The sequence below is a fragment of the Bufo bufo genome, chromosome 2 (assembly GCF_905171765.1).
Source record: "Bufo bufo chromosome 2, aBufBuf1.1, whole genome shotgun sequence".
NCBI lineage: Eukaryota > Metazoa > Chordata > Amphibia > Anura > Bufonidae > Bufo > Bufo bufo.
This window is the reverse complement of record NC_053390.1, coordinates 804,702,898-804,774,986: the sequence shown is the minus strand read 5'-3', so window position 1 is coordinate 804,774,986 and position 72,089 is coordinate 804,702,898. Positions and strand designations below refer to the sequence as shown.

The window sequence follows — 72,089 nt, the reverse complement described above, 5'->3', positions numbered from 1 at the left end:
TCTTTGGCCTTTGACCAGACTGTGGGTAAGCAGTCTCTTCTGCTAAATTTCTTGGACAAACACGAGGTTCCTGACAGTCCGTGGCCACCTGTTCCTTCTAGGGCTCCTCAGAATCACCAGTCTGTGAGGATCTCTTCCATCTCTGCCTCTGAAGGTTTGTCTTCAAAGACGCTCAGTAGCTTGATAGACTCCACTGATAATGGCAAATAAACGTATAAATAATCAATTACACTATCAAGTTATATCGTAACAATTGTAAGAAAACAAAATTCTTTCGGATATTGAATTCAGTTGCCGTGCTTTGTGTCCTTATGCAAGATGAATACAGCAAATAAAAGGTTTCCCGGAATTTTCGTATATATAGATAACGTTCTGCGAGCGCTTAGGCCTCTTCCTGGGCCAAGTGACGTCACATTCATTGGTCGAATTGTCTAGGCGCAGCTCAGCCCAATTTAAGTCCTATATTATACTCCAGATCTGCACTCACTATTCTGCTGGTGGAGTCACTGTGTACATACATTAAATTACTGTTCCTGTACTGATCCTTGGTTACATCCTGTATTATACTCCAGAGCTGCACTCACTATTCTGCTGGAGGAGTCACCGTGTACATTCATTACATTACTTTTCCTGTACTGATCCTTGGTTACATCCTGTATTATACTGCAGAGCTGCACTCGCTATTCTGCTGGTGAAGTCACTGTGTACATACATTACATTATTTATCCTGTACTGATCCTGAGTTACATTCTGTATTATACTCCAGAGCTGCACTCACTATTCTGCTGGTGCAGTCACTGTGTACATACATTACATTACTTATCCTGCACTGATCCTGAGTTACATCCTGTATTATACTCCAGAGCTCCACTCACTATTCTGCTGGTGGAGTCACTGTGTACATACATTACATTACTTATCCTGTACTGATCCTGAGTTACATCCTGTATTATACTCCAGAGCTGTACTCACTATTCTGCTGGTGCAGTCACTGTGTGCATACATTACATTACTTATCCTGTACTGATCCAGAGTTACATCCAGTATTATACTCCAGAGCTGCACTCACTATTCTGCTGGTGCAGTCACTGTGTGCATACATTACATTACTTATCCTGTACTGATGCAGAGTTACATCCAGTATTATACTCCAGAGCTGCACTCACTATTCTGCTGGTGCAGTCACTGTGTGCATACATTACATTACTTAGGCCTCATGCACACGACCGTATTTTTTTGCGGTCCGCAAAACGGGGTTCCGTTTTCCCATGATTCGTGACCGTTTTTTCGTCCGTGGGTCTTCCTTGATTTTTGGAGGATCCACGGACATGAAAAAAAAGTCGTTTTGGTGTCCGCCTGGCCGTGCGGAGCCAAACGGATCCGTCCTGAATTACAATGCAAGTCAATGGGGACGGATCCGTTTGACGTTGACACAATATGGTGCCATTTCAAACGGATCCGTCCCCATTGACTTTCAATGTAAAGTCTGGAGTTCCTTTTATACCATCGGATCAGAGTTTTCTCCAATCCGATGGTATATTTTAACTTGAAGCGTCCCCATCACCATGGGAACGCCTCTATGTTAGAATATACTGTCGGATATGAGTTAGATCGTGAAACCTCATTTCCGACAGTATATTCTAACACAGAGGCGTTCCCATGGTGATGGGGACGCTTCTAGTTAGAATATACTACAAACTGTGTACATGACTGCCCCCTGCTGCCTAGCAGCATCCGATCTCTTACAGGGGGCCGTGATCAGCACAATTAACCCCTCAGGTGCCGCACCTGAAGGGGTTAATTGTACTATCATATCCCCCTGTAAGAGATCAGGGCTGCCAGGCAGCAAGGGGCAGACCCCCCCCCTCCCCAGTTTGAATATCATTGGTGGCCAGTACGCCCCGCCCCCCCTTCCTCCCTCTATTGTAATAATTCGTTGGTGGCACAGTGTGCGCCCCCCATTGGCCCCCTCTCCCTCTATAGCATTAACAACATTGGTGGCCAGTGTGCGGCCTCCCATCTACCCCCCCCCCCCCCGATCATTGGTGGCAGCGGGTTACTAGCAATAGTACAATAGTAAAAGATTCATACTTACCTGGGAGCTGCGATGTCTGTGTCCGGCCGGGAGCTCCTCCTACTGGTAAGTGACAGTTCATTTAGCAATGCGCCGCACAGACCGGTCACTTACCAGTAGGTGGAGCTCCCGGCCGGACACGAACATCGCAGCAGCCGGTAAGTATGAATCTTCTACTATTGTACTATTGCTAAGTAACCATGGCAACCAGGACTGTAGTAGCGTCCTGGTTGCCATGGTTACCGATCGGAGCCCCAGCGATTAAACTGGGACTCCGATCGGAACTCCGCTGCCACCAATGATGGGGGGGGGGAGATGGGAGGCCGCACACTGGCCACCAATGTTGTTAATGCTATAGAGGGAGGGGGGGCCGATGGGGGGCGCACACTGTGCCACCAACTAATTATTACAATAGAGGGAGGGAGGGGGGGGCGCACACTGTGCCACCAACGAATTATTACAATAGAGGGAGGGGGGGCCGCACTGGCCACCAACCTATTATTACAATAGAGGGGGGGGCCGCACTGGCCACCAATGATATTCAAACTGGGGAGGGGGGGGGGAGGGTCTGCCCCCTGCTGCCTGGCAGCCCTGATCTCTTACAGGGGGCCGTGATCAGCACAATTAACCCCTTCAGGTGCCGCACCTGAAGGGGTTAATTGTGCTGATCACGGCCCCCTGTAAGAGATCGGGTGCTGCCAGGCAGCAGGGGGCAGTCTTGTACACAGTTTGTAGTGTATTCTAACTAGAAGCGTCCCCATCACCATGGGAACGCTTCTGTGTTAGAATATACTGTCGGTTCTGAGTTTTCACTAAGTGAAAACTCAGCTTTGAAAAAGCTTTTATGCAGACGGATCTTCGGATCTGTCTGTATAAAAACTAACCTACGGCCACGGATCACGGACACGGATGCCAATCTTGTGTGCATCCGTGTTCTTTCACGGACCCATTGACTTGAATGGGTCCGTGAACCGTTGGCCGTGAAAAAAATAGGACAGGTCATATTTTTTTCACGGCCAGGAAACACGGATCACGGATGCGGCTGCAAAACGGTGCATTTTCCGATTTTTCCACGGACCCATTGAAAGTCAATGGGTCCGCGAAAAAAAACGGAAAACGGCACAACGGCCACGGGTGCACACAACGGTCATGTGCATGAGGCCTTATCCTGTACTGATCCTGAGTTACATCCTGTATTATACTCCAGAGCTGCACTCACTATTCTGCTGGTGCAGTCACTGTGTACATACATTACATTACTTATCCTGAACTGATCCTGAGTTACATCCTGTATTACTCCAGAGCTGAACTCACTATTCTGCTGGTGCAGTCACTGTGTACATACATTACTTATCCTGTACTGACCCTGAGTTACATCCTGTATTATTGTCACGAAAAGGTAGGGATAAGTGCAGTCCTAAACTCCACCCACACCTCTATCCCTACCTACTTGCACGGTCCGTCCTAACCGACGGGGTACAACTGGGCAGCAGTCCCTAGCTTATGTACGCTCACGGGGCCTAAAGGAAGGGAACAACAAGGGGAGAAAACAAAAGACGCAAATCTTCCCAGGCAGGGTAAGTACCGTTAACAGGAACCAATGGAAGCCGAGGTCAAGAGCAAGGAGGTAACACAGGCACAAATGGGTTAATACAAAATCGAAGTCAATACAAGCCAAGATTGCGTCAGTACAGGGCGTAACACAAGGTCAAAGTCAAATACAAGCCGAAGTCAAACAAACGAAGTCACACATGCAGAGAACGCTAGTGAGGTAATAAGACCAATCACAGGCAACCTGTGGACAGCAGGTTACCTATTTAAATAGGTCTAGTTGATGGGTCACGTGACCCATGTCCAGAAGATCTAAACACCTGAGCGCCGACTCATTGCCATCGGCGCTCAGTTCCCCCCCGCTCGTTGTCTAGGGGATGAAGGACGCTGGCCACGCCGAGGAGGCGTGTGCAGCCGCATCCTTGCTCCTTTTCAGGAATGGAATGCCAGCGGTGCTGCAGGGAGCGAGTGTGTCGCCAGCTCCCCGTTACAATTATACTCCAGAGCTGCACTCGCTATTCTACTGGTGGAGTCACTGTGTACATACATTACTTATCCTGTACTGATCCTGGGTTACATCCTGTATTATACTCTAGAGCTGCACTCACTATTCTGCTGGTGCAGTCACTGTGTGCATACATTACATTACTTATCCTGTACTGCTCCTGAGTTACATCCTGTATTATACTCCAGAGCTGCACTCACTATTCTGCTGGTGGAGTCACTGTGTACATACATTACATTATTTATCCTGTACTGATCCTGAGTTACATCCTGTATTATACTCCAGAGCTGCACTCACTATTCTGCTGGTGCAGTCACTATGTACATACATTACTTATCCTGTACTGATCCTGCGTTACATCCTGTATTATACTCCAGAGCTGCACTCACTATTCTGCTGGTGGAGTCACTGTGTACATACATTACATTATTTATCCTGTACTGATCCTGAGTTACATCCTGCATTATACTCCAGAGCTGCACTCACTATTCTGCTGGTGGATTCACTGTCTACATACATTACTTATCCTGTTCTGATCCTGAGTTACATCCTGTATTATACTCCAGAGCTGCACTCACTATTCTGCTGGTGCAGTCACTGTGTACATACATTACATTACTTATCCTGTACTGATCCTGAGTTACATCCTGTATTATACTCCAGAGCTGCACTCACTAATCTGCTGGTGCAGTCACTATGTACATACATTACTTATCCTGTACTGATCCTGAGTTTTACAGCAAGACACGGAGGCTTCGTATTGCTTTCTCCTTCTTTACTGAACCACCAATAGCAGCAAAGAGAAAAAATTTACATATAAGGAACCATAGCAACCAAGGTCCCTCCCCACTGGCCCCTATAATAGGCCTCTCTTCCTCTGTGACTCCCTCTTTCTTTGCTGCTGCCACCAAGTTAAGTACATCTTCTTCCTTGCTTATGTCATTGATGTTTGGTGTATATTGTGCGCTGTGTATCCCAGGGTGACTAACCCTGCTTGCCTGCAGCGCTCCTATTTGTTGTTTTTGTACGCCTGCCCCTGTTGGGGCGACTACACTAGTCCCCTGTGCTTATCACCGCGCTAGTTGCTCCCAGGGACGCTTTCCCTTAGCCCCCCCTTGCTTGTTCCTTCCCAGAAAGAGTTCACTACTCTACTCGGTTAATTCTTACCCTTTTGGACCATCTGGTATGGTAGCGCGGCTCCCGGTGCTCGGTGGGCGGGCCCTCTGTCCCCTTGTACCGCCATACCATCCCTGACGCTCCCGGAGCGGTGGGGCCGCGAGATCTCGCGAGATCTCGGCGGCCATCTTGCGATTGGCTGCCGCGATTCGCGGGCTTTTGGGGGCGGAGCTACAGCACTTCCTGCTTCCTCCAGACATTCGGCCACTATACACGGCTCGGTCGGCGGCTCCTGCTCCCCTGCTCTGAAACTGCAGCGCTTCTCTCAGGTGACCTCTTCCCACCCTCTGGGTCTAATATTAGTGCAGTGTGCTGTTCAATCTGACCAGTTTAGGGATGTCATCTACTACTCCCCCTCAGACGGCCAGTAGGCCCCCCTCCCCCTCTGAGGGACGTCTCTCCACTGAGGTGGATGCACAGGCGCTGGCCCTGCAGCGCTCTGTATCGGATGCAATCATGGCAGCCATGGGCTCCATGTCATCCATTCTCTCACAAACCATTACCCAGGCTCTGTCCGTCCCACCTCCCACTGTACCTTTGCAGGACCCCATTGCCACACTGCAGCCTACCTCTAATGACCCTCCTGCGACAGAGGAGCTTGTGACTGGTGCGCATCTTGCCACCCCAGAGACCGTGCTTAGCTCACGGAAAAGGGCCTATTCCCGCCAGGCAGAACGGGCGCGGACATGGAAATGCGTGAGAGCGCAATTACCGGAACTGTCTGACTCTGACAGAGCTTCAGACGAGGAGGCATTTGCAGACATGGATTACGGGGCAGAGGAGGATATCACCCCCCCGATTCAGGGCCCCTCTACTTCCGCTACGGCGGCCTCCTCTGCCAAGGATGTGGCGTCCTCCAGCTATGCTGACCGTTCTGAGGTCGTATTAGATGACTCAGGAGAACCCATGTTCGACCCTGAGTCCTTACATCACCTGCGTTCGGCGGAATGGCTCCCCTCTCCCCATGTGGGGGCTTACTTAGAGCATTGGGTCCGTCACTCGCTTACCCGCAAGTCACGCAATAAGCTCAGGGCAGAGTGTCCCAGACCAGTAGTACCCAATAAGGTGTGTGACACCCCAACAGTTGACCCCAAGATGGCGCAATTACTGGCCAAGACTGGCTGGAACTCAAAGAAGGGCCTGGATTCAGCTCTCCGCAGCTGCCAGGACAAAATTCTAGATATCCTTGGTCCACTGACCAAGATCTTGGAGATGGCCGAGACGGCTAGGAATGAGGGATCCCAAATAGATCCCGAGGAATTACGGGGCTGGACCCAGCGGGCCATTTGCCTTACTGGTAACGCCAATACGGCAGTGGCGATTGAGAGGCGCAAGTCAATCTTGTTCAAAATAGACCCGAAACTAGCTAATCTAGCGCTCACTGAAGCGGGAAAAGAAGCCCAGGGCCTCCTTTTCGGCGAGTCTTTCATTAAGGACATGAGTCGTTTTGTGGGCACCTTTACTGCGCTTGACAAGGCCCAGAGCTCGATGCGCAGAGTATTTCAGGGTCGGGTCTCTCATCGGGCCGGCAGTGGTAGGGGCCGCCTGTCCGGCCGTTCTAGTTTCCAGGCCCGTGGAGCAAATAGAGGCTTTGGTGGACATCGTCCATCCTTCCAGGAGCAACGTAACCCGTCTCCTTTCTTCGCCTCCAGAGGAAATCAGTGGCGTTCTCGTTCCTTCCGGGGCAACCCTAACCATCGCAGACCCTTGGGTAAGTGCTCCCCTGACCGGGGATTCTATGGTGCCTTGTGTAGGGGGCAGACTCCAGCGTTTTTCCCACGCTTGGAGTGTCATTACCTCAGACCCGTGGGTCCTCACCACGGTCAAGGGATTTCACATAGAGCTCACGGGGTCTCCCTACCTTGTTCCCTCCCCGCCACTTGTCCCCCTGTCACACCCAGATTGCGCTCTGGTCGACGCGGAGTTCAGCTCCCTCAGACAGAAGCGGGCGATCGAACGAGCGTCCCCATCACGCGGGGCTGTGATCAGCAATATCTTCCTTGTCCAGAAGAAGGGTGGACAGATGAGGCCAGTTATTAATCTGCGCGCGCTGAATGCGGTAGTTCGCTACCGGCATTTCAAAATGGAGGGGATCCATCTTCTTCGGGATTTGTTAGTTCCTGGGGACTGGATGGTAAAGCTGGACCTGAAGGATGCCTACCTGACGGTCCCAGTGGCCACTCACTCCAGGGACCTGCTCCAGTTCAGGTGGAACGGCGAGGTCTGGAGGTTCACCTGTCTGCCATTAGGACTGTCTTCAGCTCCTTGGTGCTTCACCAAGTTGCTGCGTCCAGTCGTGTCATGGTTGAGGACTCGGGGCGTCCGCCTAATCATTTACCTGGACGACATCCTTCTGATGCACGAATCCAGGGTGGGATTGCTGGAACTTCTCCAGTGGACGTCGGATTTGCTGTCAGATCTCGGATTCCTCCTCAACGTAGAGAAGTCCTGCCTCATCCCGGCTCAGAGGATGGAATTCTTAGGATTCACGGTGGATTCTCTCTCAGAGTCCTTCAGTCTGCCGACGGCAAAGTTGCGAGCGATCCGCAAAGAATTGAGACATGCACTCCTCATACCCCATCTCTCATTGCGTCATCTGGCCCGTATCATCGGTCTGTTAGCCTCGTCCATCCAGGTGGTGTTTCCAGCCCCGTTACATTACCGGGCGCTCCAGCGACTGAAGATCGCCCATCTTCGGACCGGTGCATCATTTGCGGACGCGGTGGTCCTGGACTCGGAGGCCCGAGAGGAGTTGAGTTGGTGGATCGCCAATCTGGAGGCGTGGAACGGCAGGGCGATTTTCGGCTCCCTGCCAGAGTTGACCATAGAATCGGATGCGAGCCTCCAGGGTTGGGGCGCCCATTGCAATGGTGTGTCCACGGGGGGCCCCTGGTCAGCGGAGGAGTCCCTCCTGCACATCAATGCGTTGGAGCTCCTGGCGGGATCTTTCGCGGTGAAGAGTTTTTCCAACGGGATCGCCAACGCATGCATCAAGTTACGTATGGACAATATATCAGCAGTCCAGTATGTCAACCGTTTGGGGGGTACTCGCTCAGCCATGTTGGCTCGTTTGGCCAAAGACTTTTGGACATTTTGCCTATCCAGAGACATCATGGTCCAGGCGGAGTACCTACCGGGGCTGAACAACGTTCAGGCGGATTGGAACTCGCGCTACCTATCGGATGGCAGCGATTGGCAGTTGGATCCTCTGGTCTTCTCAGCAATTTCGGAATTGTGGGGTCCGATGTCTATCGACCTGTTCGCTTCACGGCTGAACAGACAGCTCACCCGGTTCTACAGCTGGCGTCCGGACCCGGAAGCAGTAGCAGTGGATGCGTTCCTCCAGGATTGGTCGGTATCCCGCCTGTACGCGTTTCCCCCATTCTCGATGATTCCGAGGACACTCTTGCAGGTGATTCGTCAGCAGGCGGACCTAGTTCTGGTGGTACCGTTCTGGGGGTCTCAGGTCTGGTTCCCCTCGTTGCTGAGGATTCTAGTGGAGATTCCTGTACTTCTCCCGTCCCGATCGGATCTCCTCCACAGCCCTCTGGGTCTGCAACATCCCCTTCTACTCGACGGATCCCTGCGGCTGCTGGCATGCCGGATCTCCGGACACCTGGATCGTTCGAGGGAGTTTCGGCAGCAACTCGACAGTTATTGGACAGTGCATGGGCTCCCGGCACTAGGAAGTCGTACCGGGCAGCCTGGAGAACTTGGGCTAACTGGTGCGTGGAACGGGACTTGGATCCCGTTTCGGCACCTGTTACCCACCTGCTAGAGTTTCTCACCTCTCTCTTCGAGGCGGGGAAGGCATATCGGACCATTAACCTTTTTAGGTCCGCTATTTCTTCTACCCATGCGGGCTTCGAGGGCGTCGCGGCTGGCCAACATCCGTCGGTTTCTCGCCTTTTAAGGGGGGCTCGTTTTTCTCGCCCCCCGCGTCCTCGTTTTTCCACTACATGGGACGTGTCCCTGGTCCTTACCTTCTTGACCTCCTGGCCCAGGAACTCTGACCTCACAATTAGGCAATTGTCAGCCAAATTGTTGGCGTTATTTTGCCTTATTTCGTGCAAGAGGGTCTCGGATGTGAGGGCTCTTGATCACGACGCGCGTTCCTTTACCCCAGAGGGGGTTACTTTCAACATCTCGCGTCGCACGAAGACCAGCATACGTTTCGTGTCCTACCCCAGTTTTCCTTCCTCTCCGGTCTTATGTCCTGTGGCGTGTCTTAGGGAATACGAATCCAGGACGCTGGCGCATCGGTCTCCGGCCAGTTCTCAGCTGTTCATTTCTATTCGTCATCCTTTTGGACCGGTTTCTAGCCCCACGTTAGCACGCTGGCTTAAATGGGTTATGTCATTAGCGGGTGTGGACACGTCTATCTTCACGGCCCATTCTGCGCGTGGGGCCTCTGCCACCGCCTTGGCGGTTTCGGGTGCCAGATTAGAGGATGTTATGCGTCTGGCTGATTGGTCCAATGTTACCACGTTCAGGGAGTTCTATTTCCGTCCTCCATCTAATTTATTTGCTTTAATCATTGACGGGCTTTGAACTTGCAATACGAAGCCTCCGTGTCTTGCTGTAAAACTTAATGATTTTCCTATTTCATGACGTAAAGTCATAGTTTTATTAAAGACACGGAGGCGAGTATTGCCCACCCTATTCCCTCCCTTGGGGTTTTCTCGCAGTTTTTGTTACAGGGGTCATGTATCATTACCCCGTCACAAAGGTCAGTGACACCGTAGTTTTGGTCTCTGGCCCCCTTGTTACAAAGTCCAGAATTCCAGGCAGGACCCGAGACACTTGCTGGCGGGAGTCTAGAATGACCCCCAGCGAGATTCCGCCGATCACTAACTCGCAGGATTTCTCCCACGGGCTATACCATTTTGCAGCCATTTCCACTGCTCAGTCTCTTGTACTGGGCTTCTGGCCCTTTAAATCCTGCACTGTTTGCACCACAGAAAAAAAAAGTCCAGTTTAACACCAGCAGTCTCTGCTCTGCAAACTAGCAGGCTTCCAGCATTTTTACTTATCAGCAGGGACACCTGCCCGCATCCTCCACCAATTGTGGGGGGGTTAGCTCTTCTCCGGGGGTGATTCACACAAATATCGTCGCCAGACACCAAGTTTCTGGTCCAAACATCACTTTATTTGGCTCCTCAGCAATCCAAACATAAATGGTACAAAATAAACACCTGCCCGGCTGGGCTCTAACTAAACATATAATATCCTGACTCACCTAAAGTCACAGTTCACACCCTGTGAACTCATGCGGCTTTGTCAGCCAATGTCCCACAGCCTCCTGGCTGTACAGAGCACAGTACGCCCACTGTCTCCAGTTCCGTATTTCTTGTGGGGGATTGGGGCTCAGTAGTCTGCCTGACTATGGCCCTGCGACCCTCCCAGGCGTCGCTGCATCACCCAACTCCAGGCTATCTCCCAGCCTTGTGGTCCCTCAGCCTTGCCCAGCTGAGACCACACAGACAGAGCCTCCAGGCCTCTGTCCACAGGTAACACACTACCCCCTCTCTGACACTCTGGGGGGTGCCTTATGCCAGGCTGATTACCTCCAGCTTCTCTCACCTGAGGTGGAACAGGGGTGTGGACCACACTATCCACCCCTTCCATGCCTCTAACCTGAGTGAGACCTGTCACTGTCTCACAGTACATACATTACTTATCCTGTACTGATCCTGAGTTACATCCTGTATTATATTCCAGAGCTGCACTCACTATTCTGCTGGTGCAGTCACTGCGTACATACATTACATTACTTATCCTGTACAGATCCTGAGTTACATCCTGTATTATACTCCAGAGCTGCACTCACTATTCTGCTGGTGCAGTCACTGTGTACATACATTACATTACTTATCCTGTACTGATCCTGAGTTACATCCTGTATTATATTCCAGAGCTGCACTCACTATTCTGCTGGTGCAGTCACTGCGTACATACATTACATTACTTATTCTGTACTGATCCTGAGTTACATCCTGTATTAAACTTCAGAGCTGCAATCACTATTCTGCTGGTGGAGTCACTGTATACATACATTACATTACATTACTTATCCTGTACTGATCCTGAGTTACATCCTGTATTATACCCCAGAGCTGCACTCACTATTCTGCTGGTGCAGTCACTGTGTACATACATTACATTACTTATCCGGTACTGATCCTGAGTTACATCCTGTATTATACTCCAGAGCTGCACTCACTATTCTGCTGGTGGAGTCACTATGTACATACATTACATTACATATCCTGTACTGCTCCTGAGTTACATCCTGTATTATACTCCAGAGCTGTACTCACTATTCTGCTGGTGGAGTCACTATGTACATACATTACATTACTTATCCTGTACTGATCCTGAGTTACATCCTGTATTATACCCCAGAGCTGCACTCACTATTCTGCTGGTGCAGTCACTGTGTACATACATTACATTACTTATCCGGTACTGATCCTGAGTTACATCCTGTATTAGGGCTCTTTCACACTTGCGTTATTGTCTTCCGGCATAGAGTTCCGTCGTCGGGGCTCTATGCCGGAAGAATACTGATCAGGATTATCCTAATGCATTCTGAATGGAGAGTAATCCGTTCAGGATGCATCAGGATGTCTTCAGTTCCGGTACGGAACGTTTTTTGGCCGGAGAAAATACCGCAGCATGCTGCGCTTTTTGCTCCGGCCAAAAATCCTGAAGACTTGCCGCAAGGCCGGATCCGGGATCAATGCCCATTGAAAGGCATTGATCCGGATCCGGCCTTAAGCTAAACGTCGTTTCGGCGCATTGCCGGACCCGACGTTTAGCTTTTTCTGAATAGTTACCATGGCTGCCGGGACGCTAAAGTCCTGACAGCCATGGTAAGTGTAGCGGGGAGCAGGGGAGCAGCATACTTACCGTCCGTGCGGCTCCCCGGGCGCTCCAGAGTGACGTCAGGGCGCCCCAAGCGCATGGATCACGTGATCGCATTGGACACGTCATCCATGCGCATGGGGCGCCCTGACGTCATTCTGGAGCGCCCCGGGAGCCGCACGGACTGTAAGTATACCGCTCCCCCGCTCCCCGCTCCTACTATGGCAGCCAGGACTTTAATAGCGTCCTGGGTGCCATAGTAACACTGAAAGCATTTGGAAGACGGTTCCGTCTTCAAATGCTTTCAGTACACTTGCGTTGTTACGGATCCGGCAGGCACCTCCGGCAACGGAAGTGCATGCCGGATCCCAACAACGCAAGTGTGAAAGAGGCCTTATACTCCAGAGCTGCACTCACTATTCTGCTGGTGGAGTCACTATGTACATACATTACATTACTTATCCTGTACTGCTCCTGAGTTACATCCTGTATTATACTCCAGAGCTGCACTCACTATTCTGCTGGTGCAGTCACTGTGTACATACATTACATTACTTATCCTGTACTGATCCTGAGTTTTACAGCAAGACACGGAGGCTCCTATTGCTATCTCCTTCTTTACTGTCCACCTTATAGCAGCAAAGAAAAACTTTACATAACATGACGTAACCATGGTAACATCACCCCTCCCCTCATAGTCCATATAATAAACGGCTCCTCCTATAGATCCTCCTCTTTCTTTGCTGCTGCCACCAAGATAAGTACTCATTTTGGCAGCTCCTGTGTCTATATATTTTGCATTAGATTGTGCATTCTATTGGTATTGCTGTTATTTGTCATCTGCTGTTGGTACTAGCTTCTGCTAGCGTTTAGATTACTGCGTTTGCTTGGGATTCCTTCCCTGCACCCTATGTTTTGCGATTTTCCTTTTCCTAAGACTTTTAGGTTCCGTTTTACCTCCCCATAGGCTCCGCTTTTTGCGGTGAGTCTTTGTACCCCATTCCAGTGTATTTACAGTTTTTTCCCCGTCTTTCCCCATCGGCGCTGCGGTTTTCCCGCGCTCACCTTAGTCTTCTCCATGGCCGCGTGATCTCGCGAGATCCCGGCGGCCATCTTGGTACTCCTTTGGCCGTCTCCCGCTTGTTCTCGCGGGATTTCGGCGGCCATTTTAATTTCTTCTGTTTCTTCCCGCCGGCTATCGCGGGACCTCGGCGGCACTTCCTGTTCCTCCGCATCTGTTCCTGTGATCCAGTCGCCTGTATCGGCGCTCCTGCAAATCGGGTGACTAACCCTGCCTTCCTCCCCTAATCGCTTCCCCGGCACTATCGTTAGCTAGCCTCTATTAGGCCGCATATATATTATTAGCCGTTGCTCAGTTGCCATTATCTTCATCAGGGAGACATATATATATATATTGAGAGATATAGATTCTTTAGACTCATCATGGAGGCCTCGGCACCCTCTTCCCCTGATAGGGATGCCCATAGTGGGGCTGACAACCAGGCAGTAGCGCTGCAGCGCTCTGTCACGGCCGCAATTACTGCTGCAATGGACTCCATGTCTTCTGTGCTATCTCAGACGATAGCACAGGCTCTGGCTGGCCATCCTGTTTCAGGGTCTGTGCAGCCTGCGGCCCCCACAGCTCAGCAACCTCCTAGGAATAGTCCTGTGTCACAGGTACAATTGACTGGTGCGCCTCCGGCCACCCTTGAACACGCGCATAGATCGCGTAAGAGAGCCTTTCCGCGCCAGGCAGAACGGGCGCGGCCTTGGAAATGCGCTAGAGCGCAACAATTGAGTGATTCTGACGCCGAGATTGGGTCAGATGAGGAGGCCTTTGCTGATACAAATGCTGAGTCTGAGGAAGATACACATGCGGGACCCAGTTCCCCAAACTGCCCCATTCCTTCCACTTCTCAAGTGAAGGATTCCTCTGCTAGGGCCACTCCGGTTTCCTCCCTTGTCGATCATTTGGGAGAGCCCATGTTTGACCCTAACGCCCTCCACCATCCCAGATCGGCGGAGTGGCTGCCGACGGACCATGTTGGCAAATACTTGGAACATTGGGTCCGCCGCCCCCTTAGTAAGGAGGCGAGAAATAAGATGAAGGCTGAATGCCCTAGGCCCATTGTGCCTAATAAGGTTTGTGACACCCCTGTGGTAGATCCCAAGGTCACACAATTCCTCGCCAAGTCCGGCTGGAATCCCCGTAAGGGGTTAGACTCAGCTCTGCGTAGCTGTCAGGACAAGCTCCTGGATGTGTTTGGTCCGCTAGCCAAACTTTTTGAGATGGCTGAGAATGCCAGATCGGATGGGTCCCCTATTGACCCCGAGGAAATGAGAGGCTGGATCCAACGTGCAATCTGCATCGCTGGCAACGCCAATTCCTCTCTAGCAATAGAGAGAAGGAAGGCAATTTTATTTAAAATTGACCCGAAACTGGCCAACCTGGCCCTTACCGAATCAGGCGCAGATGCTCAGGGTCATCTCTTTGGAGACTCCTTTATTAAGGATTTGAGCCGGTTCGTGGGAGCTTTCACTGCCCTAGATAAGGCCCAATCTTCAATTAGGAGAGTATTTCAGGGACGGGTCTCCACCAGGGCCGGCAGTATTAGGGGCCGTCTGTCCGGCCGTTCCAATTTTCAAGCCCGCAACGCGGGCAGAGGCTCCTTTCAGCAACGCCCCGCCTTCCAGGAACAGAGGTTTCCATCCCCGTTCTTCCCTGCAAGAGGTGGACAATGGCGTGGCAGACCCTACAGAGGAAATCAGTCCTCACGACGACATTTCGGTAAGTCCTCCCCCGATGGGGGTTTCTTTAGAGCATTGCATAGGGGGCAGACTCCGGCATTTTTCCCCTGCTTGGGCGGTAATAACATCCGACCCTTGGATTTTATCCACTGTAGAAGGCTTTCACGTGGAACTCGTGGCTTCGCCAGACCAGATTCCTACCCCCCCCACCTCCCTGCTGTCTCGCCCCGACACCGCGCTGGTAGACCTAGAGCTCACTTCCCTCTACCACAAGCGGGCGATCGAGAGGGCACCACCAGACAGGTCAGGTGTCATCAGCTCTATCTTTCTGGTCCAGAAGAAAGGGGGTCAGATGCGCCCTGTTATCAATTTACGGGCTCTGAATGCGATTGTCCAATATCGCCACTTCAAGATGGAGGGCATCCATCTACTCCGAGATCTCCTCATGCCGGGCGATTGGTTTGTGAAACTAGACCTCAAGGACGCTTACTTAACAGTACCTGTATCCGCCCCATCCAGGGACTTACTGCGTTTCCTGTGGAAGGGAGAAATCTGGAGGTTCTCTTGCCTCCCTTTCGGCCTTTCATCAGCACCATGGTGCTTCACGAAACTGATGCGACCAGTGGTGGCCTGGCTCCGCAGTAGTGGAGTCCGCCTCATAATCTACCTGGACGACATTCTGATAATGCACCAGTCAGCCACGACTCTATTGATACATCTCAGCTGGACGACGGACCTTCTATCCCGTCTAGGTTTTCTCGTCAATCACGAGAAGTCATGCTTAGAACCATCACAGAGGATGGAGTTTTTGGGTTTCACCGTGGATTCAGTGTCCGAATCCCTCTCTCTACCCATAACGAAGCTGCCTGCCATACGCAAGGAACTCAGACATGCCCTGTCTATACCTCAGCTGTCCCTGCGCCACTTAGCCAGGATCATCGGTCTTCTCGCCTCGTCGATCCAAGCAGTGTTTCCAGCCCCATTGCACTACAGGGCCCTTCAACGCTTAAAGATAGCGCATCTCCGCTCTGGCGCTACGTTCGCAGACACTCTGATCCTGGACCCGGAATCTCGGGAAGAGATCTCTTGGTGGATCGACAACCTGGAGGCATGGAACGGCAAGGCGATATTCGGCTTACATCCCGATTTCACTGTCGAATCGGACGCCAGTCTTCACGGTTGGGGTGCCCACTGCAACGGGATCTCCACGGGCGGTCGGTGGTCCACAGAAGAGGCACGACTTCATATCAACGCGTTGGAACTTCTTGCCGGTTCCTTTGCCATTCGGAGTTTCACCAACGGGATGGCTCGGGCGTGCATTCGTTTGAGGATGGACAATGTGTCTGCAGTGCGATACATCAACCGGTTGGGAGGTACGCGCTCGGCTACCTTGGCTCGGTTAGCGAAAGATTTCTGGTCCTTTTGTCTCTCCAGAGAGGTCATGGTTCAAGCGGAATATCTCCCGGGACTCCACAACAGTCGGGCGGATTGGGGCTCTCGCTACCTTACGGACAGCAGCGATTGGATGCTAGCGCCAGAAACATTTTCAGAGTTATCCAGGAATTGGGGTCCTTTTGCTATAGACCTATTTGCCTCACGTCTGAACACCCAGCTTCCACGGTTTTTCAGCTGGCGCCCGGATCCGGCGGCAGAGGCAGTGGACGCGTTCCTTCAACCCTGGGCCGGCCCGCTGATGTATGCATTCCCGCCATTTGCTATGATCCCGAGGATGATGTTACATGTCCGTCGTCATCTGGCCGAATTGGTAGTGGTGGTCCCCTTCTGGGGGACTCAAGCTTGGTTTCCGTCTCTTCTGGGTCTCCTGATAGAGGTGCCGTTTCTTCTCCCGAATCGGATGGATCTCCTCCAGGACCCTCGAGGATTACACCACCCGCTCCTGGTGGACGGATCCCTACGTCTGATAGCCTGCCGGATCTCAGGACGCCTGGAGAAATCGGTGATATTTCGGAGGCAACTAGACGCCTTTTGGACAACGCATGGGCTCCCGGCACCAGAAAATCTTATCGGGCAGCCTGGCGAGCTTGGTCTGGTTGGTGCGTGGAACGGGACTTGGATCCCGTTTCGGCCCCTGTGAACCATCTTCTAGACTTTCTTACTTCCCTTTTCGAAGCGGGTAAAGCTTATCGGACAATTAATTTGTTCAGATCCGCTATTTCGTCTACGCATCAGGGTTTTGATGGTGTCCCTGCGGGACAGCACCCTTCCGTATCACGTTTGCTTTGCGGTTCCCGCATGTCTCGTCCTCCCCGTCCTCGCTTTACCACGACTTGGGACGTGTCTTTGGTTTTGTCCTTTTTATCCAACTGGCCAGGTAACTCGGATCTCACCTTACGGCAGTTGTCGGCCAAATTTGTGGTTCTTTTTTGCCTTATATCCTGTAAGCGGGTCTCTGATGTTCGGGCGCTTGATCACGACGCCAGATCATTCACTCCGGAGGGGGTCACCTTCAATATATCCAGACGTACTAAGACCAACATTAGGTCGGTCTCTTACCCATCATTTCCAGCTTCGCCGGTTCTTTGTCCGGTGGCTTGTTTGAAGGAGTATGAATCCCGGACGCGTACTTACCGGTCGTCTTCGGTCCCTCAGCTTTTCTTATCCATTCGGCATCCGTTTGGTCCTGTATCCAGCCCTACTTTGGCGCGCTGGATGAAATGGATTATGTCGTTAGCAGGAATTGATACTTCCATATTTACAGCTCATTCCGCTAGAGGCGCATCAGCTACCGCCTTGGCTATTTCGGGGGCACGATTGGAGGATATTCTACGTCTTGCGGACTGGTCTTTGGCATCGACATTCAGGGAGTATTATTTTAGACCGCCTCCACATTTGTTTTCTGCTGTGATTGCTCAACTTTAAACTTAGCAATAGGAGCCTCCGTGTCTTGCTGTAAAACTAGGTGATTTTCCTAGTCTATGACGGAAAGTCATGGTTTTATTAAAGACACGGAGGCGAGTATTGCCCACCCTGGGTTTCCCTCCCTTATAATGTATTTTCTGTGGTTTTCACTCTGATTTGCATGCTTTGTCTGCATAGTCGGCTTAAGATATTTATTATGGCAGGATCGCGTATGACTGGCGATGTATTCTTCTGCCCATTGCTTAATTTGTTTATTACTTTCAGGAGGAAGTTGATTCGCTACGGGCTTCAATTGCTCTGCTCCAGTTGTAGCCATGTTGGCTTTCAAGGAAGAAGGGTTCCAGTGATCTCAGCTGATGTTCGTTCGGATGTTCCGGTTGTTCCATGCTGGTCGTTCTTCCAGATTCAAGGTTCCGGTTTTGTGTGTGATGGTTCCGGTTATGGTGTCAGGCTCGTAAAGAAAGAGGAGGATCTATAGGAGGAGCCGTTTATTATATGGACTATGAGGGGAGGGGTGATGTTACCATGGTTACGTCATGTTATGTAAAGTTTTTCTTTGCTGCTATAAGGTGGACAGTAAAGAAGGAGATAGCAATACTCGCCTCCGTGTCTTTAATAAAACCATGACTTTCCGTCATAGACTAGGAAAATCACCTAGTTACATCCTGTATTATACTCCAGAGCTGCACTCACTATTCTGCTGGTGCAGTCACTGTGTACATATATTACATTACTTTTCCTGTACTGATCCTCGGTTACATCTTGTATTATACTACAGAGCTGCACTCACTATTCTGCTGCTGCTATTGCTTGCACGGTGAGAGCATAATAATAACCATTTATTTGGGGGAAGTGTTTGCATGAACCAGCTGGGTCCGCTCGGCAGCCTGCATCATCCAGCTCTGCTACATTGCACAGTTTGCATAATGTAGTGGCAGGTAGAGAGTTAACTAGTGTGAACATGAGGAGCCTGTACCACCCCGGGGCGGCCTCTCTGGAGCCTGTCCTATCAGGAGGCAGCACTGGGTTGTCCTGTCATACAAGGAAATATCAGCTAGAAGAGAAGACTCTTCCTGCAACCGTCCAGAGACAGCCACCACATCAGGTAGGTGCCCGGGTATGTTACTTACCTCTGTGCACTTTCTATATTAACACCTTGATTTACTGTGTGATCGAGGGGCCTCTTAAAGGGGTGCTCCCACTATGATAATGATGAGATAGGTCTTGTGACCCTCACCTACCTCTTTACTGGGGTGACCTCTACCTCTCAGACATTGGCGGCATGTCCTGTGTATGTGACCCCATTGTCTACAGTGGGAATTCCCCTTTAAATGGCACAAAGGTTTGTTGCATTCTTTTGTTTTTGTCCTTAAAGTGACATGAATTCCTCCGGTTCAACCAGTTCTCCTGGAAAACAACGTCCATGCGGAACCTCCATATTAACCACCTCCGGACCGCCTAACGCAGATTCGCGTTCCGGAGGTGGCAGCCCTGCGCAGAGTCACGCATATATGCGTCATCTCGCGATGGCCGAGATTTCCTGTGAACGCGCGCACACAGGCGCGCGCGCTCACAGGAACGGAAGGTAAGAGAGTTGATCTCCAGCCTGCCAGCGGCGATCGTTCGCTGGCAGGCTGGAGATGTGTTTTTTTTAACCCCTAACAGGTATATTAGACGCTGTTTTGATAACAGCGTCTAATATACCTGCTACCTGGTCCTCTGGTGGTCCCCTTTGTTTGGATCGACCACCAGAGGACACAGGTAGCTCAGTAATATGTTGCACCAAGCACCACTACACTACACTACACCCCCCCTGTCACTTATTAACCCCTTATTCGCCCTTGATCACCCCTGATCACCCCATATAGACTCCCTGATCACCCCCTGTCATTGATTACCCCCCTGTCATTGATCACCCCCCTGTAAAGCTCCATTCAGATGTCCGCATGATTTTTACGGATCCACTGATAGATGGATCGGATCCGCAAAACGCATACGGACGTCTGAATAAAGCCTTACAGGGGCGTGATCAATGACTGTGGTGATCACCCCATATAGACTCCCTGATCACCCCCCTGTCATTGATTACCCCCCTGTCATTGATCACACCCCTGTAAAGCTCCATTCAGACGTCCGCATGATTTTTACGGATCCACTGATAGATGGATCGGATCCGCAAAACGCATACGGACGTCTGAATGGAGCCTTACAGGGGCGTGATCAATGACTGTGGTGATCACCCCATATAGACTCCCTGATCACCCCCCTGTCATTGATTACCCCCCCTGTCATTGATCACCCCCCCTGTCAGGCTGCATTCAGATGTCCGCATGATTTTTACGGATCCACTGATAGATGGATCGGATCCGCAAAACACATACGGACATCTGAATGGAGCCTTATAGGGGGTGATCAATGACAGGGGGGTGATCACCCCATATAGACTCCATGATCACCCCCCTGTCATTGATCACCCCCCTGTCATTGATCACCCCCCTGTCATTGATCACCCCTCTGTAAGGCTCCATTCAGACATTTTTTTGGCCCAAGTTAGCGGAAATTATTATTTTTTTCTTACAAAGTCTCATATTCCACTAACTTGTGTCAAAAAATAAAATCTCACATGAACTCACCATACCCCTCACGGAATCCAAATGCGTAAAAATTTTTAGACATTTATATTCCAGACTTCTTCTCACGCTTTAGGGCCCCTAGAATGCCAGGGCAGTATAAATACCCCACATGTGACCCCATTTCGGAAAGAAGACACCCCCAGGTATTCCGTGAGGGGCATATTGAGTCCATGAAAGATTGAAATTTCTGTCCCAAGTTAGCGGAAAGGGAGACTTTGTGAGAAAAAAATAAATAAAATAAATTTCCGCTAACTTGTGCCAAAAAAAAAAAAATTTCTATGAACTCGCCATGCCCCTCATTGAATACCTTGGGGTGTCTTCTTTCCAAAATGGGGTCACATGTGGGGTATTTATACTGCCCTGGCATTCTAGGGGCCCTAAAGCGTGAGAAGAAGTCTGGGATCCAAATGTCTAAAAATGCCCTCATAAAAGGAATGTGGGCCCCTTTGCGCATCTAGGCTGCAAAAAAGTGTCACACATCTGGTATCGCCGTACTCAGGAGAAGTTGGGGAATGTGTTTTGGGGTGTCATTTTACATATACCCTTGCTGGGTGAGAGAAATATCTTGGCAAAAGACAACTTTTCCCATTTTTTTATACAAAGTTGGCATTTGACCAAGATATTTATCTCACCCAGCATGGGTATATGTAAAATGACACCCCAAAACACATTCCCCAACTTCTCCTGAATACGGAGATACCACATGTGTGGCACTTTTTTGCAGCCTAGGTGGGCAAAGGGGCCCACATTCCAAAGAGCACCTTTCGGATTTCACAGGTCATTTACCTACTTACAACACATTAGGGCCCCTGGAAAATGCCAGGGCAGTATAACTACCCCACAAGTGACCCCATTTTGGAAAGAAGACACCCCAAGGTACTCCGTGAGGGGCATGGCAAGTTCCTAGAATTTTTTATTTTTTGTCACAAGTTAGTGGAAAATGATGATTTTTTATTTTTTTTTCCTTACAAAGTCTCATATTCCACTAACTTGTGACAAAAAATAAAAACTTCCATGAACTCACTATGCCCATCAGCGAATACCTTGGGGTGTCTTCTTTCCAAAATGGGGTCACTTGTGGGGTAGTTATACTGCCCTGGCATTCTAGGGGCCCAAATGTGTGGTAAGGAGTTTGAAATCAAATTCTGTAAAAAATGACCAGTGAAATCCGAAAGGTGCTCTTTGGAATGTGGGCCCCTTTGCCCACCTAGGCTGCAAAAAAGTGTCACACATGTGGTATCTCCGTATTCAGGAGAAGTTGGGGAATGTGTTTTGGGGTGTCATTTTACATATACCCATGCTGGGTGAGATAAATATCTTGGTCAAATGCCAACTTTGTATAAAAAAATGGGAAAAGTTGTCTTTTGCCAAGATATTTCTCTCACCCAGCATGGGTATATGTAAAAAGACACCCCAAAACACATTGCCCAACTTCTCCTGAATACGGAGATACCACATGTGTGGCACTTTTTTGCAGCCTAGGTGGGCAAAGGGGCCCACATTCCAAAGAGCACCTTTCGGATTTCACTGGTCATGTTTTACAGAATTTGATTTCAAACTCCTTACCACACATTTGGGCCCCTAGAATGCCAGGGCAGTATAACTACCCCACAAGTGACCCCATTTTGGAAAGAAGACACCCCAAGGTATTCGCTGATGGGCATAGTGAGTTCATGGAAGTATTTATTTTTTGTCACAAGTTAGTGGAATATGAGACTTTGTAAGAAAAAAAAAAATTAAAAAAAAATCATCATTTTCCACTAACTTGTGACAAAAAATAAAAAATTCTAGGAACTCGCCATGCCCCTCACGGAATACCTTGGAGTGTCTTCTTTCCAAAATGGGGTCACTTGTGGGGTAGTTATACTGCCCTGGCATTCTAGGGGCCCAAATGTGTGGTAAGGAGTTTGAAATCAAATTCTGTAAAAAATGACCAGTGAAATCCGAAAGGTGCTCTTTGGAATATGGGCCCCTTTGCCCACCTAGGCTGCAAAAAAGTGTCACACATCTGGTATCTCCGTATTCAGGAGAAGTTGGGGAATGTGTTTTGGGGTGTCATTTTACATATACCCATGCTGGGTGAGAGAAATATCTTGGCAAAAGACAACTTTTCCCATTTTTTTATACAAAGTTGGCATTTGACCAAGATATTTCTCTCACCCAGCATGGGTATATGTAAAATGACACCCCAAAACACATTCCCCAACTTCTCCTGAATACGGAGATACCACATGTGTGACACTTTTTTGCAGCCTAGGTGGGCAAAGGGGCCCATATTCCAAAGAGCACCTTTCGGATTTCACTGGTCATTTTTTACAGAATTTGATTTCAAACTCCTTACCACACATTTGGGCCCCTAGAATGCCAGGGCAGTGTAACTACCCCACAAGTGACCCTATTTTGGAAAGAAGACACCCCAAGGTATTCGCTGATGGGCATAGTGAGTTCATGGAAGTTTTTATTTTTTGTCACAAGTTAGTGGAATATGAGACTTTGTAAGAAAAAAAAAAAAAAAATCATCATTTTCCGCTAACTTGTGACAAAAAATAAAAAGTTCTATGAACTCACTATGCCCATCAGCGAATACCTTAGGGTGTCTACTTTCCGAAATGGGGTCATTTGTGGGGTGTTTGTACTGTCTGGCCATTGTAGAACCTCAGGAAACATGACAGGTGCTCAGAAAGTCAGAGCTGCTTCAAAAAGCGGAAATTCACATTTTTGTACCATAGTTTGTAAACGCTATAACTTTTACCCAAACCATTTTTTTTTTTACCCAAACATTTTTTTTTTTATCAAAGACATGTAGAACAATAAATTTAGAGCAAAATTTATATATGGATCTCGTTTTTTTTGCAAAATTTTACAACTGAAAGTGAAAAATGTCATTTTTTTGCAAAAAAATCGTTAAATTTCGATTAATAACAAAAAAAGTAAAAATGTCAGCAGCAATGAAATACCACCAAATGAAAGCTCTATTAGTGAGAAGAAAAGGAGGTAAAATTCATTTGGGTGGTAAGTTGCATGACCGAGCAATAAACGGTGAAAGTAGTGTAGGTCAGAAGTGTAAAAAGTGGCCTGGTCTTTCAGGATGTTTAAGCACTGGGGGCTGAGGTGGTTAAAGGGGTCCTCCGATGAATTAAAAACTCTTTATCACTTACCTGGGTGGGCAGCAGCTCCTCGAGCACCTGTTTCCCCCAGGATGCATTGCACTGAGCTCTTGTTCACCCCATCCTCCGCTCACATATACCCCCAGAGATATGTACGGTGTGTGACGCCCCCACAATGTCCTCCTCCACTATAGACTTGGAGGAATTTGGAAGGATGACTGAAGGAAAGGTGTCTGGACCACTTCACCTGCTTCACTATGAGATCACTACACCGGCTCCGAGAGAAAGAAGACAGCAGGGAAGCTACTGAGCGTGTGCGTCCACCACTGAGCGCAGGAGAAGGTGGACCTGAGGGATAAACAGCAGGGGGCGCCATCAGAGAGGAAAATGTAATCCCCCCCCCCCCACCAGTTGAACCAGCTGCACAGGCCATATTTCCACCCCTAAACTTTATAGACTTCACCGCTCGTAAAGAATCCTTGTCTACGGTGAAACCTTCTCCCCTAGACCTAGGGCAGTGGTGGCGAACCTATGGCACGGGTGCCAGAGGCGGCACTCAGAGCCCTCTCTGTGGGCACCCGTGCCCTGGGAAAAGTCTATGGTGTACCAATATGCCTTAGACTTTTCCTGCCATTCATCAGCGCAGGGCGCACTGAGTGTAGGCAGGCGATTATAGAGAAATTACATGGAAGACATACTATATTGGTATTCATTGCCATTGCAGTGTTGGCACTTCGCGATAAATAAGTGGGTGGTAGGGTTGCAGTTTGGGCACTCGGTCTCTAATAGGTTCACCATCACTGACCTAGGGCATGCCTTCATGTCGTGGTTATGGCATATTAAGTATAAAAAGATCATTAGAGAGACCTCTGTACTGACCCTCCATATGGATGTTCATAGTAACTATGTCCCCCTAACTGTAATAACTTATTAGGGACCTCTTCCCTTAAAGGGGTTGTCCGAGATTTGATGGTCTATGCTCAGGATAGGTCATCAGTATCTGATCTGTGTTACAGTGTCCGACGGCCGGTACCGCTGTTTACTGAGAACTATGGGGGAAATGGATCAAACTGATGTAAAGTAGAACTGGCCTAGATGCCCATAGCAATCAATCAGATTCCACCTTTCATTTTCTAAAGGAGCTTTCCAAAATGAAAGGAGGAATCTGATTGGTTGCTATGGACGACTGAGCCAGTTCTACTTTACACTATGTTCTTATCATGTGTTCCTAGGCCATCCTTTGGGGCATCTGTCAGGTGCTTTAGCAGCAGCTGCCTGGCATTAGTTTTTACAACCTCCACCAATATCCTTACCACCCACGTACATTTTACGTCTTTGCCACCTCTCCACCCCGGCCTCCAACTTCCCCAGAATTTTCCTCTTTTTTTTAACTTATTCTAGAGAGCCTAAAACCACTGCGCCTCCTTCTATATATCTCGCCTCCGCACGCCTCCATGTACCGTGCAGCTACTGCTGACACCCCCCGACCCCGTCTTCACTATTGTGATCGGTCCCTGTGGTCAGACCCGAGCAATTACTACGTGAGGACCGTCTAGGGACATGGCAGCACCTCCTACTGATGGGACGCCTGCCTGATATGCCCACTAGAGAGGCGGCTTTAGGAACAGTGGGGGAGATTCATCAAACTGGTGTAAAGTAGAACTGGCTTAGTTGCCCATAGCAACCAATCAGATTCCACCTTTCATTTTTGACAGCTCCTTTGGAAAATGAAAGGTGGAATCCAAATGGTTGCTATCGGCAACTAAAGCCAGTTCTACTTTACACCAGTTTGATAAATGACTCCAAGTGTTTACAAGTCGTTAAACAGTAAATTCACAATTCTGTAATCCCTTTCAGCAATCCTTACTTATTCAGTGTTTGTATGTACTAGGGCTGCACGATAAAAAGAAAAAATAATCGAATCGCGATATGGCGATTTTTCCGACCCGAAAATGCTGCGATTATATATGAAGGGGCCCCGCGCACATAACTGGCTTTGCGTGTAAAGTATTTTACTAGTGTGTGAAACAATCTCTCTCCTATTGATAACATGGCCGCCTCTGTACTCACTGTCACTATGAATGCACGGCAGCGAGCGGCCCGGCCGGCGCGTGACTGACGTCACTTAGTAACGCTCCTGCTTCCTGAAGTGGGAGGAGCGTTACTAAGTGACGTCAGTCACGCGCCGGCCGGCCAGCTCGCTACCGCTCGCAGGGATCTCAAGTCTCCCGGAGATTCAGGGAGTCTCCCGCTATTAGATAGCGGCTCCCTGACGCCCGCATGTGAAACAATATGGGAAGGTTTAGAGCAGAGAGATAAGAGAAGTGACAGGACACAGAGTTCAGATTACAGGTTGAATTAACCCTTTAGGGTCAAATTGGCTTCTCAAGGAGATCTATATGTTAAAGGCATCCCTTCTTCTGTCTCATTCAGCAGCTATAGAACTATTGAGAGAGATGTATTTTTTTTAAATACATTTACACATTTAACCCTCCATTTTAATTATATTATTTACCCCAGTGTTAAATTCACCCCCCCTGGATGCTTGTTTTTTTCCTGCAGTGGGGTAGATAATTACACACAGGGTTTTAAAGAATAAACTTCCTGACTCAGACCAAGAGCCGACTCAGCGAGTCATTAAGTGAATCCAAGCATCCGCGCATGCGCATTGCGCAACCTAAGCTTCGGTTCACTTGCTTCTTGTCGGATCAGCGAGTGAACCGAAGATTCGATTCATGAATCAGTTCATTTGAATGAACTGATTCAAATGAACCGATTCATGTGAAAGATCCGAACTTCCCATCTCTAGTTTACTCGCAATAAACCTTTCCATCAACCTGTAGCAGTGTCCCCTTCTCGGCGCGTGCGCACAGTGCAAGACAGGTTAGTAAAACCTGTTTTTCCGCAGAATAAAGCCACAAATACCTTTTATAAGGCCACCTTAGAAATCAGAATCCTGCCCTGGACATGAGCAGATGTTTAGCTCACAGGGCTTATAGGTGGTGACAGAATCCCTTTAATCATATACATAAATATGATAATTTGGGGCAGGGTAATGAGCCCAGTCCTCCACACCATAGAGTAAAGTGTGCAGATACTGCATATGTCTGGAAAATGTAATAAAAAGTTTGTGAAAGAAAAAAAAAGAAAAACTCCCTGAAATGAGTTTTTGCAGGTTGGGATGTCTGCGCTCGCTGCAGTGCATTCATCGTGACAGTGAGTACAGAGGCGGCCATGTTATCAATAGGAGAGAGCTTGTTTCACACACTAGTAAAATACTTTACACAAAGCCAGTTATGTGCGCAGTTTAGGACACATGAAGGGACACATAGGGCCATGAGGGGGACCAGCATAAGATGCTATATGTCTTATGCTGCCCCCCTCATGGCCCTATGTGTCATAGCACACATCCCCTATAACAGCGTCCTCCACAGATCCACCCCATAACAGTGCCATCCACAGGTCCCCATAAGTGTCCTCCACAGGTCCCCATAAGTGTCCTCCACAGATCCCCCATAACACTGTCCTCCACAGATCCACCCCATAACAGCATCCTCCACAGATCCCCCACATAACAGCATCCTCCACAGATCCCCCACATAACAGCGTCCTCCACAGATCCCCCATAACAGCGTCCTCCACAGATCCCCCATAACAGCATCCTCCACAGATCCCCCACATAACAGCGTCCTCCACAGATCCCCCATAACAGCGTCCTCCACAGATCCCCCATAACAGCATCCTCCACAGATCCCCCACATAACAGCTTCCTCCACAGATCCCCCACATAACAGCGTCCTCCACAGATCCCCCACATAACAGCGTCCTCCACAGATACCCCATAACAGCGTCATCCACAGATCCCCCACATAACAGCGTCCTCCACAGATCCCCCCCCTAACAGTGTCCTCCACAGATCCCCCACATAACAGCTTCCTCCACAGATCCCCCACATAACAGCATCCTCCACAGATCCCCCACATAACACTGTCCTCCACAGATCCCCCCCATAACAGCGTCATCCACAGATCCCCCACATAACAGCGTCCTCCACAGATCCCCCACATAACAGCGTCCTCCACAGATCCCCCACATAACAGCGTCCTCCACAGATCCCCCACATAACAGCTTCCTCCACAGATCCCCCACATAACAGCGTCCTCCACAGATCCCCCACATAACAGCGTCCTCCACAGATCCCCCACATAACAGCGCCATCCACAGATCCCCCACATAACAGCGTCCTCCACAGATCCCCCCCATAACAGCGTCCTCCACAGATCCCCCATAACAGCGTCCTCCACAGATCCCCCATAACAGCATCCTCCACAGATCCCCCACATAACAGCTTCCTCCACAGATCCCCCATAACACTGTCCTCCACAGATCCCCCATAACAGCGTCCTCCACAGATCCCCCATAACAGCATCCTCCACAGATCCCCCACATAACAGCGTCCTCCACAGATCCCCCACATAACAGCGTCCTCCACAGATACCCCACATAACAGCGTCCTCCACAGATCCCCCACATAACAGCGTCCTCCACAGATCCCCCCCATAACAGCGTCCTCCACAGATCCCCCATAACAGCGTCCTCCACAGATCCCCCATAACAGCATCCTCCACAGATCCCCCACATAACAGCTTCCTCCACAGATCCCCCATAACACTGTCCTCCACAGATCCACCCCATAACAGCATCCTCCACAGATCCCCCACATAACAGCATCCTCCACAGATCCCCCACATAACAGCGTCCTCCACAGATCCCCCATAACAGCGTCCTCCACAGATCCCCCATAACAGCATCCTCCACAGATCCCCCACATAACAGCGTCCTCCACAGATCCCCCATAACAGCGTCCTCCACAGATCCCCCATAACAGCGTCCTCCACAGATCCCCCACATAACAGCTTCCTCCACAGATCCCCCACATAACAGCGTCCTCCACAGATCCCCCACATAACAGCGTCCTCCACAGATACCCCATAACAGCGTCATCCACAGATCCCCCACATAACAGCGTCCTCCACAGATCCCCCCCATAACAGCGTCATCCACAGATCCCCCACATAACAGCATCCTCCACAGATCCCCCACATAACACTGTCCTCCACAGATCCCCCACATAACAGCGTCCTCCACAGATCCCCCACATAACAGCTTCCTCCACAGATTCCCCCCATAACAGCGTCCTCCACAGATCCCCCCCATAACAGCGTCATCCACAGATCCCCCACATAACAGCGTCCTCCACAGATCCCCCACATAACAGCGTCCTCCACAGATCCCCCACATAACAGCGTCCTCCACAGATCCCCCACATAACAGCTTCCTCCACAGATCCCCCACATAACAGCGTCCTCCACAGATCCCCCACATAACAGCGTCCTCCACAGATCCCCCACATAACAGCGCCATCCACAGATCCCCCACATAACAGCGTCCTCCACAGATCCCCCACATAACAGCGTCCTCCACAGATCCACCCCATAACAGCCTCCTCCACAGATCCCCCACATAACAGCGTCCTCCACAGATCCCCCACATAACAGCGTCCTCCACAGATCCCCCATAACACTGTCCTCCACAGATCCCCCACATAACAGCGTCCTCCACAGATCCCCCACATAACAGCGCCATCCACAGATCCCCCACATAACAGCGTCCTCCACAGATCCCCCACAACACAGCGTCATCCACAGATCCCCCACATAACAGCGCCATCCACAGATCCCCCACATAACAGCGTCCTCCACAGATCCACCCCATAACAGCCTCCTCCACAGATCCACCCCATAACAGCATCCTCCACAGATCCACCCCATAACAGCATCCTCCACAGATCCCCCACATAACAGCTTCCTCCACAGATCCCCCACATAACAGCGTCCTCCACAGATCCCCCACATAACAGCGTCCTCCACAGATCCCCCACATAACAGCGCCATCCACAGATCCCCCACATAACAGCATCCTCCACAGATCCCCCACATAACAGCATCCTCCACAGATCCCCCACATAACAGCTTCCTCCACAGATCCCCCACATAACAGCATCCTCCACAGATCCCCCACATAACAGCATCCTCCACAGATCCCCCACATAACAGCGCCATCCACAGATCCCCCACATAACAGCATCCTCCACAGATCCCCCACATAACAGCATCCTCCACAGATCCCCATAACACTGTCCTCCACAGATCCCCCACATAACAGCGTCCTCCACAGATCCCCCACATAACAGCATCCTCCACAGATCCCCCACATAACAGCATCCTCCACAGATCCCCCACATAACAGCGTCCTCCACAGATCCCCCACATAACAGCATCCTCCACAGATCCCCCACATAACAGCGTCCTCCACAGATCCCCCATAACAGTGTCATCCACAGATCCCCCACATAACAGCATCCTCCACAGATCCCCCACATAACAGCGTCCTCCACAGATCCCCCACATAACAGCGTCCTCCACAGATCCCCCACATAACAGCATCCTCCACAGATCCCCCACATAACAGCGTCCTCCACAGATCCCCCACATAACAGCGTCCTCCACAGATCCCCCACATAACAGCATCCTCCACAGATCCCCCACATAACAGCGTCCTCCACAGATCCCCCACATAACAGCATCCTCCACAGATCCCCCACATAACAGCGTCCTCCACAGATCCCCCATAACAGTGTCATCCACAGATCCCCCACATAACAGCATCCTCCACAGATCCCCCACATAACAGCGTCCTCCACAGATCCCCCACATAACAGCGTCCTCCACAGATCCCCCACATAACAGCTTCCTCCACAGATTCCCCACATAACAGCGTCATCCACAGATCCCCCATAACTATGTCATACCCAGCCGCGTCAGCGGCTCTTATGGGAAAATCCAAGCAAATAGACCTCTAGCACAATTCCCTTAAAATATCGCATTGCATATCGTTATCGCAATTTTTAGGGCCCTAATCGCAATCGCACAAAATTCCCATATCGTGCAGCCCTAGTATGTACACAGTGACTCCACCAGCAGAATAGTGAGTGCAGCTCTGGAGTATAATACAGAATGTAACTCAGGATCAGTGCAGGATAAGTAATGTATGTACACAGTGACTCCACCAGCAGAATAGTGAGTGCAGCTCTGGAGTATAATACAGGATGTAACTCAGGATCAGTACAGGATAAGTAATGTATGTACACAGTGACTGCACCAGCAGAATAGTGACTGCAGCTCTGGAGTATAATACAGAATGTAACTCAGGATCAGTGCAGGATAAGTAATGTATGTACACAGTGACTCCACCAGCAGAATAGTGAGTGCAGCTCTGGAGTATAATACAGGATGTAACTCAGGATCAGTACAGGATAAGTAATGTATGTACACAGTGACTCCACCAGCAGAATAGTGAGTGCAGCTCTGGAGTATAATACAGGATGTAACTCAGGATCAGTACAGGATAAGTAATGTAATGTATGTACACAGTGACTGCACCAGCAGAATAGTGAGTGCAGCTCTGGAGTATAATACAGGATGTAACTCAGGATCAGTACAGGATAAGTAATGTAATATATGTACACAGTGACTGCACCAGCAGAATAGTGAGTGCAGCTCTGGAGTATAATACAGGATGTAACTCAGGATCAGTACAGGATAAGTAATGTAATGTATGTACACAGTGACTGCACCAGCAGAATAGTGAGTGCAGCTCTGGAGTATAATACAGGATGTAACTCAGGATCAGTACAGGATAAGTAATGTAATGTATGTACACAGTGACTGCACCAGCAGAATAGTGAGTGCAGCTCTGGAGTATAATACAGGAGGTAACTCAGGATCAGTGCAGGATAAGTAATGGAATGTATGTACACAGTGACTGCACCAGCAGAATACTGAGTGCAGCTCTGGAGTATAATATAGAATGTAACTCAGGATCAGTACAGGATAAGTAATGTATGTACACAGTGACTCCACCAGCAGAATAGTGAGTGCAGCTCTGGAGTATAATACAGGATGTAACTCCGGATCAGTACAGGATAAGTAATTTATGTAAACAGTGACTCCACCAGCAGAATACTGAGTGCAGCTCTGGAGTATAATACAGAATGTAACTCAGGATCAGTGCAGGATAAGTAATGTAATGTATGTACACAGTGACTCCACCAGCAGAATAGTGAGTGCAGCTCTGGGGTATAATACAGGATGTAATTTAGGATTAGTACAAAATAAGTAATGTAATGTATGTACACAGTGACTCCACCAGCAGAATAGTGAGTGCAGCTCTGGAGTATAATGCAGGATGTAACTCCGGATCAGTACAGGATAAGTAATGTAATGTATGTACATAGTGACTGCACCAGCAGAATAGTGAGTGCAGCTCTGGAGTATAATACAGGATGTAACTCAGGATCAGTACAGGATAAGTAATGTATGTACACAGTGACTCCACCAGCAGAATAGTGAGTACAGCTCTGGAGTATAATACAGAATGTAACTCAGGATCAGTGCAGGATAAGTAATGTATGTACACAGTGACTCCACCAGCAGAATAGTGAGTGCAGCTCTGGATTATAATACAGGATGTAACTCAGGATCAGTACAGGATAAGTAATGTAATGTATGTACACAGTGACCCTACCAGCAGAATAGTGAGTGCAGCTCTGGAGTATAATACATGATGTAACTCAGGATCAGTGCAGGATAAGTAATGTAATGTATGTACACAGTGACTCCACCAGCAGAATAGTGAGTGCAGATCTGGGGTATAATACAGGATGTAACTCAAGATCAGTACAGGATAAGTAATGTAATGTATGTACACAGTGACTCCACCAGCAGAATAGTGAGTACAGATCTGGAGTATAATATAGGATGTAACTCAGGATAAGTAATGTAATGTATGTACACAGTGACTCCACCAGCAGAATAGTGAGTACAGCTCTGGAGTATAATATAGGATGTAACTCAGGATCAGTACAGGATAAGTAATGTAATGTATGTACACAGTAACTGCACCAGCAGAATAGTGAGTGCAGCTCTGCAGTATATTACAGGATGTAACTCAGGATCAGTACAGGATAAGTAATGTAATGTATGTACACAGTGACTCCACCAGCAGAATAGTGAGTACAGCTCTGGAGTATAATGCAGAATGTAACTCCGGATCAGTACAGGATAAGTAATGTAATGTATGTACACAGTGACTCCACCAGCAGAATAGTGAGTACAGCTCTGGAGTATAATATAGGATGTAACTCAGGATCAGTACAGGATAAGTAATGTAATGTATGTACACAGTGACTCCACCAGCAGAATAGTGAGTGCAGCTCTGGAGTATAATATAGGATGTAACTCAGGATCAGTGCAGGATAAGTAATGTAATGTATGTATACAGTGTTTCCACCAGCAGAATAGTGAGTGCAGCTCTGGGGTATAATACAGGATGTAATTTAGGATTAGTACATAACATGTAATACATTATACTTACAAAGATAAATAAACTGTTAAAGAAACACAAATGTCTCTCAAATTACTTATTTTTATGTAGTTTAATTCTAAGTTGTAGGATGGAAACAAGCGTTTTAAATATTGTTAAAAATATTGGAAATGTGACCTCGTCTCCATCTTCTATACCCCTCCGATCATGAGCGGGTGTCATAGGTGCAGATGTACTACAGGTGAATATCCTGCTGACGTATATGTGCAGGAGTGGTGTGAGGAAGCAAAGTACAAAATGAGCATATAAACTGCTGTCACGTGAGCATCATCCCCCAGGTTCTTTACAGGTAAACCAAAGTAGTCCTAAGTCATTTGACCAAACCTCTGGGGCCATTCATTGACCTCCATGGGAGCCATAATAGTGGCCGAATTAGCTGTCAACCACCTTTTCCAGACTGATGTGACCTGGCAGAAGAGGACAAATCAAGGAACTCTGATGAAGCAAAGAAAGACTAAGCAGAAATCCAGGTTTTATGAATATAAAGGTTCTTCCATATAAGTTCAATAATTCTGCTTGCTGTTAGTGAATAGAAATATTCAATATTTAAAATCTCCGGATGAAAACCTGTCCTTAAGATGTGCTCTCAGGCAGATGCATGGCCTATTCCTGTCTATGAGTGAGCAGGATGCAGATAAATGGATGATGGAGAGATGAAGCCATGGACTTATGGATGTATTGGCAAATGGATGGAGCGAGCAAGGGTACGGGATGAGTAGGGGGTTTATGGTTGGATTGATGGACCATGCAGTGGATGAAGGGGGTGATGGACAAATGGATAGTGGATAGTCAATGGATGGAGGCTAGTGTGGATGGATGAATGATGGACAGACAAATGGATGGTTGGTTAGATGGCTACAAGTAAGGATAAATGATGGACAGTGGACTGGATGGTTAGCTAGATGGAAGCTTGTCTGGGTGGATGATGGACAGATGAATGAATGGTTGGATGTAGGTATGTAAGGATGCATGATTGACAGATAAATTGGATCGTTTGATAGGTGGGTGCCTGTATGATGGACAGATGAAATAATGAGTGGTCAGGTAGACAGATGCTTGTATCGATGGATGATGTGCAGGTGAATTAATGAATGGTTGTTTAGATGGATGCATGTTGGGACTGATGGTGGACAGATAAGTTGGATAGTTTGACAGATAAATACTTGGGTGGATGAATGGAAGACTGGCCAGACGATGCACAGAAGAAAGGTTGGATGTATAAATGAATGAATGGATAGTTGAAGGGTAAAGATGGTTGGAAAAGATGCATGGAAAATAGATGGATAACAGAGAAGGAAAGATAGTATAGATGAGTGAACAGAATAGATGGATGGACAACCTGTGGCTCTCCAGCTGTTGTAAAACTACAACTCCCACCATGCCCTGCTGTTAACTGATAACTGTAGGTAGTCTGGGCTTGCTGGGAGTTGTAGTTTTGCAACAGCTGGAGAGACACAGGTTGGCCATCCCTGGTATAGATAGATGGATAGTTTAGATGATAAATAGTGTAGATGGGTGCATAATATAGATGATAGTGTAGATGGATAGTATAGATAAGTAGACAGTGTAGAAGGTTGGATAGTGAAGGTGGAAGGTACGTGTAGATGGATGGAAAGTATACATGGATGGATAGTATAGATGGATGAATACTGTTATAAGATGGATAGTATAGAAGAATTGATGGCATAGATGGTTGGATATTATAGACTAATGGATAGTGTAAATTAATAGATTGCATAGATGGTTGGATAGTGTAGATACATGGTTAGTATAGATAGTTAGATAGTGCAGATGGATGGATAGTGTATATTGATGAATTGTGTAAATGATTGGACAGTGTAGATTGATGGATAATGTTGATAATTTGATAATGTAGATGGTTGGATAGTGTAGAAGGATGGATAGTGTAGATGTTTGATTGTTTAGATGGATGGATAGTGTAGATGGATGGATAGTGTATATTGATGGATGATGTAGATGGTTGGATAGTGCAGATGGATAGATTGTGTAAATAGTTAGATACTGTAGATCATGGGTGTCAAACATGCGGCCCGGCAAAGATGCAGCATCGCAGACTGCTATGTATGAGCCGGGAGAGAGGAGGGGCTGGAGTCCGTAACTAGGGGCGTCACTGTACTCTTACACCGGGCGCAGCGTTAGTTCAACTTAATAACAGGATAAGGATTCACGTTTATAAATACTTCGGTGAGCAGAGGGCCGGTGTATTGGGGGACACTGTTATGAGGGGGATCTGTGGATGACATATAGCAGTGTCATCCACAGATCCCCCCCATAACAGTTCCATCCACAGATCCCCCACCTCATAACAATGCCATCCACAGATCCCCAATAACAGTGCCATCCACAGATCCCCCATAACAGCACCATCCACAGATCCCCCATAACAGTGCCATCCACAGATCCCCCATAACAGTGCCATCCACAGATCACCCCCCATAACAGTGCCATCCACAGATCCCCCATAACAGTGCCATCCACAGATCCCCCATAACAGCACCATCCACAGATCCCCCCACCTCATAACAATGCCATCCACAGATATCCCACCCCATAACAGTTCCATCCACAGATCACCCCCCCCCCCCCATAACAGTGCCATCCACAGATCCCCATAACAGTGCCATCCACAGATCCCCATAACAGTGCCATCCACAGATCCCCATAACAGTGCCATCCACAGATCCCCATAACAGTGCCATCCACAGGTCCCCCATAACAGTGCCATCCACAGATCCCCCACATGACAGTGCGTCATCCACACATCCCCCATAATAGTGTCATGCACAGACCACCATTAATTCAAAGCCCACCAAAAGCACAACTTTTGGTTAAAAATATTTTTTTCTTATTTTCCTCCTCAAAAACCTAGGTGCGTCTTATAGTGAAGTTTAATATTTGTATATATATATAGGTCTCACTTGTGTTATTGGGCAATGGGATGTTGGGGGTCAGCAGTCATGAAACAACAATGTTGTTCTATGAAAATGTGCGATTTTTTTTTTTTTTTTTTTGATGCGGCCCACATAAACTTAAATTTTGTTTTTTTGGCCCATGTTAGCCTTTGAGTTTGACATGCTTGCTGTAGATGGTTGGATAGTGTAGAAGGACGGATATCATAGATGGTTGGATAGTGTAGTAGATAAATGGATAGTGTATATTGATGAATGGTGTAGATGGTTGGACAGTGTAGATTGATGGATAATGTACATAGTTGGAAAGTGTAGATACTTGGATAGTGTAGAAGGACAGATAGTGTAGATGGCTGGATTTTTTACATGGATGGATAGTGTAGATGATTGGATAATGTAGACAGTTGGATAGTGTAGATGGATTGATAGTGTAGATGAATATATATAATTGATGGATGGATAATATAGATGGATGGATAGTGTAGGTGCATGGATAGTGTATATTGATGGATGGTGTAAATGGTTGGACATTGTAGATTGATGGATGGTGTAGATGGTTGGACATTGTAGATTGAAAGATAGTGTAGATAGATGGCTAGTGTAAATAGTTGGATAGTATAGAAGAATGGATATCATAGAAGGATGTATAGTGTAAATGGTTGGATAGTTTAGATGGATGGATAGTGTGGATGGTTGGGTACTGTTAGATGGTTGGATAGTGTAGATGGACAGATAGTGTAGATAGTTAGAAAGTTTAGATGGTTGGATAGTGTACATGGACAGTATGGATAGATAGTTTAGATGGTCGGTTAGTGTAGATGGATGGAAAGTATATATTGATGTATTATGTAGATGGTTGGACAGTTTATATTGATGGACAGTGTAGATGGCTGGATAGTATACATGGATGGATAGCATAGACAGTTGAATAGTGTAGGGTGGATAGTGTAGATGGTCGGATATTGTATATGGTTGGATAGTTTAGATGGTTAGTGTAGATGGTTGGACAGTTTATATGGCTGGATAGTATAGATGGCTGGATAGTATAGTTGGATGGATAGCGTAGATGGACGGATAGCGTAGATGGACGGATAGCGTAGGTGGACGGATAGCGTAGGTGGACGGATAGCGTAGGTGGACGGATAGCGTAGGTGGACGGATAGCGTAGGTGGACGAATAGCGTAGGTGGACGGATAGTGTAGATGGTTGGATATTTTAGATGAAAAGATAGTGTAGATCAGGGATCAGCAACCTCCGGCACTCCAGATGTTCTGAAACTACAACTCCCAGAATGCTCCATTCACTTCTATGGGAGTTTTCAGAACAGCCAACCATGTTTGCATACTGGGAGTTGTAGTTTCACAGCAGCTGGAGTGCCGAAGGTTGGTGATCCCTGGTGTAGATGGTTAGATAGTATAGATGGATGGTTATTATAGATGGTTGGATAGTGTACATGGTTGGATTGTGTAGATGATTGGATTGTGTAGATGGATGGTTAGTGTAGATGGTTGGATAGTGTAGATGGTTGGATAGTGTAGGTGATTGGTTGGATAGTGTAGATGGATGGATAGTGTAGTTGGTTGGATAGTGTAGGTGGTTGGATAGTATGGATGGATGGTGTAGATGGTTGGGTTGTGTAGATGGTTGGATGGTGTAGATGGTTGGATGGTGTAGATGGTTGGATGGTGTAGATGGTTGGATAGTGTAGATAGATGGTTAGTATAGATGGTTAGATAGTGTAGATGGATTGATGGTGTAGATCAGGGGTGGCCAACCTTACAGACACAAAGAGCCAAAAAACAACAACATATGACTACCAGGAGCCACAAGCTATACATTTACACAGGAGTCACCGTATTTTTCGCCCTACAAGATGCACCTAGGTTTTAACAAAGAAAAAAAAAAAAATTTCATCTGATCTGAGGTCTGATAAAAAATATTTTCTTCTTATTTTTCATTAGCAGAGAAAAAAAGAAAAAATATATTTTTCATCAGACCTCAGATCAGACTTCTAAATCAGATCCCCAATCCTCATCTGACCTAAAATAAGATCCCCAAACCTCATCATACCTCCAAATCAGACCCCCAAAATAAGACCGCCAATGCTCGGATCAGACAACACAAATCAGACTCCAATTTCAGACCCTCATTGCTCAGATCTCCCCCTTCTCAGATCTGACCCCCCATGCTCAGCCCTGACCAACCCATGCTCAAACAAGACCCCCATGCTCAGATCTGCCCCCCTATGCTCAGATCTGCCTTCCATGCTCAAATCTTAACCCTGATGCTCAGATCTTCCCCCATGCTCAGATCTGACCCTCATGCTCAAATCAGACCCCCATTGCTCAGATCAGGATCCCCCCATGCTCAGATCAGAACCTCCCATGCTTAGCTCAGACCCCCATGCTCAGTTCTATAATAAATAAATAAAATCTTGTCCCTTTCCTGATCAGGCACTGGGCACCTGCTACTCTGCAGGTCTGACACGCTCTCCACTGTGACCTGATGAGCACAACGTCAGATCGTAGTATTTCTCCACATACTACGTTCTCACACTGTGTGCATCAAAACGTAGTGGAGAGTGAGCTGGAGGTGCAAAGTAGCAACAGTGCCCGATCAGGAGAAGAGATCTGAGCATGGGGTGGAGAGTGAGCCGGCCTGACTGCTTCCCGGCTCCACAGCTAGAGCCGCACTTGAAGAAGCAAAGAGCCACATGCGGCTCAAGAGCCACAGGTTGGCCACCCCTGGTGTAGATGGATGGATGGTGTAGATAGATGGTGTAGATGGATGGATGGTGTAGATGGATGGATGGTGTAGATGGTTGGATGGTGTAGATGGTTGGATGGTGTGTAGATGGATGGATGGTGTAGATAGATGGTTAGATAGTGTAGATGGATGGATGGTGTAGATGGTTGGATGGTTTGTAGATGGATGGCTAGTGTAGATGGATGAATAGTTTACTGTCTGAAGGGATCTGTTAATATTGATGAGTGCAGTGATGGATGAGTTGATTTTTTTTCTCGTTTCTTCTAGGGTGAACAATGAGTTTTGCAGATGACAAGTTTGAGAAGTATCTGCAAAATAATCTGAGGCGTCTAGAAAACATAGCACTTGATGAGCTGTTACCACATCTGACCCCCTGCCTCTCCCTGGCTACTGTGGTAAGGCTCACAATCCAACAACTGGCCATTTATTACTCTCGTTACCCCCTGGTGTTCCTGCTTTGATTTCCTTGTATTGATCTGTAGTTAGAATGTGTCTTATACACCATTCACTTCCAGAGCTGTATTCAGAATTCTGCTGTTCTACAGTTTTAAGATGTCCATACACCTTCGATAGCTTTCTCCTATACACAACCAGATATAGAGTCTTACCACACAGTGTCAATGTAAATCGTAGCATACAGCATCCTGATATATATGGTGTATACATCCTCTACATATATCTTATATATGCATTTGATATTCTATTGAAATATACAGTTACATCATAGTTTGTCCCAAGAAATAGTGCCATACGCTGCCCTTTACTGCCATACAGTACCCCCTTAGTGGCATGCAGCGATCTATTGCTGCCATACAGTACCATTAGATGCCATACAGTGCCCATAGGTGCCATTTGTGCATAAAGAATGAAGGTTGGTGTATTAATGGCCATTATTGACCCAAAAAGGTCTACTCCTAAACTTCATGCCATGGGGCAGGGAACTAACATCTCCCTTGCACCCAGGGGTGCACCACCAATGGAACCAGGTGAGTCGATTGCCTCAGGTAGCACCAGGTAGGGGCAAGAGGGGGGCAGTCGAAGGGCCATGGGCAATGAACACTTTTATTGTGGCAAAGGGGTTAGGTTAAGAATTTGGCATTGGGGGGGGGGCACCGTTTTATTTTTCGCCTCAGGCAGCAGAAAGGCTAGGTGCACCCCTGTACCTCACATGGATCCAGAGATCTCCACAATCATTTGCTCTGCTAGATTAACTTCAGCCTGGCAGCTCAGGGGCGTGTCCTTTCTGCTGCATCTCAGGGCGTGTCCTTTCTGCTGCAGCTCTCTTCCTGTGACTGCCACAACTACTAACAGAACACGTGGCTGGTGGCAGTTGAACATTTGAACTGAGCATGTCTCCGACCAGATCAGTGAGACGGACAAAAATAAAAGGCTATGGTAAATTTTTAACGACATGCAATTATAAAAGTGTTCAGATCCAGGGGCTGGTTTGAAAAATGTAGAATATGTTTTGTGACACAACCCCTTTAATGGATGTAATATATATTTGTACAGGAGAAGCTGAAAGCCTGTTTCAGAAATGAGGGCATCAGGAAATCGGTGATGACCTTCTATCTAGATCTGATCAGAGGTGACGACTGGCCGAAACATTTTATCAATGCTCTCAAAGCGTGCAAGCATGAAAAGCTGGCGAAAGAGTTCGAGGAGGTCTATGCTTCGTATCAGCTGCCAAGTAAGACTACATACCTTTTCCAGAAACAGTTGGTCGGTCCCCATAGAGCTCCGAGCATGCACACTTGCTCAGCAGTTCACATAAAACAAGATGGCACATGCTGGGAGTTGTAGTTTCACAACAGCTGGCATACCGAAGGTTCCTGACCCCTGCCTTAGAAAGTAGATGATGGACTGACCCCATTAAGCTTTTTATAATGATAATTATACACTGCTCAAAAAAATAAAGGGAGCACTTAAACAACACAATGTAACTCCAAGTCAATCACACTTCTGTGAAATCAAACTGTCCACTTAGGAAGCAACACTGAGTGACAATCAATTTCACATGCTGTTGTGCAAATGGGATAGACAACAGGTGGAAATTATAGGCAATTAGCAAGACACCCCCAATAAAGGAGTGGTTCTGCAGGTGGTGACCACAGACCACTTCTCAGTTCCTATGCTTCCTGGCTGATGTTTTGGTCACTTTTGAATGCTGGCGGTGCTTTCACTCTAGTGGTAGCATGAGACGGAGTCTACAACCCACACAAGTGGCTCAGGTAGTGCAGCTTATCCAGGATGGCACATCAATGCGAGCTGTGGCAAGAAGGTTTGCTGTGTCTGTCAGCGTAGTGTCCAGAGCATGGAGGCGCTACCAGGAGACAGGCCAGTACATCAGGAGACGTGGAGGAGGCCGTAGGAGGGCAACAACCCAGCAGCAGGACTGCTACCTCCGCCTTTGTGCAAGGAGGAACAGGAGGAGCACTGCCAGAGCCCTGCAAAATGACCTCCAGCAGGCCACAAATGTGCATGTGTCTGCTCAAACGGTCAGAAACAGACTCCATGAGGGTGATATGAGGGCCCGACGTCCACAGGTGGGGGTTGTGCTTACAGCCCAACACCATGCAGGACGTTTGGCATTTTCCAGAGAACACTAAGATTGGCAAATTCGCCACTGGCACCCTGTGCTCTTCACAGATGAAAGCAGGTTCACACTGAGCACATGTGACAGACGTGACAGAGTCTTGAGACGCCGTGGAGAACGTTCTGCTGCCTGCAACATCCTCCAGTATGACCGGTTTGGCATTGGGTCATTAATGGTGTGGGGTGGCATTTCTTTGGAGGGCCGCACAGCCCTCCATGTGCTCGCCAGAGGTAGTCTGACTGCCATTAGGTACCGAGATGAGATCCTCAGACCCCTTGTGAGACCATATGCTGGTGCGGTTGGCCCTGGGTTCTTCCTAATGCAAGACAATGCTAGACCTCATGTGGCTGGAGTGTGTCAGCAGTTCCTGCAAGACGAAGGCATTGATGCTATGGACTGGCCCGCCCGTTCCCCAGACCTGAATCCAATTGAGCACATCTGGGACATCATGTCTCGCTCTATCCACCAACGTCACGTTGCACCACAGACTGTCCAGGAGTTGGCAGATGCTTTAGTCCAGGTCTGGGAAGAGATCCCTCAGGAGACCGTCCGCCACCTCATCAGGAGCATGCACAGGCGTTGTAGGGATGTCATACAGGCACGTGGAGGCCGCACACACTACTGAGCCTCATTTTGACTTGTTTTAAGGACATTACATCAAAGTTGGATCAGCCTGTAGTGTGTTTTTCCACTTTAATTTTGAGGGTGACTCCAAATCCAGACCTCCATGGGTTAAAAAATTTGATTTCCATATTTTTTTTTTGTGTGATTTTGTTGTCAGCACATTCAACTATGTAAAGAACAAAGTATTTCAGAAGAATATTTAATTAATTCAGATCTAGGATGTGTTATTTTTGTGTTCCCTTTATTTTTTTGAGCAGTGTATATACTGAAAGGCAGCGGAGACGGGGAATGTGTCACCTCTGTCTCATCTCACTTTAGTGATGACATCAAGTTTTTAGTGCCATTCATTCTAGATGCCCTAGACTTGGATTTGGGGAGTTAATCTGATTATCTGGGGAAACGCATTCCAGAGAATTGATGCAGCATGAGAAAAGTCTTGGAGATGGTAGAGGAAGGTTCAGGTGATGAAGGAAGTGAGTCTTAGATCATTGGCAGGGCATAACGTACCGAGTCTGATAATGGAGGAGCTACAGCTGTGTGGTGAGCTTTGTGGGTGAGCGTGAGAAGCATAAATTATATTCCATATTGTAAGGGCAACCAGTGCAGTGACTGGCATAAGGAGAAGGTACTGGTGCAGTGACTGGAACAGGTCGGAGGTATTAGTGCAGTGACTGGCATAAGGAGAAGGTACTGGTGCAGTGACTGGAACAGGTTGGAGGTACTGGTGCAGTGACTGGAACAGGTTGGAGGTACTGGTGCGGTGACTGGAACAGGTCGGAGGTACTGGAGCAGTGACTGGAACAGGTTGGAGGTATTAGTGCAGTGACTGGCATAAGGAGAAGGTACTGGTGCAGTGACTGGAACAGGTTGGAGGTACTGGTGCAGTGACTGGAACAGGTTGGAGGTACTGGTGCGGTGACTGGAACAGGTCGGAGGTACTGGAGCAGTGACTGGAACAGGTTGGAGGTATTAGTGCAGTGACTGGCATAAGGAGAAGGTACTGGTGCAGTGACTAGCATAAGGAGAAGGTACTGGTGCAGTGACTGGCACAGGGTCACACATTAGTGCAGTGACTGGAACAGGTCGGAGGTACTGGAGCAGTGACTGGAACAGGTCGGAGGTACTGGAGCAGTGACTGGAACAGGTCGGAGGTACTGGAGCAGTGACTGGAACAGGTCGGAGGTACTAGTGCAGTGACTGGAACAGGTCGGAGGTACTGGAGCAGTGACTGGAACAGGTCGGAGGTACTGGAGCAGTGACTGGAACAGGTCGGCGGTACTGGTGCAGTGACTGGAACAGGTCGGAGGTACTGGTGCAGTGACTGGAACAGGTCGGAGGTACTGGAGCAGTGACTGGAACAGGTCGGAGGTACTGGAGCAGTGACTGGAACAGGTCGGAGGTACTGGAGCAGTGACTGGCACATAATATAGATATAGATGCGTATCGTATCAGAGGCATGGATGTGGCCAGGACAAAGCCAACATAATCTGTGTAAGAAGTAGAGGGGTCCAGCTTCTGATTAAACAATATCCTTTATTTGATGCGGTAAAATCCATATGAAACAAGACAAGTGCAAAGTCGACGCGTTTCAGATCTCAAATTACCAATCCTTACTCACGATATAAAATGCCATTTGTGACTCTTCCACATAAATACCCTTTCTCCAGTCACATGGATGGAGACAACATCACGTGGAGGCAAATCACAAAACATGGAATGACAAAGGCCTCATGCACACGACCGTTGTGTGCATCCGTGGCCGTTGTTCCGTTTTCCGTGATTTTCTGCGGACCCATTGACTTTCAATGACTTTCAATGGGAAAATGCACCGATGTTCATCCGCGGCCGTGATCCGTGTTTCCTGTCCGTCAAAAAAATATGACCTGTCCTATTTTTTTGACTGACAACGGTTCACGGACCCATTCAAGTCAATGGGTCCGTGAAAAAACACGGATGCACACAAGATTGGCATCCGTGATCCGTGGCCGTAGGCTACTTTCACACAGACGGATAACACAGAGGCGTTCCCATAGTGATGGGGACGCTTCAAGTTAGAATATACTACGAACTGTGTACATGACTGCCCCCTGCTGCCTGGAAGCACCCGATCTCTTACAGGGGGCTGTGATCCACACAATTAACCCCTCAGGTGCCGCACCTGAGGGGTTAATTGTGCCTATCATAGCCCCCTGTAAGAGATCAGGTGCTGCCAGGCAGCAGGGGGCACACCCCCCTCCCTCCCCAGTTTTAAATTCATTGGTGGCCAGTGGGCCCCCCCTCCCTCCCCTGTATTACTGTACATTCATCCCCCTTCCCCCCATCATTGGTGGCAGCGGAGAGTTCCGATCGGAGTCCCAGTTTAATCGCTGGGGCTCCGATCGGTAACCATGGCATCCAGGACGCTACTGCAGCCCTGGTTGCCATGGTTACTTAGCAATTTTTAGAAGCATTATACTTACCTGCCATGTCTGTGACCGGCCGGGCGCTCCTCCTACTGGTAAGTGACAGGTCTGTGCTATAAGCAATGCGCCGCACAGACCTTTCACTTACCAGTAGGACAGGAGCGCCCGGCCGGTCACAGACAGCGAAGGTAAGTATAATGCTTCTAAAATTGCTAAGTAACCATGGCAACCAGGACTGCAGTAGCGTCCTGGTTGCCATGGTTACCGATCGGATCCCCAGCGATTAAACTGGTACTCCGATCGGAACTCTCCGCTGCCACCAATGATGGGGGGGGGGGATTTTAATTAGGAGGGGGAGGGAGGGGGGGCCGCACTGGCCACCAATGAATGTACAGTAATACAGGGGAGGGAGGGGGGTGTGCCTCCTCCTGCCTGGCAGCACCTGATCTCTTACAGGGGGCTTTGATACGCACAATTAACCCCTAAGGTGCGGCACCTGAGGGGTTAATTGTGCGGATCACAGCCCCCTGTAAAAGATCGGGTGCTTCCAGGTAGCAGGGGGCAGTCATGTACAAAGTTCTTAGTATATTCTAACTTGAAGCGTCCCCATCACTGTGGGAACGCCTCTGTGTTAGAATATACTGTCGGATATGAGTTTCACGATCTAACTCAAATCCGATGGTATATTCTAACATAGAGGCGTTCCCATGGTGATGGGGACGCTTCAAGTTAAAATATACCATCGGATTGGAGAAAACTCCGATCCGATGGTATATTAATAGGGACTCCTGACTTTACATTGAAAGTCAATGGGGGATGGATCCATTTGCAATTGCACCATATTGTGTCAACGTCAAACGGATCCGTCCCCATTGACTTGCATTGTAAGTCAGGACGGATCCGTTTGGCTCCGTACGGCCAGGCGGACACCAAAACGACTTTTTCCTTCATGTTCGTGGATCCTCCAAAAATCAAATAAGACCCACGGAAGAAAAAAACGGACGCGGATCATGGAAATACGGAACCCGTTTCTGCGGACCGCAAAAAAAAACGGTCGTGTGCATGAGGCCTAACCCAACATGTGCAGGAGAAACAAAAAAAAAAATAAAAAATGTAAAAAAAATATGTTACAAATTCGTTGATACTGTAAAATCAAGTCCTGCTTCTTGTTCATGCCCGTGGGGAAGCAGCTACCAAGTTTGAACATCCAATATACCTCTCTTCTTAGTAGTTTGCATCTATGGTCACCCCCCCCCCTAACTGGGAGCGTGACCCTCTCCACACCCTGAACTCTAAAACCTTTTGTATTACCCTTATTTACAATGGCAAAGTGGCAGAAGAAACATTGCGTGTTTGATGGTGACAGGTATGTCAGATACATGCATCCTATATACTGCACATGTAAATAAATAGACCGTTAATATATTGTTTTATTTTGTGACTTCTACTACTGTGGACGTGACTAACAGACATATGTTCATAGCATGTGCATTTTCTGTGACCGCATTTATAGCTGCCCTGTCAGGGGGGGGTGACCATAGACGCAAACCACTAAGATGAGAGGTATATTGGATGTTCGCACTTGGTAGCTGCTTCCCCACAGGCATGAACAAGAAGCAGGACTTGACTTTACAGTATCAACGAATTTGTAAAGTTTTTTGTTTTGTTTCTCCTGCACATGTTGGATTTGTCATTCCATGTTTTGTGATTTGCCCCCACGTGATGTTGTCTCCATCCATGTGACTGGAGAAAGTGTATTTATGTGGAAGAGTCACAAATGGCATTTTATATTGTGAGTAAGGATCGGTAATTTGAGATCCGAAACGCATCGACTTTGCACTTGTCTTGTTTCGTATGGATTTTACCGCATCAAATAAAGGATATTGTTTAATCAGAAGCTGGACCCCTCTACTTCTTACACAGTGACTGGCACAGATTGGAGCTACTGGTGCAGTAACTGGTACAGGGCAATGCATCAGTGCAGTGATTGGTACGAGGTGATGCTTCATTGCAGTGACTGGAACAGGTTGGAGGTACGGGTGCAGTGACTGGCACAGGTTGGAAGTACTGGTGCAGTGACTGGCACAGGTTGGAGGTACTGGTGCAGTGACTGGCACAGGTTGGAGGTACTGGTGCAGTGACTGGCACAGGTTGGAGGTACTGGTGCAGTGACTGGCACAGGTTGGAGGTACTGGTGCAGTGACTGGCAGAGGTTGGAGGTACTGGTGCAGTGAGTGGCACAGGTTGGAGGTACTGGTGCAGTGACTGGCACAGGTTGGAGGTACTGGTGCAGTGACTGGCACAGGTTGGAAGTACTGGTGCAGTGACTGGCACAGGTTGGAGGTACTGGTGCAGTGACTGGCACAGGTTGGAAGTACTGGTGCAGTGAATGGCACAAGGTGATTGTCACACACTTACCTGTCTGTGCTCCCACGGCAAGTCTGGCCGCAATATGGCGACATTTCAGGCATCACTCTGTTTCTATGGCAACCAGCCCGCTGACCGTGAAACTGCTTGCTTGACCTATCAGGGAGCTAGGACGCCAGACCAATCAGACTTTGTGCTGGCGTCACATGTCTCCTGAGGCGGGCTATTTAAACAGGCATCTCCCGGCGGCAGGTATTCTTGCCTCGCTAGCTAGCTGTGTGTTTGCTACTCTGGATTACTGACCTTTGCCTGCTGACTTTGACTTCGCTTCTGATCACTGATTTTGCCTCTGACGTGACCTCCAGGTATTTGACTACTAGTTTATGATCTCACCTTTGTCTGCGAGGTTTTCTCCTGGTTTTTACTACGCTGTGTCTTTATATCAGATTTTGGATCATGATCCGGTCCTGGTTTTGCCTGTCTAGTTTTCACCTCTTTCTGTCTTTCTACTCATTTCCCATTTTTTGTTTAGGCCCCTGCATTTAGCTAAGAAGGGACTGTCGCCCAGTTGTGGGCCATCGCTTAGGGTGGATCGTGCAATTAGGTAGGGACAGTAGTGTGGTTAGAGCACAGGGCCGCACTGTTCCCTAACCTTTCATGACAGAATCAGAGGCCACCCAAAATTTCTCTGAGATGTCGTCCTTAGCTGGTATGGATCCTATGCAGGCCTTGGTAGACCAAAAGAACAGTCTCACCCAGATGGTCCAGGATCTTGCGCAAAGGGTCCAGCACCAAGAGAATACTCAGTCTCCACTCCTTTCGACGGTTCCCTCACAGCTCCTAGAACCCCAAGTTAAGTTGCCTGATCGATTTGCGGGTGATGGGAAGCAATTTGTGTCTTTCAGGGACAGTTGCAAATTATATTTAGGCCTCAGACCTCACTCCTCGGGGCCAGAACAACAAAGAGTAGGTATCATTATTTCTTCTCCAGGAATGGGCATTCTCTCTTTTCCCCAACTCTCCTGAGATATCCTTTGTTGATAATTTTCTTCCAGCTTGTGGTTTACTTTATGATAAACCTGACAGGACGTTGTTTGCGGATTCCAATTTAGTTTTGCTCCATCAGGGACACAGACCTGTTGAAGACTATTGTGCAGATTTTCGTAGATGGTGTGTCACCTCCCAATTGAATGACCTTTCTCTGAGATGTCTATTCCGCCAGGGTCTTTCTGACACGCTTAAAGACTTGCTTGAGAGTTATCCTTCACCTGCTTCTCTTGACGAGACCATGACGTTAGCTGTGTATTTAGACAGACAACTAAGAGAACGTAAAAAGGAATGTGCATCCACATCCGGTCAAGTTTTCAGTCTAGATTTGCCATCCACCTTCTCCAAGGTAGCTGCTTCCATTGATCAACCTATGCAGCTGGGTGTAAACATTTCTCCTCAAGACAGATGGAGCTTCACAAGGAGAAAAGGATTATGTTTCTATTGTGGTGATGCTGGCCATCTACTCCAGTCCGGTCCTTAACGGCCACCACTGGAAAGACGTCAGCGCTTAGGTGTCTCTCGGGAAGGGCACCTTGGTGAGCATGTATTTCCTAGGATCCTTAAAAAGGTCTTACTTCCAGTATGTATTTCCTATAATTCCTGTAGTCTGGATTTGCTTTTGTTCATTCTGGGTCTGATGCCAATTTTATTGATTTTCATTTTGCTGTTTCTATGGGTATTCCATTACTTACTCTCCAGGACCACGTACAGGTCACCGCTGTAGATGCCACACCCTTGGCCAAGGGTTTGATTGAATATTTCACCCCTCTATGCTGAATGGTGATATGCATTCGGAGGTTTGTTTTTTGTTTGTAATGGAAAATTTGCTAGCTAACGTGATCTTGAGTCAGCCATGGCTCCAGCCACATAATCCTGTTATTAACTGGTCATCTGGTGAGCTGGAGAAATGGGGACCCAAATGTTGCAGTACCTGCACACTAGTTCAAAGGCAAATGCTGTATCTAGTAGTCACCTCACTTAGCTAGCTGTGTGCTTGCTACTCTGGATCACTGACCTTTGCTTGCTGATTTTGGCATTGCTTCTGATAACTGATTTTAGCTGCTACGTGACCTCCTGGTATCCGACTGCTTGTTGTGACCTCGCCTTTGCCTTCTGACTTGGTCTTTGACATTATCTCCTGGTTGCACTTTGCTGTGCATTTGTATCTGATTTTGGATCCTGATCCCGTCCTGGTTTTGCCTGTCTGCTTTTCACTTCTTTCTGTTTTGCTACTCATTTCCCATCTTGGTTTAGGCCCCTGCACTTAGGTAAGATGGGACTGTCGCCCAGTTGTGGGATATCACTTAGGATGGGTCGTAAAAGTAGGTAGGGACAATAGTGTGGGTGGAGCCCAGGACAGTAATGCATCAGTGCACAGGGTGACAAATCAGTGCAATAACTGGCACAGGATGATGCATGAGTGTAGTGATTGGAACAGGGTGACGCATCAGTGCACTGACTAGCAGAGGGTGGAGGTACACTGTACCCACTGCCACAAGGTGTAGGCATCAGTGCAGTGACTGGCACGGAAAGATGCACGAGTGCAGTGATTGGAACAGGGTCGAGGTACTGGTGCAGTGACTGACACCGGATGACACATCAGTGCAGCGACTGGCACAGGATGACACATCAGTGCAGCGACTGGCACAGGGTGATACATCAGTGCAGCGACTGGCACAGGGTGATACATCAGTGCAGCAACTGGCACAGGGTGATACATCAGTGCAGCAACTGGCACAGGGTGATACATCAGTGCAGCGACTGGCACAGGGTGATACATCAGTGCAGCAACTGGCACAGGGTGATACATCAGTGCAGCGACTGGCACAGGGTGATACATCAGTGCAGCGACTGGCACAGGGTGATACATCAGTGCAGCGACTGGCACAGGGTGATACATCAGTGCAGCGACTGGCACAGGGTGATACATCAGTGCAGCGACTGGCACAGGGTGATACATCAGTGCAGCAACTGGCACAGGGTGATACATCAGTGCAGCGACTGGCACAGGATGACACATCAGTGCAGCAACTGGCACAGGGTGATACATCAGTGCAGCGACTGGCACAGCGTGATACATCAGTGCAGCGACTGGCACAGGGTGATAGATCAGTGCAGCGACTGGCACACGGTGGAAGCTTCTACATTCAGGACAGATTGGAGAGGGGGGAATTTACTGAGGGGGAGACCGATACAGTAACCCAGACGAGAATGGATCAGGGCAACAATGAGGGTTTTTGTTTCTACAGTAAGAAAAGGGAGGATTCTGGAGTTGTTTTTGAGGTGCAGACGGCATATGTAGGCAAGTACCTAACTGAAAATAGCTGAAGCATGAAAGACCAGCATCAAACATAATACAGCAGGCGTGCTTCTAGGAGTTATGGTAGTTCCCAACACTGAAATGGAAGTATCAGTATTATGTAGGTTAGCAGAAGGAGAAAACACAAGAAGGAGGTTTAGTATCCAGTAAAGAGAGGATGTGATGTTGGAGACAGTGGACAGACGATCACTGGTGATTTGTCATAGTGCAGGGTAATATCACGGGAAGAGGTGCCATGAGGATAGACAATGCTGAAAGCCATATCGGCTGTAGCTAAATGTATATATATCCATTTCATTTGCAGCTAACCAGTCTGGTCCTCTATCACTCCCTGCATCACTGAGTCAACACAACCATCAACCAACTCAGGAAAGTCCACAGCGTAGCTCCAGCCTCCCAGGACAGATGCCGTCAACATCCCTTGACGCACAGCCAGGTCCTTTACCAGAACCTTCCCAAAGGTTCAACCCGATCCAACCTGAGCAGCAGATGACGCAAAGATCACCATCCCAACATAACCATGAGTTCAGAAGCCTTCCTCCATTCCCACAAGACCCTCCTGTTCCGCCCAGAAACCCACTTTCCCACAAAGTTTCAGAACCAGTACACTCCGACGGTAGAACAGTAGATGATACGTCCGGAAATCCAGTCCCGGAAACAACTCCGTACCAGGCTACACTCCCTGTGGGTGAATTTGAGGCTTTACAGAAGGTAAGTTCTTCTTCACATCGTTGTCTAGGTATTCTGTTAGAAATCTTGGGTCCTGGCATTATGTGGATGTGATATGTACCACCAACCTAAACATTGTACAGACAAGTAGCAGTTGCTCAGTGGTAGCTTGGGGAACATGAGAAAGAGATCAAGGTGATGACTTGGCCTCTAAATTGCCCAGATCTCAATCCATCATCCATGGAGGCCACACCTTTAAAATTACATGACTGTCTGCAGATAACATTTTAGTGCAAAGGTACGGCAGGACACTTACAGAATTCTTGTGGAGTTTATGTCTCGATGGGTCAGAGCGGTTTTGTTGGCACAATGGGAATCTATGCTATATTTGGTGGTTTAATGTCAAGGCTGGTCGGTGTATAAGCTCTCTGATCTTCAAGGCTAAGGATCTGCTGTGGTATCGGCTTTGGGTAGCAATGTCTTGGCATGGTCACCTTTATATATAGGCTGGGATCCACACACAGCCACAGCAAGGAGATCATAACAAAAGTTCACATTTTCTATCTGAATGTTTTATAGGATGAGTCTTCCATCTCAGAAAATCCACATATTGGGCCGGATCTTTTACCTAGTCATAAGCTGTCACCAAACTTAAAAGAGCCACTACCAGGGGTGTCCATCAAACCGTCCTCTCAGGATGTATCTCCCATAAAGGTTAGTCTATTTGACTATTTAAAAAAAATAACATTTAATGTAAGGAACATATCCTGGCCATGAAGTAGTCATGTAATACCAATTTTGATTTTTCCAATAAGATTTCAGAGGCTCAAACAAACCTGTCTTATAGTCCTTCTTCAAGCAGTGATGGAGGGGGTGACATCGGCAGAGGTCCACCTGTGCACAATGAGGTGAGAAATGAGAGGCATTTCTATTTCATTCTCTATTGCCATGTCCTTATTTGTGGGTTAATGGATTTTCAGCTTCCCAAACCATTATTGAAAATATGATTAGACTACAAGGAGACCAGAGGACCCTCTGCTGGACCCAACGGGTCCCATCAGGTCACCACTTGGGGTTTAGCCTTACTGATATGACCTGTGGGTGCAACAATAAAGTTCAGGATGGAAGAGGGAATACACTCTATATACTGGGCAATTAGAACCTTTCTCTACCATGGGAGAAAATGATGCCCCAATTATTGACCCACTATAGTGCTTCTCAGAGGCTCAGACCATGAGCGCCACATTTACAAGCGTGCATAAGGGTCCATTCACACGTCCGCAAGTTGGGTCGGGATCCGTTCCGCAATTTTGCTGAACGGGTGCGGGCCCATTAATTTTCAATGGGGCCGGAATGGATGCGGAACAGCACACTCAAAAAAAAAAAACAGAACATGTCCTATTCTTGTCCGCAGCTACGGTTATTTTCCAGAAACCACGTCACTCTTGTCCACGTGTTGTGTCTGGTATTGCAGCTCTGCCTCATTCCCTTGAATAAAGAAAGATTACTTGAACGGGGCTCAGCTACAATAGCAGACAACCCATGTGGAGCTGCTCCTAGGTGTAAAAAAGGTGGACTCTTTTCCAATCCCAGGCTACCCCTTTAACTCCTAAACAAGCCCAAATAATTCTTCTAATTCTCAGATTTCTAGATCTTTACACTTTTAATGGTAATCTGTGACATTTCTTCTTTAAACCCTGTATATGGCAGGTCTATTTATTATTCGGTATGATAATACTTCCTACGGTATTTTACTATAGACACAGAAGCTTCCAGAGCAATTTCCTGCCTATATTACTGTTAAGTCTATACAGGAGGAACATGGGGAAAGTGAGAACAAAGAGCAGTCTGACACCCACGAGGTGAGAACTCCACCACTATTAACCGCGACGTCTTATTCTCCATTCACTTCCAAAGCTGCAGGATTAGCCGAGTTTTTGTTGTCTGTGTTGTACAAGATGTAGTGTTTTTCTACATTGGACTATTTTACTGTGCGCGATGAAAGCATTCAATTATTAATCATTTTTATCTAGGCATCGAACCTTCAGGAACACCCTGCGTCGTCATCTTCACGCGTTCACTCGGTGAGGGAGAAGGTTGTACAGGGCAATGGACGTCCAGCATTGCAGGCAGTGAGTTTGTGTTCTGTTCGGCTTTATGCAGTATTTTCAGCAGTCCCACCATAGTCTTGCATCACTACAATGAGAGCCATAACTTTTTTATTTTTCTATTGACATGGTGTTATGTAGCATCCATACTTCTGTACTACAGCGATTTACTGACAGGCAGCCAAAAACAAATGGCAGCTGATGCAGTAACAGACGTAGCACCCTCCCCCTGTTAGGCTATGTCCACACGTAGTTTTGCAAATTGGCCTTAGAGTTCATGAAGTTTGCATGACTTCTGTCTGCATACTGACCCTCCACTGTCTGACCTTGCTTAACCTCTGTACTGACCCTTAGCTGCCTGCCCTGACCTTGGACTGTTTACCGGTCTGCTTGTACTCTGCCTGCCTTGACCCTAGCCTGATTCCTCTGTCTTTAGCACTAGTGTCTCCTTGTGGTTCAGCTGTCAACGCCGCACAGAGACTACTCCAGGAGGTAGCGGCTTGGTGGCTCCCCTGCGGCGATGTCTGGATCCTTGTACAGGGGTTAAAGGGTAAAAACCAGGATAAGCACCCTTAGGATTAGCCCTAAGTCAAATATGTTAGTCGACCTAGAGGTTCCACACCGATTGCAGTAACACTCGTGCATTGCAATGGATAAAGTCTGCAGTGAAAAGACCTGAGATGCTGCTGATTTTAAAATCCACGCCGCATGACAATTTACCAATTCCATCTATCAGATCCACCAAGTGTGAACATGCCCTTTGATGCCATGGTCAATACTGACTGCACAATCTAAGAGGATGCTTCTAACACGACGGCCCAGGCACTGCCCATCACTGTGATGTGACCGTATGCCAAGGAGAGCAAAATCTGTCAAACCCAAACAGGCAGCGTTAGAATGGAGCCTCTTGGCTCCACTGTGGGAAAAGCTGTGGTGACAGACAGTCTATAAAAGGTCATTTTGGCCTCCATAGATTGCATAGTGATAATCAGAAAGGAGTTGTTCAGAGATTGCAAGAAAAGAGTCTGATCAAAAATAATTCTGATGATATTTTGATAAAAGGTGGACAATGTTCCAGACGGACATCCAGCAAGCTACCGTCCTGTAAACGGAGAAACTGTCCAAGGGGAACAGAGCAGGACATGGCAAGCAGATCAATGGGTAAGATACTTCACCCCTTCGCTACCCTAGACCACCAGGAATCGATTAGATTAATTTCGGCTGAACTGACTGACCAGCTAATGTGCTTGAGGTGTTCCAACCCCCTCTCCGACAGCAGGTGTTGATTGATTTCAGCCAGCAGTTATTTCATAGTTTATGGTCAGCCTAACACCCACTACTTCAGACTACCACAGAATTACCCTAGGTCAGGGGTACTCAACTAGTTTTATTAAAGGTCCACATACCTGGGTCTGCAGTCAGGTGAAGGTCCGAGCTGAACGCCAACAGTAAAGATGCCATGCGATCATGTGATCCATGCGCGTGGGGCGCTCTGACGTTATAGTGGAGCGCCCCGGGTAAGTCCCAGAATTAGTAATGGCCACATTAGTGCCCCAGTAAGAATAATGCCCCCAGTAAGAATAATGTCCCCATTAGTGCCCCCAGTAAGAGTAATGCCCCCATTAGTGCCCCCCTTCTCTGCTTTTGCAAAAAAATAAAATAAAATTAGCATTCACCTGGCTGCGGTGAACATTCGCTGCTGACTGCAAGCTCAGGACCGGTGCTCTAACGTGATGACGTCTTGTAGGTCCTGTCTTGAGCTTCTAGTCAGCAGGGAGTGTTCTCCACAGCGTGAGCAAATGGAGGTGGAGGTACCGTAATTTTATTAATTTTTTTACTAGCACAAGTTGCGGTGGAGGTAACGGCTGTACTAATGGGCGTTCCATGATGGAAGCGCTCATTAGTAAGGGTACTTTCACACTTGCAGAAGGACGGATCCGACAGGCTGCTCACCCCGTCAGATCCATTTTGCCACTACTTCGCCGTGCCGCTGCTCTGTGCCCATAGACTATAATGGCACGGTGAGAGGCCGCCAGACTAAAAGTACTACATGTCCGACTTTTTCGTCTGGCGGCCTCACGCCGTGCACTGCCATGCTGCACCGTAGCTCCACTCCCGCTATAGTCAATGGGGAGTGGCAGTCCGGCGAAATAGCGGCAGGACGGATCTGACAGGGTGAACAGCCTGTCGGATCCGTCCTGCTGCAAGTGTGAAAGGAGCCTAACAGTCCTTACAGGAAAATTCTGGCACCGGCAAGGGAACTAAAATACCAGCCTTGCTGGTGAACTACTGGCCGGGTGGCAACCCAAGCCACAGAACAGACATGTGATAGTTTTGTTCCGCATCCAATTCTTATTATTGGGGGATTGGATGCAGCCCCTTAATTACAATGGGGCCACAAGAGATGCAGACAGCACACTGTGTGCTGTCTGCATCTTTTTCCGCTCCATTGAAACTAAGGGGTCCGCATCCAATGCCCCAATAATGGGAATTGGATGCGGAACAAAACTATCATGGTTTGATGGGGCTTTATCACTTTATTTAATCAGGTTACCTAAAGAAGATGGCCCAGGGGAGATGGGAACACGACACTGGAGTCCTTTCCTGCAGTCAGTGACGTGTTCCCGCCTCTCTGTAGCCCTCTCCACGCCCCCCTTCCTTCCCAAATGTGACATTTATTTCATTGGTGGCAATGGTGATGTCCCTCCCTCTCCAGCAGCTTGAAGCTCCCTTATGTGCTGCCGCTGCTGCAGGGGAGGAGGGACCTGTGAGCGCGCTGAGGGAGAAAGCGCTGGTGCCTGCATGTGGAGGGAGCCGGCCTGTCTCACTGCGCCCCTGGGAAGGAGGAAGTTTGCCGGTAAGCTCCGCCTCTTGCACGTACCAGAGTGTGCAGGAGGAGGAGCGCTATATGTGGAGGGAGCCGGCCTGTCTCACTGCGCTCTGGGACAGGAGGAAGTGCGCCGGTAAGCTCCTCCTCCTGCACGGCACAGTGTGCAGGAGATAGTGATGGGAAGTTCGGATCTTTTAGGTGAATCGGTTCATTTGAATCAGCTCATTCGGATCAGAATCGGATCTTCGGTTCACTTGGCGAGTCAGACTGCTGAGCTGACTCGCAAGTGAACTGAAGACTCTAGGTGCCGGTGCGCATGCGCAGCTGCTGACTCAGTCAGTGACACTGCAGTGAGTCGGCTCTTCAGCTCTCTGAAGTTGAACTCGTCTCTGATTAGTATTGAGTGAGTCAGGAAGAGTGATTTTTTTTATAGTAAAGGGAAGCTGAGGCTGACGTTGGACAGGCGGACAGGAGGAAGCTGTCACTGTGGTGTGCAATGTGAATTGTTGTCTGTTGTGCATTGTTCCCCACAGTGACAACAGTCTGACACTGACAGTAGTACAACCAACCAAGTGATGTGAAATGTGAATGCACAGGGAAAACTATGTGCTGAACTGTGTCATCTGTCCCTTCTCTTATCTCTCTGCTCCTGTCCCTTAATCTTATCACTGCTGCAACAAGAGCCGACAGCCTCAGTGTAACCTGTTCTACAGTCTGACTCACAGCCTCAGTGTAACCTGTTCTACAGTCTGACTCACAGCCTCAGTGTGACCTGTTCTACAGTCTGACAGCCTCAGTGTGACCTGTTCTACAGTCTGACAGCCTCAGTGTAACCTGTTCTACAGTCTGACGACTCACGGCTCTTTTAACTCAATGAATGGAATGAGTCACTGACTGAGTCGGATCTTTAGATTCTTGTGACTCATTCCATTCCTTTAGACTCCCTGACCCTGCACTACTCCGAGGACTCGCGTCAGAGCTGCTAGTGTGCTGTGCTGGCCTCGCCCCCTCAGCTCTGGTCGGTGATTGGTTGGTGGGCGGGGAGGGGTGGGGCTGGCAGAAGCAGCTTCCACTCTAGGATCATATTACGCTCCTCCCGAGTCCCTCCCTCAGGCTCCTGCTCCAGCGTGAGGTGAGCGTCTCTGTCAGCATTGCTGTGTGCTGTGACTGAGCTGAGCCGGTTCAAACGGATCGATTGGAGGAGCGCTCTGAAGGATGGCCGGGGTCCGGACAACTGGCGGCCGCGGTCCGTATTTGGACCGCGGTCCGCCAGTTGAGTACCCCTGCCCTAGGTAGTAGCTCCTCTGCAACATACCGGGGAAGCAAACATTAACCATTCCAGTACCATCAGAGAAGACGGCAATTACCCAGCAATTTAACAATTGCTTCCCTTGCTTTCTCATGTCGGGATAGGTTGGAAAGCGTTGCCCGTGGTCAGTCGAAAGTACATGTGTATATTATCAGCCAAAGTCAGCTGATTATTTTCCATTTTACTCAAGGCAATGCGGCCAATCATGGTCTTTAGTCTATTGTAACTACTTGGGTTTTGATTGTATTCTTCTAGGCTTCTTCAGGTTCATCTTGCAGACCGCTGGACAGCAATAATGAAGAGGAGTATTTAAGCAAACCAGGAGCTCTGGTGTCTACTGATGACCTTCCACCTACAACCGCGATATCTGCAAACCCTAGTGTAATGTCCTATCATGACTTACAAATAAGTAACGATACAGAGATGAACGAATCAAGTAACGCTACTGGTCGGTCTTCTTCTCCATCCATCACGCAGAAGATAGTCCCACTTGCGAGCACTCCAAACAACATGTCGCTAAAACACAGTGCTGAGGAGAATGACTTCATGTTTGACTCGAGGTCTAGTCCAGGACGTAACAGATCTGATCATTTCTCATCAAAGCAGCCAGAGGAGAATAGCTTTGGAAGTAGTGATGTCCGCCGCTATAGCCTTCATTTTAACGAAAGGCCAGAAGAAAACCTCATGGGAAGTAATGATGACGTTTTGAGGAATAGACCAAGGAAGAGTCCAAATACCAGTGAGCCAAATGATCAGAATACGCAGAAAAAAACTAGCAAAACGTCAGAAGGAAGGGATCGTGAAAGAACCGTCTTAGTTACAATCACTGCTGCTTCAATTTGCCTTTCTTTATACCTCTTATGGAAAATTCAACAAAAGTAGATGCTTCAGATTTAAAGGGCCACTAAAGTACAAAGAAGCTGCTAACCGCACTCACACAAACACTATATGACCAGAAGGGTTGGGACACCACTCAGTTGTTGAATTCAGGTGTTTCATTCAGTCCCATTGCCACAGGTGTATAAAATCCAGCCCCTAGCCAAGCACTCGTCTTTACAAACATTTATGAAAGAAGGTCTCATTCTGAAGAGCTCACCGAATCCCAGCGTGGTCCTGTAATAGGATGCCACCACTGCAACAAGTCAGTTCCTGAAATTTCCTCTCTCCTAGGTAGGCATTGTTGGGTATGTTTGGGGTGGGAGAACTTGACTGGCTGCACAGAGCCCTGACCTCAACCCCATCCAACATCGTTGGAATGAACAAGAATGAAGATGGTGATCTAGGCCCAATCATATAAAATCAGTGTCTGACCTCATAAATGTTCTTCTTGATGTATGGGCAAATATTTCCAAAGACACACTCCGAAATCTTGTAGAAAGACCAGAAGAGTGGAAGCTGGTCTAAGATTTACAAGGGGATGTCATAAAACCTCGGGTAGGTGTCCAAACATTTTTGTCCATATAGTGTATGTAGGTTAAAGGGGTTCTGCAGTTATTTTCAACTGATGACCTATCCTCTGGATAGATCATCAGCACCTGATTGGCGGGGGGGCGACACCCGGGACCCCTGACGATCAGCTGTTTGAGAAGGCAGCGGCGCTGGCAGAAGCTGTTTACCGCAGGCCCAGTGACGCCACGAGTAGTATCACTGGCCTGGGCGCGGCTAAGCTCCATTCAGGTGAACAGAGCTTAGCCCTGCCCAGGCCAGTGATACTAGTCGCAAGGTCACTGGTCCTGAGGGAAACGGAGAGAAGGCCGCGGTGCTCCTGGAGCGCCACTGCCTTCTACAACAGCTGATCGGCAGGGGTCCTGGATCCCCGCCGATCAGATGCTGATGATCTATCCAGAGGATAGATCATCAGTTTACAAGGACTGCAGAACCCCTTTAACATTCTTGGAGTTACTCTCTCATTAATGTAACACGAGCAACACATCTCACTATACCAGAATCGCACCTAGCGGGTGCTAGATGCCAAGGGGGCCACCAAGTCACTATGTCATGGCCAGAGTATTTACATATGGGTTCAGGTAGTGAACTCAACCTGTTCTCCGAGTGAAGCAAATCCTGTGGCACCTCATATATAAAGTCTTATATAAGCCGATTTGAACCTCAGTTACCTTACTTTTTTACAAAAACTTAGCCATGTGGCTCATACATGCTTTCACACCTTTGTATAATTTTTAAGAATCTGCTGCTTCTAAATAAAAATGGGATTAAGTCGGTTGAACTGTAATTTGCAGAACTGAACTTTCTTGCAACCATAGTGCTCCATCTCCGGCTTCTTTGCTTGAATACTATGTCAGAATAGATGATTTTTAGTAGAATTGAACGTCTAGTTGTGGCCATGCTTGTCTTTCCTCTGCAACTTCAGCTGAGCTGCATTGTCTAATGGAGTCTGGCACAGTCTGAGATCCCTCTCCTTTCTCTATCTGTCTGCAGCTCTGCATGTTCAGGTTGGCTGCTGTGTCTGCGTACAAGCTCACCAAAAAGTCAGTGCTCGGAGAGCATTGAGCAAAAAAAAAAACTAAACATCCAGTGAAGAAGATGGGATGAGGAGTTAAATGCAGCCTCAATAAAAGTGAAGGGGGAAACTGAAAGCTGATTTAAAGGATTCACTGAAAAGTTTAGTGGAAGCATGAGGGAGATAAGGCGGTGTGAGATCAGGCAGGCTGTTCCGGCAGGATTCCGGCAACCAACCGCATCACCGTCTGTCCCCACTTACCATCATGGGGACTGACAGATCTGGTCGCAACCCGGCAAACATGCCGAGAATCGGCTGGACAACTACCGCTGCACGGTAATGTATCCACCCAAATTCATATCTATATTAACTTAAGGGTGTATACTGTTTTACATGCCTGATGAAGCCCCATGTGCAGGTTGAAACGTTGCAGTTTTTCTTTTAACCTCTTAAGGACATAGGGCGTACAGGTACGCCATTGTGCCCTGGTACTTAAGGACACAGGGCGTACATGTACGCCCTGTGTATTTTCGATCACTGCCGTGCGGCTGGCAGTGATCAGAACCCGGTGCCTGCTCAAATCATTGAGCAGGCACCTAGGCTAAATGCGCGGGGGGGTCCCGTGACCCCCCCATGTCGGCGATCGCGGCAAACCGCAGGTCAATTCAGACCTGCGGTTTGCTGCGATTTCTGCAGTTTCTGGTCCCCGCGGTCCCTGACCGCGGGGATCAGAAACTTTATATGCCTAAAAAAAGTTTTATTCACCCCCCCCCCCCTGCACCCCCGAATGATTTTTATGGTGGCGGGAGGTGCAGGGGGAGGGTTGCGGGCGGTGCGGGAGGTGCAGCAGGCGGGATCGCGATCCCCCGCCCGCCTCCCCTTGAAAATTCATTGGTGTTCAGTGGGTATACCAGGGTGCCAGCACATTGCTGGCACCCTGGTATAAACGGCTGACATCTGCGATGCGATGTCAGCCGTTTAACCCTTTCCATACAGCGGTCCGTACGGACCGCTGTATGGAAAAGGTTAACAGCGCAGGGAGCTCCCTCCCTCTCCCATCGGGGGGCTGCTGTGCCTTTGCAGCCCCCCGATGGAGAGGGAGAGAGCCCCCAGACAGCCCCCCGAGAGATCCCCTCCTTACCCTTCCCCGTCTGCAAAGTTCTGAGCAGACGGGGAAGGTTCCCATGGCAACAGGACGCCTCTCAGGCGTCCTGCTGTCCATGGTGCTGAACAGATCTGTGCTAAAGGCAGAGATCTGTTCAGACAAAGTGTAAGTAAAATACAGTACAGAACAATATATATTGTTCTGTACTGTATTATACAGACATCAGACCCACTGGATCTTCAAGAACCAAGTGGGTCTGGGTCAAAAAAAAGTGAATAAAAGTGAAAAAAAAGTAAAAATCAAAAAACACATTTATCACTGATAAAAAATGAAAAAAATAAAATTCCCTACACATGTTTGGTATCGCCGCGTCCGTAACGACCTGATCTATAAAACGGTCATGTTACTTTACCCGAACGGTGAACACCATAAAAATAAAAAACTATGATGAAATTGAAATTTTGCCCACCTTACTTCCCAAAAAAGGTAATAAAAGTGATCAAAAAAGTCGCATGTACGCCAAAATTGTAACAATCAAACCGTCATCTCATCCCGCAAAAATCATACCCTACCCAAGATAATCGCCCAAAAAACTGAAAAAACTATGGCTCTTAGACTATGGAGACACTAAAACATGATTTTTTTTGTTTCAAAAATGAAATCATTGTGTAAAACTTAAATAAATAAAAAAAAAGTATACATATTAGGTATCGCCGCATCCGTATCGCCCGGCTCTATAAAAATATCACATGATCTAACCCCTCAGATGACCACCGTAAAAAAAATAAAAATAAAAACGGTGTAAAAAAAGCCATTTTTTGTCATCTTACGTCACAAAAAGTGTAATAGCAAGCAATCAAAAAGTCATATGCACCCCAAAATAGATGCCAATCAAACCGTCATCTCATCCCGCAAAAAATGAGACCCTACCTAAGATAATCGCCCAAAAACTAAAAAAACTATGGCTCTTAGACTATGGAGACACTAAAACATTTTTTGGGTTTTAAAAATGAAATCATTGTGTAAAACTTACATAAATAAAAAAAATTGTATACATATTAGGTATCGCCGCGTCCATGACAACCTGCTCTATAAAATTACCACATGATCTAACCTGTCAGATGAATGTTGTAAATAACAAAAAAAAAAACGGTGCCAAAAAAGCTATTTCTTGTTACCTTGCCGCACAAAAAGTGTAATATAGAGCAACCAAAAACTATATGTACCCTAAACTAGTACCAACAAAACTGCCACCCTATCCCGTAGTTTCTAAAATGGGGTCACTTTTTTGGAGTTTCTACTCTAGGGGCTTCAAATGGGACATGGTGTAAAAAAAAACTGTCCAGCAAAACCTGCCTTCCAAAAACCGTATGGCATTCCTTTCCTTCTGCACCCTGCCGTGTGCCCGTACAGCAGTTTATGACCACATATGGGGTGTTTCTGTAAACTACAGAATCAGAGCCATAAATATTGAGTTTTGTTTGGCTGTTAACCCTTGCTTTGTAACTGGAAAAAAAATATTAAAATGGAAAATCTGCCAAAAAAGTGAAATTTTGAAATTGTATCTCTATTTTCCATTAAATCTTGTGCAACACCTAAAGGGTTAACAAAGTTTGTAAAATCAGTTTTGAATACCTTGAGGGGTGTAGTTTCTTAGATGGGGTCACTTTTATGGAGTTTCTACTCTAGGGGTGCATCAGGGGGGCTTCAAATGGGACATGGTGCCAAAAAAACAGTCCAGCAAAATCTGGCTTCCAAAAACCATACGGCGCACCTTTCCCTCTACGCCCCGCTGTGTGGCCGTACAGTAGTTTACGGTCACATATGGGGTGTTTCTGTAAACAGCAGAGTCAGGGCAATAAAGATACAGTCTTGTTTGGCTGTTAACCCTTGCTTTGTTAGTGGAAAAAATGGGTTAAAATGGAAAATTAGGCAAAAAAATGAAATTCTCAAATTTCATCGCCATTTGCCAATAACTCTTGTGCAACACCTAAAGGGTTAACGACGTATGTAAAATCAGTTTTGAATACCTTGAGGGGTGTAGTTTCTTAGATGGGGTCACTTTTAGGGAGTTTCTCCTCTAGGGGTGCATCAGGGGGCTTCAAATGGGACATGGTGTAAATAAACCAGTCCATAAAAATCAGCCTTCCAAAAACCATAAGGCGCACCTTTCACTCTACGCCCCGCTGTGTGGCCGTACAGTAGTTTACGGCCACATATTGGGTGTTTCTGTAAACGGCAGAGTCAGGGCAATAAAGATACAGTCTTGTTTGGCTGTTAACCCTTGGTTTGTTAGTGGAAAAAATGGGTTAAAATGAAAAATTAGACAAAAAAATGAAATTCTCAAATTTCCTCCCCATTTGCCAATAACTCTTGTGCAACACCTAAAGGGTTAACAACGTATGCAAAATCAGTTTTGAATACCTTGAGGGGTTTAGTTTCTTAGATGGGGTCATTTTTGGGTGGTTTCTATAATGTAAGCCTCGCAAAGTGACTTGAGACCTGAACTGGTCCCTAAAAATTGAGTTTTTGTAAATTTCTGAAAAATTTCAAGATTTGCTTCTAAACTTCTAAGCCTTATAACATCCCCAAAAAATAAAATATCATTCCCAAAACAATTCAAACATGAAGTAGACATATGGGGAATGTAAAGTCATCACAATTTTTGGGGGTATTACTATGTATTACAGAAGTAGAGAAACTGAAACTTTGAAATTTGCAAATTTTTCCAAATTTCTGTTAAATTAGGTATTTTTTGGTGCAAAAAAAATTATTTTTTTGACTCCATTTTACCAGTGTCATGAAGTACAATATGTGACGAAAAAACAATCTCAGAACGGCCTGGATAAGTCAAAGCGTTTTAAAGTTATCACCACTTAAAGTGACACTGGTCAGATTTTCAAAAAATGGCCTGGTCCTAAGGTGTAAAAAGGCTGTGTCCTTAAGGGGTTAAGCTGGAACAAAAAAAAAAAGTTTTGGGATTCAGTCACCTTCTATTAATTCAACATGGTACATTTCCAAAGGGGATTCTTGATGTGACATGCCTCCTATGTGCCCTGTGAGAGCTACTGAATTTGTGAGTAAGCTGAGGCCGGACAATTCCTGTGAACGAGAAGCTTCATCCAACATGAGGACAGTAATACAGTAAGGAGGCCACAAATAACCAATTGTGGTCCAGAGAAGTCAACATGAACTCTCCCTCTTCTGAATAGTGTTGAGAGAGCCTGGTGAGAAAAGGGTTATTGGCTTCACCCTTGGCGTCCAGAAATTACATTGGTACCACAGAATGTACTTATCACTCGGCAGATGCACGGTGAGCAAGGAATGATGATGTATATGAAAATAATTCTTGAGATGGGGTGAAGTATAGGAGAAAATTGCAAAGGTTTGGAGGACCCGTCTCAGGTCCTTCTAGTACTGAAGATGGTGCTACTGTATATATAAATCATGACCCCATGTTTCCCCTTTCGAATATGGGTCAAAATACAGGTCAATGACTTGAAACAAAAGCTTTAGCAAGTTTGGTATCCTGTTTCAGTTTGTAGGACTTCCCAATTTTCTAGTGGTAAAAAAACAGTTACTGGAGGGATTGCGACAGAGCACAGCCTAGATGTCTCCTTATGAGTGTGCTTGGTCAAGCCCCTCTCTAATTGGGAATATACACTAACCTCATCAATATTAAATACGTTTTCAGGTGTTTATCCTCAGGATAGGCCAAGTATCAGACCTGTGGGGGTCTGACTCTCAGAACCCCCGCCGTTGAGATGTTTGAGGAGGCCGTGGCACTCTCCAGAGTCTTGGTATTGCAGCCCAGGCCCATTCACTTGAATAGGACTGAGCTGCACATAGGCCATGTGACCAATGAACTTGACATCACTGGCCTAGGAAGAGGCTGCAGCGCTCACCCGGAGCCCCACAGCCTCTTCAGTTGATTGTCGGGGGTGCTAGGAGTCGAAACCCCACTGATCTGATATTGATGGCCTATCCTGAAGATAAAACATTAGTATGAAAAGCTGAGAAAACCCCTTTAAAAGGATAGTCCCCCACCTCTTGGACGTGCCGCTATCTCAGGGCCCCAAAATGAATGGGGAGCAAGTCGTGCATGCTTGGCACCCCTTTTTAAAATAGTTGAGCAAACACAAGTCCCATAGCAGTGAATGGAGCGCACACCACACATGTCCGACATGCTTTCCATTCATGGACTGGGTGTCAGAGGTGGGACGTGTACCTATCGGACATATTGTCCAGCTGGGACTAGAGTTGTTGCGATACCAAATTTTTGATTCGGTTTCGATACCATGAAAAAGTATTGCGATACTCGATACCATTCGATACCACGCGAAAAAAATAAACAAAAAAAGCCACGTGCATTCCTCATTTTTAAAAATGGCGAATCGCGCAGTTTTTATTTTATTTTTTCTGTTCCGGCATTCACCACCTAGATTTTTTTTTTATATTTTAATAGTTTGGACTTTTCTGACGTGGCGATGTAATATGTTTATTTATATATTTTATATGTGAAATTGGAAAAAGGGGGGTGATTTATACTTCATATTTTAGTGTTTTTTTTTTTTTCACTTTTTATTTAATAACTATTTCCCCCCTTAGGGGCTAGAACCTGGGATCTTTCATCCCTTTTCCTATTCACCCTGATAGATCTCTATCAGGGTGAATAGGACTCCACACTGTCCCTGCTGCTCTGTGCTTTGTGCACACAGCATCAGGGATGTTACCATGGCAACCAGGGCTTCTGTAGCGTCCTGGCTGCCATGGTAACCGATCGGAGCCCCAGGCTTACACAGCTGGGGCTCCGATCAGAAGCTGCCACTGCACCACCAATGAGGGGGAGTGGAGAGGTCCCTGTGGCCACTGCCACCAATGATTTTAATACTGGAGGGTTGAGAGGGGCCGGCGCACTGTGCCACCAATGATTTTAATGGGATGGGGGGATTGAGGGGGGGGGGGCACACTGCACCACCAATGATTTTACCCCTTTATACAGGAGGCGGGTACTAGCAGATCAGCGGCAGTTAACTGCCGCTGATCGCAGCTCCCTGTCAGGGGCAGGGTGCCGGCAATGCGATTCTGCTGCCGGCACCCGCCTCCTGTATGTGTTAAAGACTGACTACTGTATATGAGTCCAGACTTTCACTATTAGGCCACACAGAGCGGCGCCCAGCGATGTCTCAGCACTCACCATTATTCCTGGGCGCCGCTCCGTTCGCCCGCAGTGCCCCATTACTGTCTCCTCTCCTGCTCCACATGCTGCTGATTACTATCGGAGCGATGGGAGGAGACATCAGCTTCACTAGTGGGCGTTCCTTCTCCCTGGCTGTAGCGCTGTCCAATCGCAGCGCAGGGAAAAGGAACGCCCACTAGTGAAGCTGATGTCTCCTCCCATCGCTCCGATAGTAATCCTATCATTGGTGGCGCAGTGCGCCCGCCCCTCCTCCGCCCCTCTCTTCTCATTGCCGCCCCTCCTCCACCCCCTCTCTTCTCATTGCCGCCCCTCTCTTCTCATTGCCGCCCCTCCTCCGCCCCTCTCTTCTCATTGCCGCCCCTCCTCCGCCCCTCTCTTCTCATTGGTGGCAGCGGCAGCAGCACAGGGGGAGGGAGGACAGCTTCCTTCTCCCCGTGCTGCTGAGAGAACATGAGCGCGCCGATAGCAGCGCGCTCATGTTCAGAGATACTAGACTGCGCAGAAGCGCAGCCCAGTATCGAAAAAACGGAAATCCCGGTATCGTATCGATACCGGGACAAAAGTATCGATTGGGTATCGAAATTTCGATACCCGCAACAACCCTAGCTGGGACAACCCCTTTAACACCTCTAGACAGGAGGTGCTTAGTAAGGATGGTTCGGTTTTCCTTTTAGTTGATCGCTGTGGGCCTAGGAGCTTAAAGGGCATTTTACGACTTTACTACTAATGACCTATCACTAAGATAGGTCATCAACGTCAGATCAGTGGAGGTCCAATTCCCAGCACCTCCGAGGATCAGTTGTTTGAATGGGGTCGCTGTGCCCCAGAACCAGGCACCGAAATTACACATTCCTGTTCCGTACACTGTATAGTGGCCATGAATGTTACAGCAGCGCCTGGCTCCTGATGCCTGGTCCAGAAAACATCTTATTGGTACCGGTAGTCAGACCCCCAAATATCTGATATTGATTGCCTATCCTAAGGATAGGTCCTAAATAAAAGTTCCCAAAAAATCCCTTTATAGTCTCTCACAGTTGTTATTGTCAGGGAAAACTGCTCCCCCAGTAAAGGGATATTCCCAAGATTAACATGTACGGGACGGCCATAAATGTGTGACTTTTGGGGGTCTTGTTTAGGTTACCAGGGTAATGGACTTAGCATCCTGGTTAGTTAGTCCAGGAGTATAGTCTGACTAGCCTACATGTGAAAGATCCTGAGACCTAGGCCCGAGTCCAGAGAACTTTTATCACTGAGGCTCACTGCCGGGATAGGCACAAACTGATAAAACACAGAACACTTGGGGCCCATCTCTCTCATGTTGGCCAAAATCGACTTTACTCAGAAGATGCCTGGGAGACCCGTCATAGTCCATGGGGCGAGACATCAAAGCCAATGTTTCTGAAGACACTGCAGGTCTCATGGCACCTTAAATAGCGCAATGTCACACGACTACCCCCCTCCCCCCGGCTCTTACATTGGCCAAGATGCCATAAATAAAATGGCTACCTGGGTCATTCCATGTCAAGTGGACCAACCTAAAAATCCCACCCTCTCCAAATTGAATACAATTTTGCACAGATGTCCCCTAGGGTCCTAAATGAAATCTTACAAATGTTTTCATCTGGGCCTCGGTTGGTTCCAGAGTTTCAGGCAGCTGATGATGGACCAGCTGTAATGCTCTGCTTGCTGCGTGACCCAAAGTGGCAACTTCATCAAGGCACAGTATCTTAAGTAGTTAGACTAAGTCGTTTTACCAGCCTCCTAGCTTAAGTCTCCTTGCAAAGTTTGGTGCCTTAAGAAGACTTGACAAAAATTTTTACATGCCATCAAAATAGGCCAATAAATTGACAAATGACCGTTCAGGGCCTACTTTGACTGCCCACTGCTCCTGACATGCATGTCCGATCAGGCTGTGATTTTGCCAGGAGTTATGGCCCATGCGTTAAATCTTAAGGCCACATACACAAGCGTTCCAACCAACTTCAAGACGAGATATGATTAGACAAAGAAATGACATTTCATATTTTTGCTACTATTGGGGTGGAAATATCTCAAATGTGTAATTTTTAATCTTATTTTTTATTAATCTCATCTAAAACAGCATGTTTTTGGCCACAAAAGTCACCCTGTTTTATCGTTGACCCGGCCTTATGTTGGCCAGAACCAAGCTCACAAGAATGGACCTATTTTGCATTTGTGCATGAACTTCACTACAAGGAGACATTTTTGGTGGCCTCCTGTCGGACATCAGATTGTGTAGTGCTGCTGAGAACTTTTAGACATATTTCCATACACATATTCTCATTAATTGTGGGTTACCATTTTAAATTGGATTCAATTTAATTTTAATTTCCTTGGTTCCCACCTATGGCCTATAGGAGGCTGGCAAAACTACTTAGTCTAACTACTTAAAGGGGTATTCCCATCTTAGACAATGGGGGCATATCGCTAGGATATGGCCCCATTGTCTGATAGGTACGGGTCCCACACCTATATCGAGAACGGAGCGGGGAGCGCTGTGGCTGGAGGACCCCAGATATCCCGGGGTCCGTCCACCACCAAGCACTAATCCCCGCCTCTCTCATAGAAGTGAATGGGAGCGTGCCGCGCATGTGCGGCCCATGCTCCCATTTCTATGGGGCAGACGGCAATAGCCGAGCCAGCGCTCGGCTATTTTTCGGCGGCCCCATAGAAATGGGGCTTTCAGGGCTTCATTCTCGATATAGGTGGGACCCGCACCTATCAGACAATGGGGGGCATAGCCTAGCCTAGCGATATGCCCCCATTGTCTGAGATGAGAATACCCCCTTGTGCCTTGAAGAAGTTGCCACTTTGGGTCACGCAGCAAGCAGTGCATTACAGCTGGTCCATCATCAGCCGCCTGAAACTCTGGAACCGACCGAGGCCCAGATGAAAACATTTGTAAGGTTTCATTACGGACCCTAGGGGACATCTGAGAATTTGGAGAGGGTGGGATTTTTAGCTTGGTCCACTTGACATGGAATGACCCACCTAGAAGAAAAAAATGGTTGCCTAGAGATGTGGCGCCCATGACCTCATCTGAGGACGTTACATATTCTTCGCGAGGTCAAAATTCTCAGAGCCATTTCCGGTTTTTCCGTTTACTTCTCTCGGCGTATAGCGGAGTGTCAGGAGCCAATTTGGCGCTCGATTTACCACTATAATTACTGATATGAGCCCCGTGGGCCTTCCTACCTATGGCGGGTGGCACAGCCTCCTGTATATTTTTCACGCCGACGCTATATTATACTGTTAGTATTGTGGTGAGTAGTCTCACGTAGGATGGGCGCCACCCCTTGTCTTTCGCTGCTCATTGGCGATATTACGCCTTATACTTTGTATTACTGTATGCCGTTGTATCATATACCGTAGTCGACTACGCTATTCTATACCGCGAAAGAAACGGTACACGCAGTGTGAATACCCCCCATTCTAATACTGAGGTCTATAGGGATGCAGCGCCGCTTCTATTGGCTGTGCCAGCTGCAGACATCTTCTTCCCGGTAACAATGAGGATGTACAGTGAACGCTCTGCTTCTTCTGCTTCCAAAAATAGCCCCTCCGGAGGCTCCTGACTGACATCCCCTGCCGTTACCATAGAGACCACCCAGCTGTCACTCACTCAGTAGCCCCGCCCATCGCCCTAGCATCTTCCGCGCCCATTGGCTGCCGCTTACGTCAGTAACACGTCCGCTCGACTCTGATTGGCCGCTGCGGCTGGCCGGATTCACAGCGCATGCGCCATCTGTCAGTGACGGGCTGCTGCTGCTGGGAGCCGGCGGCGGCGGGCTGGTGATGGCGCAGAACGGTCCGTTGGGTCCTGATCAGGATGAATCGGGAGGGCAAGACTCGGTTTTCCGACGGAGAATCAGCTCGACCGACGCCCCGTCGTCGTCCGCCGGAGCTTCCTGGGAGAGACTGACTTCGGTTCCCCGGGCGCGGCCGCGCCTCGACTCCCTGCGGAAAAACAGGCCGCGTAAGTGACGGATGGAAGGTGAAGGGGGGGAGGGTCTCTCACGAAGGGGCACTACATTCGGTTAGGGCTGGATGAGGCGGCCATGTTTGTAATGAACCGCTGTTGTATAGGGGGAGGGGGGGGGGGGGGTTACGGACCGTGTGAGGGTATATATGGAAGGGCGTGGCTGTAGAAATAGGGGGCGTGGCGAGTGGACGGTTGCTAGCGAGAGGAGGGGCGGTTGTGGTTAAACTGGGGGCGTGGCTTTCCTGACACAGGATCTAGAGAGGGACGTGTGCATTGAGTGGGCGGGGTAATATGGAGAAGTGGGTGTGTTTACTGTAGTGAGGAGATGGTCTTATCACCCCGCTCTTCCTGACAGTCACGTGTCCCTCTATGACCCCGCCCCCATCTGTTTCTCATTACCGTGCCTGGTATAAGTGGACCTCCCCGGTAATTCTATCACTTGTACATGTGCAGTGTATACGTCTCGGCCTTCATAAAGTGTGGCCCCAGGATGGGAGGAGGAAATGCTTTGTATCGGGGTCATATCATTACAGCCATCTGGATGTAGTTATTAGGGGGCGGGGTTAAGGTGGTGTGTGTATAATGAGAAGGGCGGGGTCACAGATACAGGGAGGTGTGTATAAGGGGTGTGGTCACAGATACAGGGAGGTGTTTATAATATGAAGGGGCGGGGTCATATTTACAGGGAGGTGTCTATAATAAGATGGGCGGGGTCACAGATACAGGAAGGTGTGTATAATAAGAAGGGGCGGGGTCACAGATACAGGGAAATGTCTATAAAGAGAAGGGGTGGGGTCACTGATACAGGGAGGAGTCTATAATGAGAAGGGGCGGGGTCACAGACACAGGAAGGTGTGTATAATAAGAAGGGGCGGGGTCACAGATACAGGGAAATGTCTATAATGAGAAGAGGCGGGGTCACAGATACAGGGAGGTGTGTATTGTGATAAGGGGCGGGTCACAGATACAGGGAGGTGTCTATAATGAGTAGGGGTGGGGTCACCGATACAGGGAGGAGTCTATAATGAGAAGGGTCATGGTCACAGATACAGGGAGGTGTCTATAATGAGAAGGGTCATGGTCACAGATACAGGGAGGTGTGTATAATGAGAAGGGGCGGGGTCACAGATACAGGGAGGTGTGTATAATAAGAAGGGGCGGGGTCACAGATACAGGGAGGTGTGTATAATAAGATGGGGCAGATACAGGGAGGTGTGTATAATGAGAAGGGGCGGGGTCACAGATACAGGGAGGTGTGTATAATAAGGGGCGGGGTCACAGATACAGGGAGGTGTGTATAATAAGGGGCGGGGTCACAGATACAGGGGGTGTGTATAATAAGAAGGGGCGGGGTCACAGATACAGGGGGGTGTATAATAAGAAGGGGCGGGGTCACAGATACAGGGAGGGCTGTATAATAAGATGGGGCGGGGTCACAGATACAGGGGGGGTGTATAATAAGAAGGGGCGGGGTCACAGATACAGGGAGGTGTGTATAATAAGATGGGGCGGGGTCACAGATACAGGGAGGTGTGTATAATAAGAAGGGGCGGGGTCACAGATACAGGGAGGTGTGTATAATAAGAAGGGGCGGGGTCCCAGATACAGGGAGGTGTGTGTGTAATAAGAAGGGGCGGGGTCACAGATACAGGGAGGTGTGTGTAATAAGAAGGGGCGGGGTCACAGATACAGGGAGGTGTGTGTAATAAGAAGGGGCGGGGTCACAGATACAGGGAGGTGTGTGTAATAAGAAGGGGCGGGGTCACAGATACAGGGAGGTGTGTGTAATAAGAAGGGCGGGGTCACAGATACAGGGAGGTGTGTGTAATAAGAAGGGGCGGGGTCACAGATACAGGGAGGTGTGTATAAGGAGAAGGGGCGGGGTCACATACAGGGATGTGTGTATAAGAAGGGCGGGGTCACAGATACAGGGAGGTGTGTATAATAAGAGGAGGCGGGGTACAGATACAGGGAGGTGTATAATAAGAGGAGGCGGGGTCACAGATACAGGGAGGTGTGTATAATAAGAAGGGGCGGGGTCACAGATACAGGGAGGTGTGTATAAGGAGAAGGGGCGGGGTCACATACAGGGAGGTGTGTATAAGAAGGCGGGGTCACAGATACAGGGAGGTGTGTATAATAAGAGGAGGCGGGGTCACAGATACAGGGAGGTGTGTATAATAAGAAGGGGCGGGGTCACAGATACAGGGAGGTGTGTATAATAAGAAGGGGCGGGGTCACAGATACAGGGAGGTGTGTATAAGGAGAAGGGGCGGGGTCACATACAGGGAGGTGTGTATAAGG

The 72,089-nt window shown here is 48.0% G+C and overlaps 2 protein-coding genes across 9 annotated transcripts in view; both read left to right on the top strand.

Moving 5' to 3' along the window:
* Positions 1-18,847: 18,847 nt before the first annotated feature.
* MAVS (mitochondrial antiviral signaling protein) lies at positions 18,848-58,559 on the top strand. 7 transcript variants are annotated; one of them, XM_040419306.1, is made up of 11 exons: positions 18,884-18,906; positions 33,636-33,749; positions 39,009-39,136; positions 40,254-40,431; positions 50,405-50,811; positions 51,349-51,483; positions 51,585-51,677; positions 52,530-52,631; positions 52,803-52,901; positions 53,940-54,038; positions 57,272-58,559. In XM_040419306.1, exons 3-11 carry the CDS (start codon positions 39,017-39,019, stop codon positions 57,896-57,898), a joined length of 1,860 nt encoding a protein of 619 aa, XP_040275240.1. In that variant the 5' UTR covers positions 18,884-18,906; positions 33,636-33,749; positions 39,009-39,016; the 3' UTR covers positions 57,899-58,559. The 7 variants fall into 7 exon arrangements, with proteins under 7 accessions (XP_040275237.1, XP_040275243.1, XP_040275240.1 ...); XM_040419304.1 differs by lacking the exons at positions 18,884-18,906; positions 33,636-33,749 and adding exons at positions 36,166-37,092; positions 37,412-37,713 and having other exon boundaries at positions 38,846-39,136; XM_040419303.1 differs by lacking the exon at positions 33,636-33,749 and having other exon boundaries at positions 18,848-18,906.
* A 10,971-nt stretch (positions 58,560-69,530) lies between these two features.
* The window catches only part of LOC120990475 (pantothenate kinase 2, mitochondrial-like), a 14,506-nt gene continuing 11,947 nt past the window's right edge, over positions 69,531-72,089 (top strand). Inside the window, exon 1 of one of the 2 annotated variants that reach the window (XM_040419310.1) lies at positions 69,531-69,779. In XM_040419310.1, coding sequence (XP_040275244.1) covers positions 69,599-69,779 — 181 coding nt within the window. In that variant the 5' untranslated portion in view covers positions 69,531-69,598. The remainder of the gene's footprint in view (positions 69,780-72,089) is intronic. The other variant, XM_040419311.1, reaches the window with a different exon arrangement.

Coding starts and splice junctions, on each gene's coding strand:
- MAVS (XM_040419303.1), top strand. CDS start 39,017: ATGAGTTTTGCAGATGACAAGTTTGAGAAGTATCTGCAAAATAATCTG. Junction 50,812..51,348: donor AATTTGAGGCTTTACAGAAG/GTAAGTTCTTCT, acceptor AATGTTTTATAG/GATGAGTCTTCCATCTCAGA. Junction 51,678..52,529: donor GTCCACCTGTGCACAATGAG/GTGAGAAATGAG, acceptor ATTTTACTATAG/ACACAGAAGCTTCCAGAGCA.